At 44.8% G+C, this 72,089-nt stretch overlaps 1 protein-coding gene across 3 annotated transcripts; it reads left to right on the top strand.

Moving 5' to 3' along the window:
• The first annotated feature begins 15,121 nt into the window (after positions 1 to 15,121).
• Positions 15,122 to 71,662, top strand: LOC149443328 (killer cell lectin-like receptor subfamily G member 1). 3 transcript variants are annotated; one of them, XM_089655665.1, is made up of 10 exons: positions 15,122 to 15,280; positions 34,478 to 34,561; positions 35,734 to 35,814; positions 36,962 to 37,033; positions 38,201 to 38,269; positions 48,253 to 48,352; positions 50,804 to 50,943; positions 54,856 to 54,962; positions 61,753 to 61,883; positions 70,257 to 71,662. In XM_089655665.1, exons 1-9 carry the CDS (start codon positions 15,254 to 15,256, stop codon positions 61,856 to 61,858), a joined length of 786 nt encoding a protein of 261 aa, XP_089511791.1. In that variant the 5' UTR covers positions 15,122 to 15,253; the 3' UTR covers positions 61,859 to 61,883; positions 70,257 to 71,662. The 3 variants fall into 3 exon arrangements, with proteins under 3 accessions (XP_089511791.1, XP_089511793.1, XP_089511792.1); XM_089655667.1 differs by lacking the exon at positions 35,734 to 35,814; XM_089655666.1 differs by lacking the exons at positions 61,753 to 61,883; positions 70,257 to 71,662 and adding an exon at positions 55,990 to 56,201.
• The last annotated feature ends 427 nt before the right edge of the window (positions 71,663 to 72,089 follow it).

The raw sequence follows: 72,089 nt of genomic DNA, 5'->3' as shown, positions 1-72,089 counted from the left end.
CCTCAGGAAGGGGGCAGCTAATATAAATACATTCCGTAGTCCTTTGGTGGTGTCCATAGTCCTGAGGTTCCCAGGCTAGGTGCAGTGTTGTTGTGGCAGTTTGTCCTTCAAGGTGTGTCCTCTTCCTCATTCTACTCAAATAGTTGCAAGTAAGCAGTTACACTTCAGTGCTGTCTTGGAGCGCCCCCCGGTGTCTCCTTGCCGAAAGGCACCACATTATTGTTTATTACTAGAATTCATTTACATATCAATATTATTATTATTATACAGAATTTATATAGCGCCAACAGTTTGCTCAGCGCTTTACAATATAACAGAAGACAATACAGCAACAATACAGATCAATACAAGAGGGTTAGGAGGGCCTGATCCTTGGAGCTTACAATCTACATTTTCCATAGTTACAGAAAACACTGAATTACTTCATAAGTGCCACCCATGGACATTACAATGATATACACAAACACAATAGGGCCAATACACCCGCCATCATACAACATGAAAATAACCACACAAACGTAAGGGTAACATACACACTCCATGCAGTTATGCCCAGTACACAGTATAAGAAAAATCGGACAAATGATTGCCCGATTTTCCTTGATTGTTCGCAGCTGGTTGAAAGCGATGTGCTTTTGATGCATGAAAAATATTGTACGTAAAAAAGGCATTGCGTACGAACGTCATAGCGTAGCTGTGGAAGTGACACACCTTTCAGTGCCATAAGTGTTATTTCCCCATCTACGGATCTGTCGGGATAGTTACAGTATCTCCCAGAAGTGAGTCCACCCCTCACATTTGTGTAAATATTTGATTCTATCTTTTCATGTTACAACATGGATTAAATTAATATTTTTCCCTCAACATTCCACAAACAAACAATACCCGTGAAAGACGTTCATTTTGAAATCTTTGAAATTTATTAAAAATAAAAAATAAAAAAACCCAATGTACATAAGTATTCACAGCCTTTACTCAATACTTTGTTGAAGCCCCTTTAGCACCAATTCCAGCCTCAAGTCGTTTGGAGTTTGATGCTGCAAGCTTGGCACACCTATTTTTGAGCAATTTCTCCCATTCTTCCTTGCAGGACCTCTCAAGCGCCATCAGGTTGGATGGGGAGTGTCGGTGTACAGCCATTTTCAGCTCTCTCCAGAGATGTTTAATTGGGTTCAAGTCTGGGCTCTGGTTGGGCCACTCCAGGATATTCACAGAGTTGGCCCGTAACCACTCCATTGTTATGTGGGCTGTGGGCTTAAGGTCGTTGTCCTGTTGCAAGATGAACCATCGCCCCAGTCTAAGGTCTGGAACAGGTTTTCATCAAGGATGTGTCTGTACATTGCTGCATTCATCTTTCCTTTGATCCGGACTAGTTTCCCAGTTCCTGCTGCTGAAAAACATCCCCACAGCATGATGCTGCCACCACCATGCTTCACTGTATGGATGGTATTGGCCAGGTGGTGAGCAGTGCCTGGTTTCCTCCAGACATGACGCTTGGCATTCAGGCTAAAGAGTTCAATCTTTGTTTCATCAGGCCAGAGAATTTTGTTTCTCATGGTCTAAGAGTCCCTCAGGTGTCTTTTGGCAAACTCCAGCCAGGCTGCCATTTGCCTTTTACTGAGGAGTGGCTTCCGTCTGGCCGCTCTACCATACAGGCCTGATTGATGGAGTGCTACAGAGATGGTTGTTCTTCTGGAAGGTTCTCCTCTCTCCACAGAGAAACACTGGAGCTCTTTCAGAGTGGCCATCGGGTGCTTGGTTACCTCCCTGACTAAGGCCCTTCTCCCTTGATCGCTCATTTTGGCCGGGCGGCCCACTCTAGGAAGATACCTGATGCTTCCAAACTTCTTCCATTTACGGATGATGGAGGCCACTGTGCTCATTGGGACCTTCAATGCTGCAGAAATTTTTCTGTACCCTTCCCCAGATCTCTGCCTTGATACAATCCTGTCTCGGAGGTCTACGAACAATTCCTCTGACTTCATGGCTTGGCATCTAGGAGTCAAATGATGCGTTTCGAGGGTAACTCTCTTCCTCAGAGCCAGAAGCTGTGAGGAAGAGGCTCTGAGGAAGAGGGTTACCCTCGAAACGTGTCAGCGGATTTGGCTCCTAGATGGCACTTCATTGACATCAGGGTCTTTGGCTCGTTGTGGATTAATGCATCTTGTGGCTATCTATCTATATATGCGATCTGTCACTTGTTTGTGAGTATAATATTTTATCCACGTTTCAATAAACAGTTATCTGGGATAATGCGCTAAACCAGTGCACTCTTGTTTTATCCCTCCTGCAGTTGCCTCTGGACTCCCCTATCTTATATGAGAGCTGCAAGGCTTGGCCCACCCGTTGGAGTTTCGCACACATCTGAGCAGGGCTGCTGTTAGAAACCATGGGGCCCCATACAGCAAACCTGACAGTGCCCCCCAAACCATGGGGCCCCATACAGCAAACCTGACAGTGCCCCCCAAACCATGGGGCCCCATACAGCCAACCTGACAGTGCCTCCCAAACCATGGGGCCCCATACATCCAACCTGACAAGCTCCTCCCCCCATTCCCACAAAAAACACAGTTTACTATGCTTCAAGTATGAATGAACACAGAGATTGGTACCAATCACTCATGTTCATTCAGGAAAGGAAGGGGCTGGTAAATTTAACATATTTACCAGACCCTTCCCTGCATCTGAGTTCCAATGAATATTTCTTTTCCTAGCCTTCCACACCCTAGTCTTCCATTATTTCACAAATGGCAGAGTGCCTGTTGCTCTAAGTGCTGAATAAAGGAGCAAGATGTGAAATTACAAATAACACCTGTATTGCTGAATCACAACCTGCACTTCCAATGCAACCTTCACCAGCACCTCCGCCTCCACCAGCACCGCCACCTCCACCTCCACCAGCACCTCCTCCTCCACCAGTACCGCCACCTCCACCAGCACCGCCGCCTCCACCAGCACCTCCGCCTCCACCAGTACTGCCACCTCCACCAGCACCGCCGCCTCCACCAGCACCTCCGCCTCCACCAGTACCGCCGCTTCCACCAGCACCTCCACCTCTACCAGCACCACCGCCTCCACCAGCACCACCGCCTCCACCAGCACCACCGCCTCCGTCATCACTGCAGCACACACCCCACAATGGCATTATTCTGCACCTGATCGTCAAACCTCATCATGGTGCCCGGATTATCATTGCACCAATCTTTACTTGAATGGTACAGTTTTATCTGCTACAATTTCTTGGTTTTCTGGGCGTTGGATTCTTGACCTGATATAAAGCACTTTCTTGTGGATTTGCATCTAGTTTGATTGTTATTTTTTTAACATGGTATATAGTTAATAATAAAATGTATTGTTGAAAATATACAATTTTTATTTATTTTTTTTTTTTTTTACAATATGCAAGCACACATTCATTGTGATACAGCGGCATATGTAATTTTTTTTTGGGGGGGTGTATATAAAGGTTTCAAATATGTCTCCCCTTTCCCTTCTTTCCTCCAGACTGTGGATGTTAAGTTCCTGAAGTTGCTCTTGATATGTTTTATCCCCCCCAGACCTTTCACCATTTTTGTTACCCGTCTCTGGACTTGTTCTATCTCATCAATATCTTTTTGTAAGTGAGGTCTACAGAACTGGACACAGTGGCCCTGATTTACAAAGAATAGTGTCCAACAGCAGACACTGAACATTAAGCCAGACCCAATTCAATCAATTAAGACCTTTCAGTGGTCCAAAAAACATCTAGCAGGCAGACTGAAAAACGTCTAGCACATAGACTTTATTCTCTTTGTAAATCTCTAGCCAACATGGACACAATTGTAGGAACAATGCCGGATACGGTCCCTAGGTGGTGGCGCGGGCTTTGTCCCCTTCGTGTTTATTTGTGTGCCAGATGAGAAAACTCAAGTGTGCCTTATTTTAATAGCTTTTTAGTTTTTTTTCTGTGTTTGCTCCTGCTATTATTGTTGCCTCTATTAATTTTCTTGCCTTTTTTTTCTCCAAAAATGATCGGCCAACTAATGCATTTCCTACATACATCCTATTTTCGAATGTCAAACATTTTCAAACTTACATCTCAAATAATTTGAATGTCTAGTTCTAATTTCCCAATCTAATTTTTATATATATATATATATATATATATATATATATATATATATATATCTCAGGGGGCGGACTGACAACTCATGGGGCCCCCGGGCAATAGGGGATCATGGGGCCCCTGTGTCCTTGCCCAAACTCAAAAAAGCCTATCAAAAAGGTACCAGGGGCATCTCATGGGGCCCCCTACTGACCCCGGGCCCTCGGGGTTTCCGAGTTTCCAAATGGTCTCTCTTCTCTCTCTCTCGCCTTCCAGTACTTGGGTCATAGGTTCTAATCCTAGATATGACAGCACCCGTCTGGAGTTTACTATTCCTGTTAAAAGAATAGCAATTAAAAATTTATAAAAAACGGCATGTGGTCCCCCCCTCCATCCATACCAAGCCCTGCGGGTCTGGTATGGATTTTGTGGGAAACCCGCACGCCAAAAGGAAAAAAATGGCATGGGGTCCCCCCCAAAATCCATACCATACCCTTATCCAAGCTTTCAGGCCAGCAGGTCAGGAAAGGGGGGGAGAACAAGCGAGCGCCCCCCCCCCTTCTGAACCATGCCAGGCCACATGTCCTCAACATGAGGAAGCGCTTTGGGGTGGGAGGGGCTCCCCCCAAAGCACCTTATTCCCGTGTTGATGGGGACAAGGGCCTCCTCCCCACAACCCAGGGCTATGATTGTGGGGGTCTGCGGGTGGGGGGCTTATCGGAATCTGGAAGCCCCTAGATCCCACCCCCCCATGTGAATGAGTATGGGGTACATGGTCCCGCTACCCATTCACAAAAAACAAAAAGTGTAGTGTGAAAAAAGACAGGAGACGGTCTTTGACAAATCTGATATTAAAAGAAAAACTAAAAGAATGTCCCCCGAAATAGATCCAATGTCATTCACGATGTCCACTGCCGACCCGAAATTAAAAAGAAAAAAAAAGGCTCCGCTCCCGATGATGGCTCCCGACAGTTCTTAAATATGTAAGGGGCTCTGGGGGGATCTGGGGGACCCTTTGCTAAAGCTTCCAGATTACAATAAGCCCCCTACCCGCAGACCCTCACAACCATAGCCCAGCACAGCCTAAATTTATGACAAAATTTAATTTTTTACATTTTTTTACTGGATATGTTTTATAGCAAAAAGTCAAAAATATTGTTTTTTTTCTCAGAAACAATTGAGTACTGTCTGTGATACTTTTTTTATTTGCACTAACAAATAAGTGTCCCCTTCTTCAAGTTCCAAGCAGTACTATACAAATCACAAAGTTTTAGCAGAATGTTAGAAGAGATGAAAAAAACAGGCTAGAGATAAGACACAGCAAAAGCAAAGGGGGGGGGGGGGGGGGGGAAGACAACACTCACACAGAGGGAGTCAAACTTGAGCTGATAGTCATAAAACTGTTGGGTAATGAGTGAGGAATCCCATGTCCAAATTCAGGCCGTTATCTCTTGTGTCAAATAGAATTATCATTCTTAGTTCAAAAGATTTTCTTTCCTGAATGGATTTGAAATTTCCTTTAATAACTAAAATATTGAGGTCTCCCATTGTGTGACCTGGTTGTGCGAAATAGTGTCCCACAGGTGTGCAGAAGTCATCTTCTTTATGTTCCTTGATGGTATGTCTGTGCAAATTGTTTCTCAAAAATTGTGTTTTTTTTCTCATAATTGTCTGTCTTTTTTTTTTTAGCACATCTATAGTATCTATACCGTCATTTGTAGACGCTATAACTTTTATGTAAACCAATTAATTTACACATATTGGGATTTTTTTTATAGCAAAGACATGTAGCGGAATATGTTTTGGCCTAAATTTATGGTGAAATTTGATTTTTTTATTTTTTTACTGGACATGTTTAATAGCAAAAGGTCAAAAACAATTGTTTTGTTCTCAAAATTGTCGGTCTTTTTTTTTTTGTGCAAAATATGAATGCTTACCCACATTAAGAGATATCATAGTTAAAAGTGTCCCTGATCCACCTACTATAAGGATCACCTTTTTGGACCAAACGGGTTTCTACAAATGTGTTATATGTACCCTGTAAGCAGGACCATAGAAAGATCACCCGTTTTCAATCCAATATCTGCATTGTATATCAGAGAGAGTACCAAGATGGCGGAGAACTGACTTCAAGTTGGGGATACCAAGATGGCCGACGCTATACATTCAGCCGAACTACTTTTGAATTGGGTGTAGGAGGTGGAGATTTACCATATAAATGAATCCACGGACCTATGTCTCTGAGGACGCCCAGTGGGAGGGGTGAAATGCATCAGGCACGGACCCTGGGATACTATTATTATACAGGATTTATATAGCGCCAACAGTTTGCTCAGCACTTTACAATATAATGGGAGACAATACAGTAACAATACAGTTCAATACAAGAGGGATAGGAGGGCCCTGCTCCTTGGAGCTTACAATCCAAGAGGGAGGGGCTAGTGGTACAAAAGGTAGTAACTGTGGGGGATGGACTGGTAGGAGGAGTAGAAGATCCCATTATTAGCTGAGAGCGGGATAGGCTTCCCTAAAGAGACAGGTTTTCAGAGATCGCCTAAAAGTGAGCAGAGTAGGCGATAGTCTGATAAATTGGGGTAGAAAGTTCCAGAGGATGGGGGACGCTCTGGAAAAGTCCTGGAGACGAGCATGGGATCCCTAGAAAAAGTCCAGGAAGTGAGGAAACACGTCGGGTCACGTGACGCCTGACACACTCACGCCTACCGGAAGTGCGATCACGGCCATTTTGGAAGTGGGAACATGCGGTGGTTCCCATACAGTGAATAGATGTCTCTGTGGAAGCTGATTTCTGCTTTTTTAAATGTAAGTTACTGTCAGGGATCGGTGTCCCTGCCGCGATACGCCGGGTGGACAGGACACCGATGCATTCGAATCAGCGGGCAGCGGGACCCGGGCGATCGCGATGGCCGCGCATGCGCACTCGCGGACATGCGCCTGGCACCAATGACAGCACAGTACGGGCTATTTAAACTGGATTAGAGGTATGTCAATTGCCGTTTGGTCTTTTGTGCTCTGTCCTGATACCTGATCCTGTGTTACTCCATTGCCGACCTCTGCATTGTACCTGACCCTGCTGATTGTATCCTGCTTAACCCTTGGCTTGCCTGAACATCCTTCTGCCTGACCCCTTGTACCGCGCTGTCCGCTAGTTACTGAACCCGGCTTCTGAGCTCGACCATTCTCTGCCTTCTCCTCCGGTACCTCGCTGCCCGCACGTTGCTGACCTGGCCCGCCTGACTACGCTTCCAGCCACCCAATCCATCCATCCATTCCGCAGGGATTGTCCCTGGTTACCAGGTCTGCCAGCCTCTTCACAGCAGACTCCTTACCCCGCACTCCTCTGACGGTGCTCTCTACCATTGTCGGACGTACTCAGGGGTCACGACCTGGTCTCAGTCTGCTCCAAGTCCATCCCCACCATCAGGGGCCCTGGTGAATAAGCAGATTGGGACTTAGACCCCGCGCCCTGAGGAAATCCATGCTGTGGACCGATAGAGACGCTGCCAGGCGGATCGTGACAGTTACTCAATAAATGTTGTTTACTTGTTACACCATCATCTCTAAAACCCTGATTTATTTCATGAGGGTAATGGAGGAGATATAGCAAGACTAATTAGAAGCCTGGAGAGTCTTTTCCATCCATTTGAGAAGTACCTGTTTGCTACTGGAATTTGGTAATTATTCACTTTTACACCAGTTGGAGTGGAACACTGTTGGTACTTATTCTTGCACGATATATTAAGAAATAAGGATTATATCCTTTTGTTAGAATTGGCTTGGAAGGTTGATCACTTTTTATGTTGAGTGGATTTTTACACAATTTTGAAGTGAATCACTATTGATTGCTAGTGTTTGCTTTTACTATTTAGTGTATCCACGTGGGTATTTTGATACACTATATTACATTGGTTGGAGAGTATATATTAATTTTTTTTTTTTTTTCTCTTCACGTGTGTATTGCACTTGTTATGCAGTTTGCGCGATTCAAAATTTGTGGCATCTTATTTACAGGTGAAACTCGAAAAATTAGAATATCGCGCAAAAGTTCATTTATTTCAGTGCAGCAACTTAACAGGTGAAACTAATATATGAGACTCATTACATGCAAAGCAAGATAGTTCAAGCCGTGATTTGTCATCATTGTGATGATTATGTCTTACAGCTCATGAAAACCCCAAATCCACAATCTCAGAAAATGAGAATATTACATGCAATCAATAAAACAAGGATTGTACATAGAACAATATCGGACCTCTGAAAAGTAGAAGCATGCATATGTACTCAGTACTTAGTTTGGGCCCCTTTTGCAGCAATTACTGCCCCAATGCGGCATGGCATGGAAGCTATCAGCCTGTGGCACTGCTGAGGTGTTATGGAAGACCAGGATGCTTCAATAGCGGCCTTCAGCTCTTCTGCATTGTTCGGTCTCATGTCTCTCATCTTTCTCTTGGCAATGCCCCATAGATTCCTATGGGGTTCAGGTCAGGCGAATTTGCTGGCCAATCAAGCACAGTAATCCCACGGTCATTGAACCAGGTTTTGGTGCTTTTGGCAGTGTGGGCAGGTGCCAAGTCTTGCTGGAAAATGCAGTCAGCATCCCCATAAAGCTTGTGTGCGGAAGGAAGCATGAAGTGCTCCAAAATCTCCTGGTAGATGACTGCGTTGACCCTGGACTTAATGAAGCACAGTGGACCAACACCAGCAGATGACATGACTCCCCAAATCAACACAGACTGTGGAAACTTCACACTGGACTTCAAGCATCTTGCAGTGTGTGCCTCTCCATTCTTCCTCCATACTCGGGGTCCTTGGGCCTCTCCATTCTTCCTCCATACTCGGGGTCCTTGGGCCTCTCCATTCTTCCTCCATACTCGGGGTCCTTGGGCCTCTGCATTCTTCCTCCATACTCGGGGTCCTTGTGCCTCTCCATTCTTCCTCCATACTCTGGGTCCTTGTGCCTCTCCATTCTTCCTCCATACTCGGGGTCCTTGGGCCTCTCCATTCTTCCTCCATACTCGGGGTCCTTGGGCCTCTCCATTCTTCCTCCATACTCGGGGTCCTTGGGCCTCTCCATTCTTCCTCCATACTCGGGGTCCTTGTGCCTCTCCATTCTTCCTCCATACTCGGGGTCCTTGGGCCTCTCCATTCTTCCTCCATACTCGGGGTCCTTGGGCCTCTCCATTCTTCCTCCATACTTGGTGTCCTTGGTTTCCAAATGAGATGCAAAAGTTGCTCTCATCAGAAAAGAGGACTTTGGACCACTGAGCAACAGGCCAGGTCTGTTTTTCTTTAGCCCAGGTAAAACGCTTCTGACGTTTCTTGTTCAGGAGCGGCTTGACAAGAGGAATACGACATTTGAAGCCCATGTCCAGGATCCAACCTCAGTCCACTCCTTGTGAAAGTCCCCAGTGGCCTTTTCCTGACAATGCTCTCCAGGCTGCGGTCATCCCTGCTGCTTGTGCACCTTTTTCTTCCACACTTTTCCCTTCCACATAACTTTCTATTAATGTGCTTTGATACAGCACTTTGGGAACATCCAACTTCTTTTGCAATTACCTTTTGAGGCTTTCCCTCCTTATGGAGGGTGTCAATGATGGTTTTCTGCACAACTGTCAGGTGAGCAGTCTTTCCCATGATTGTGATTCCTACTGATCCAGACTGAGAGACCATTTAAAGGCTCAGGAACCCTTTGCAGGTGTTATGGCTTAATTATCTGATTAGAGTGGGACACTTTGAGCCGAGAATATTGCACCTTTTCACAATATTCTCATTTTCTGAGATTGTGGATTTGGGGTTTTCATGAGCTGTAAGCCATAATCATCACAATGATGACAAATCACAGCTTGAACTATCTTGCTTTGCATGTAATGAGTCTATCTCATATATTAGTTTCACCTTTTAAGTTGCTGCACTGAAATAAATGAACTTTTGCACCATATTCTAATTTTTCGAGTTTCACCTGTATATGAAAGGTAATACACTATTTTGAGTTTTATTTTTTTGAGGTACACGAAAATCCAGAATACACCTACGTGGGATAAAGTAAAGAGACATACGTTTATTTTTGAAGGATAAAGAGACTTATTATAGAAGACTTTTATTAATTTATTTACTTATTGAGGACATTTACATGGTTAGGACACTAATTATGATTTATTATTTTAGTTATTTATGAGTTGAGAAAAGTTGTGTTATCACTTGAGCATGGGAGGAGGAGACCAGGGAGCTAGAGAGCAGGAGGTCGTGCGATTTGCGGAGAGTACGGCTTAGGAGCTTTGTGGAATACTAGCGACCTACTATTGTACGCTTGGAGATTCATGCCTGTTGTATCTGGAAACATGTCAGTGCAATACCAGAGGGTCTACTTTTACTAATAAATGGAATGATACTATTCTGGATGCCTCTCTCCATTCCTTACATGTATATATCCATCGGCGCTATATTCATACGTGTATGAATACACATATGTGTATGTATGAATTTGAATCACTGGGAACGACAAGCAACATTGGATCAGGAGGACTACAAGCTCCACCATGACTTCCTACCCACATGGAAGAAAAATATATTTGAATTATATTTTAAAAATATTCTTCCCAAATATATTGACGTATATTGGAAATACTACAATTTTGGCCATATTCAATATGTTTCAATAAATAAATATATATATACTGCATGTTGAAACGCATTTTTATTAGAAAATATATGAAAAATATTTTTGAAAATACATTTTCAAATATACTGTATATCTTTAAAGATACAGATCTAAATTTTTATATATACACAAATATATTTATAATAATATATATTTTTATATATATACAAATATATATAAAAATATATGTTAAAATTACTTTTGTATCTGTTAAAAAAAAATCTGAAGAATATATTTTAAAAATATATATTTTCAAAACTATTTTTCATATATTTTGTAATATGTAAAAAACGCATGTCAACATATATATGTTGAAATGCGTTTCTGTAACAAAATCTATGAACAATATTTTTTAAAATGTACCAGGGACAGTTCCTCTAAATCAGGGACGGTTCCTCTAAATCAGGGACGGTTGGCAGGTATGATAATGTAAAGGTGGAGAAGCTCTAGTGTAATCTGTGTGCTTTTCAATGCAGCCAAATGAAGAGATGGGGAGGATACAGCCATAGCCCCCAACTGTCACTGATTTCGAGGGATTGTCTCTGATTTGGAACAAAGTCCCTCTGTCCCTCTTTCCTCCTCATTTTGGTCTCCTCTATATAGTTGCATGTGAAACGCACTACTTACCTATCAAAAAGTGTTTCCTGGTGCAAAACCTGTCATTCAATTATTAAATTGCTGCATTTGTAAATGTCCAAAAGCCAGTATAAAGGCATATCCCTCCACTGGCTTCCGATTGCCCAACGGATCAAATTCAAAATCCTAACGCTGACGTACAAAGCCGTCCACCATACTGCCCCGAACGACATCACCGACCTAATATCCAAGTACCGCCCAGCACGCACACTCCGCTCCTCACAATACCTCCTTCTCTCTAGTTCCCTGGTCTCCTCCTCCCATGCCCGCCTCCAGGACTTCTCCAGGGTGTCACCCATCCTCTGGAACTCCCTGCCCCAACCCATCAGATTATCACCTACTCTCCTCTCCTTTAGGCGCACCCTGAAAACCCATCTCTTCAGGGAAGCCTACCCCACCCCCTGCTAACTTGCCGACCTCCTCCACTCCTCCTACCACTCCATCCCCCACAGCTATCTCCTCCTGTACCACCATCCCCTCCCTCCTAGATTGTAAGCTCCAAAGAGCAGGGCCCTCGATCCCCTCATGTTCTGCATTGTATTGGTATTGTTCTGTCACATGTTCTGTCCCCCTTTGTAATGTGCAGCGCTGAGCGAACTATTGGCGCTTTATAAATACTGTATAATAATAATAATATGACGCCCTCCCCAGATCGCGCCTTGCACGTGCCCGCAGGGCCGCGCTGTGGCGAGATTTGTCACTGTCCCTGTACCTTTGGACATGGCCGATGACGGATCTGTGTACTGACACCGTTGCCAGTACCATGTGACATGCTGTGACCAATCACAGCAGGTCACATGACAGTTGTATACAATGAATGGCTTCCTTTCATGCCATCCATTGTATACAAGTGTGTCTAGCTGTGAATGGTCAGTAATCACATGCCCAGGCAGGACCAATCACAGCCCATCTGTGTCATGTGATTAGCCGTAGCCAATCACAGCTAATCACAACAAAAAAAACCCTGAATGAATCGATTTCCTTCAGGTAAATGCTAGCTTATAGCAAAGAAATTCTTTGCTATAAGCAATCAAATTGTCTAAAAAAAAAAAAAAAAAAAAATACTGATCACTTCCCCAAAGTAGTACAATATTTACTATGGTAACATTATACTACTTTGGTCATAGTGAAATATAAAAAAAAATATCTTAAAAGAAGAGCAAAAAATTTAATAAAAAATAAAATAAACTTTTTTTTTAAATTATAATTTTTTTTTCGTACTGTCACCAGTCAGTGTCCCTGATCACCGCCACATCAGTTATATGATGACGCTGTACTGCACTGGTGACAGTATGGAAAACAAAATTGTGAAAATAATTTTTTTAATTTCTTCATTTTCCGAAAAATTATGACAAAAAAAGTTACAACTTCAAAAAACTTGCCATGCCTCCTATGAAATACGTCGGACTTTCTACTTTGCAAAAAAGGGGTCATTTGGGGGCTATCTGTACTGTTCTGACATTTGGGGGATATCTGTACTGTTCTGACATTTGGGGGATATCTGTACTGTCCTGACATTTGGGGGATATCTGTACTGTTCTGACATTTGGGGGATATCTGTACTGTCCTGACATTTGGGGGATATCTGTACTGTCCTGACATTTGGGGGATATCTGTACTGTCCTGACATTTGGGGGATATCTGTACTGTCCTGACATTTGGGGGTTATCTGTACTGTTCTGACATTTGGGGGATATCTGTACTGTCCTGACATTTGGGGGATATCTGTACTGTCCTGACATTTGGGGGATATCTGTGCCGTCCTGACATTTGGGGGATATCTGTACTGTCCTGACATTTGGGGGATATTTGTGCCGTCCTGACATTTGGGGGATATCTGTACCGTCCTGACATTTGGGGGATATCTGTACTGTCCTGACATTTGGGGGATATCTGTACTGTTCTGACATTTGGGGGGATATCTGTCCTGTTCTGACATTTGGGGGATATCTGTCCTGTTCTGACATTTGGGGGATATCTGTACCGTCCTGACATTTGGGGGATATCTGTACTGTTCTGACATTTGGGAGATATCTGTACCGTTCTGACATTTGGGGGGATATCTGTCCTGTTCTGACATTTGGGGGATATCTGTACTGTCCTGACATTTGGGGGATATCTGTGCCGTCCTGACATTTGGGGGATATCTGTACTGTTCTGACATTTGGGGGGATATCTGTCCTGTTCTGACATTTGGGGGATATCTGTACTGTCCTGACATTTGGGGGATATCTGTGCCGTCCTGACATTTGGGGGATATCTGTACTGTCCTGACATTTGGGGGATATCTGTACTGTCCTGACATTTGGGGGATATTTGTGCCGTCCTGACATTTGGGGGATATCTGTACCGTCCTGACATTTGGGGGATATCTGTACTGTTCTGACATTTGGGGGGATATCTGTCCTGTTCTGACATTTGGGGGATATCTGTACCGTCCTGACATTTGGGGGATATCTGTACCGTTCTGACATTTGGGGGATATCTGTACCGTTCTGACATTTGGGGGATATCTGTACCGTTCTGACATTTGGGGGATATCTGTACCGTCCTGACATTTGGGGGATATCTGTACCGTTCTGACATTTGGGGGATATCTGTACTGTTCTGACATTTGGGGGGATATCTGTCCTGTTCTGACATTTGGGGGATATCTGTACTGTCCTGACATTTGGGGGATATCTGTGCCGTCCTGACATTTGGGGGATATCTGTACTGTTCTGACATTTGGGGGGATATCTGTCCTGTTCTGACATTTGGGGGATATCTGTACTGTCCTGACATTTGGGGGATATCTGTGCCGTCCTGACATTTGGGGGATATCTGTACTGTCCTGACATTTGGGGGATATCTGTACTGTCCTGACATTTGGGGGATATTTGTGCCGTCCTGACATTTGGGGGATATCTGTACCGTCCTGACATTTGGGGGATATCTGTACTGTTCTGACATTTGGGGGGATATCTGTCCTGTTCTGACATTTGGGGGATATCTGTACCATCCTGACATTTGGGGGATATCTGTACCGTTCTGACATTTGGGGGATATCTGTACCGTTCTGACATTTGGGGGATATCTGTACCGTTCTGACATTTGGGGGATATCTGTACCGTTCTGACATTTGGGGGATATCTATACTGTCCTGACATTTGGGCCTTTAGACATTTAGATTGGCTGTCAGTACTTCAGGATTGATCAATTTTCAGATCTATCCCATAGTTTGTGAACTCTATAACTTTCCTACAAACTAAATAATAAATACTGATTTGGGTTATTGTCACCAAAGACATGTAGCAGAATACATCTCGGCCTAAATTTATGAACAACAATTATTTGCAAACTTTTATAATAGAAACAAAGAAAAACGTGTTTTTCAGACATTTTTTTTGCAGCCATTTTTTTGTTAATTTAGCAAAAAATAAAAACCCCAGCGGTGATTAAATACCACCAAAAGAAAGCTCTAGCTGTGTGAAGAAAATGATAAAATTGTAGTTTGTGTACAATGCTGTATGACCGCGCAATTGTCATTCAAAGTGTGAGAGCGCTGAAACCTGAACAATGACCTGGGCAGGAAGGGGGGACAGTGTCCGGTAGGCGAGGGGTTAACAATCTTTTTTTTTGGCACAATTATCGTTTGAGGGTGTGGCGGGGGGCGTGTCCTATGCTATACATACTTCTGCCAATAGGTGTCCTTCGATTCTATGTCGGGAAGTTGGGCGGAATGGGGGCGGTGACAGTGCTGACCAGACCGGCTACATCCAGCGCCTAGAATTCAGAAACTGAAAGTAGAAAACCCTCTGACTCCACCGGCAGGGCTGACAATAGGATCGGAAAGTAATAGCACTGTGTCAGCGGCTATGGGAGGAGGACAGAGCGACCAAGCGGTGAGTGTCAGACCAACCGAGACCCCGCTCCTTCCCGGGCAGCCCTTTATCGGCATCAGTTTCCTTGATTTTCTGGTACACGGTCATCCCTATCTCCTGGGCTTGCATGGAGGGGTTACATGGATGGATGGGATAGGATGTCATGGAGGGGTTACATGGGATGGATAGGAATGGATTCAAAGATGACTAGGATGACAATGATGGATGACATGGAGGGATGGGATGGCAATGATGGATGACATGGAGGGATGGGATGGCAATGATAGATGACATGGAGGGATGACATGGGATGGCAATGATGGATGGATGGGATGGCAATGATGGATGACATGGAGGGATGACATGGATGGGATGGCAATGATGGATGACATGGAGGGATGACATGCATGGATGGGATGGCAATGATAGATGACATGGAGGGATGACATGGATGGATGGGATGGCAATGATGGATGACATGGATGGATGGGATGGCAATGATGGATGGGATGGCAATGATGGATGAGATGGAGGGATGGGATGGCAATGATGGATGAGATGGAGGGATGGGATGGCAATGGATGGCATGGAGGGATGGGTTGGCAATGATGGATGACAATGATGGATGACATGGATGGATGGGATGGCAATGATGGATGACAATGATGGATGACATGGATGGATGGGATGGCAATGATGGATGACAATGATGGATGACATGGATGGATGGGATGGCAATGATGGATGACATGGAGGGATGGGATGGCAATGATGGATGACATGGAGGGATGACATGGGATGGCAATGATGGATGGATGGATGGGATGGCAATGATGGATGACATGGATGGGATGGCAATGATGGATGACATGGATGGATGGGATGGCAATGATAGATGACATGGAGGGATGACATGGATGGATGGGATGGCAATGATGGATGACATGGATGGATGGGATGGCAATGATGGATGAGATGGAGGGATGGGATGGCAATGGATGACATGGAGGGATGGGATGGCAATGATGGATGACAATGATGGATGACATGGAGGGATGGGATGGCAATGATGGATGACATGGAGGGATGGGATGGCAATGATGGATGACATGGAGGGATGGGATGGCAATGATGGATGACATGGAGGGATGGGATGGCAATGATAGATGACATGGAGGGATGACATGGGATGGCAATGATGGATGGATGGATGGATGGGATGGCAATGATGGATGACATGGAGGGATGACATGGATGGGATGGCAATGATGGATGACATGGATGGATGGGATGGCAATGATAGATGACATGGAGGGATGACATGGATGGATGGGATGGCAATGATGGATGTCATGGATGGATGGGATGGCAATGATGGATGTCATGGATGGATGGGATGGCAATGATGGATGAGATGGAGGGATGGGATGGCAATGGATGACATGGAGGGATGGGATGGCAATGATGGATGACAATGATGGATGACATGGATGGATGGGATGGCAATGATGGATGACAATGATGGATGACATGGATGGATGGGATGGCAATGATGGATGACAATGATGGATGACATGGATGGATGGGATGGCAATGATGGATGACATGGAGGGATGGGATGGCAATGATGGATGACATGGAGGGATGGGATGGCAATGATGGATGACATGGAGGGATGACATGGGATGGCAATGATGGATGGATGGATGGGATGGCAATGATGGATGACATGGATGGGATGGCAATGATGGATGACATGGATGGATGGGATGGCAATGATAGATGACATGGAGGGATGACATGGATGGATGGGATGGCAATGATGGATGTCATGGATGGATGGGATGGCAATGATGGATGAGATGGAGGGATGGGATGGCAATGGATGACATGGAGGGATGGGGTGGCAATGATGGATGACAATGATGGATGACATGGATGGATGGGATGGCAATGATGGATGACAATGATGGATGACATGGATGGATAGGATGGCAATGATGGATGACAATGATGGATGACATGGATGGATGGGATGGCAATGATGGATGACATGGAGGGATGGGATGGCAATGATGGATGACATGGAGGGATGGCAATGATGGATGACATGGGATGGCAATGATGGATGACATGGGATGGCAATGATGGATGGATGGATGGGATGGCAATGATGGATGACATGGATGGGATGGCAATGATGGATGACATGGATGGATGGGATGGCAATGATAGATGACATGGAGGGATGACATGGATGGATGGGATGGCAATGATGGATGACATGGATGGATGGGATGGCAATGATGGATGTCATGGATGGATGGGATGGCAATGATGGATGAGATGGAGGGATGGGATGGCAATGGATGACATGGAGGGATGGGATGGCAATGATGGATGACATGGATGGATGGGATGGCAATGATGGATGACAATGATGGATGACATGGATGGATGGGATGGCAATGATGGATGACAATGATGGATGACATGGATGGATGGGATGGCAATGATGGATGACATGGAGGGATGGGATGGCAATGATGGATGACATGGAGGGATGGGATGGCAATGATAGATGACATGGAGGGATGACATGGGATGGCAATGATGGATGGATGGCAATGATGGATGGATGGATGGGATGGCAATGATGGATGACATGGAGGGATGACATGGATGGGATGGCAATGATGGATGACATGGAGGGATGGGATGGCAATGATAGATGACATGGAGGGATGGGATGGCAATGATGGATGACATGGATGGATGGGATGGCAATGATGGATGACATGGAGGGATGACATGGATGGGATGGCAATGATGGATGACATGGATGGATGGGATGGCAATGATGGATGACATGGAGGGATGGGATGGCAATGATGGATGTCATGGATGGATGGGATGGCAATGATGGATGAGATGGAGGGATGGGATGGCAATGATGGATGAGATGGAGGGATGGGATGGCAATGATGGATGACATGGATGGATGGGATGGCAATGATGGATGACATGGATGGATGGGATGGCAATGATGGATGACATGGATGGATGGGATGGCAATGATGGATGACATGGAGGGATGGGATGGCAATGATAGATGACATGGAGGGATGACATGGGATGGCAATGATGGATGGATGGATGGGATGGCAATGATGGATGGATGGATGGGATGGCAATGATGGATGACATGGAGGGATGGGATGGCAATGATAGATGACATGGAGGGATGGGATGGCAATGATGGATGACATGGATGGATGGGATGGCAATGATGGATGACATGGAGGGATGACATGGATGGGATGGCAATGATGGATGACATGGATGGATGGGATGGCAATGATGGATGACATGGAGGGATGACATGGATGGGATGGCAATGATGGATGACATGGATGGATGGGATGGCAATGATAGATGACATGGAGGGATGGGATGGCAATGATGGATGACATGGAGGGATGGGATGGCAATGATGGATGTCATGGATGGATGGGATGGCAAAGATGGATGAGATGGAGGGATGGGATGGCAATGATGGATGAGATGGAGGGATGGGATGGCAATGATGGATGAGATGGAGGGATGGGATGGCAATGATGGATGACATGGATGGATGGGATGGCAATGATGGATGACATGGATGGATGAGATGGCAATGATGGATGACATGGATGGATGGGATGGCAATGATGGATGACATGGAGGGATGGGATGGCAATGATAGATGACATGGAGGGATGACATGGGATGGCAATGATGGATGGATGGATGGGATGGCAATGATGGATGGATGGATGGGATGGCAATGATGGATGACATGGAGGGATGGGATGGCAATGATAGATGACATGGAGGGATGGGATGGCAATGATGGATGACATGGATGGATGGGATGGCAATGATGGATGACATGGAGGGATGACATGGATGGGATGGCAATGATGGATGACATGGATGGATGGGATGGCAATGATGGATGACATGGATGGATGGGATGGCAATGATGGATGTCATGGATGGATGGGATGGCAATGATGGATGAGATGGAGGGATGGGATGGCAATGGATGACATGGAGGGATGGGATGGCAATGATGGATGACATGGATGGATGGGATGGCAATGATGGATGACATGGATGGATGAGATGGCAATGATGGATGACATGGATGGATGAGATGGCAATGATGGATGACATGGAGGGATGGGATGGCAATGATGGATGACATAGATGGATGGGATGGCAATGATGGATGACATGGATGGGATGGCAATGATGGATGACATGGAGGGATGACATGGATGGATGGGATGGCAATGATGGATGACATGGATGGGATGGCAATGATGGATGACATGGATGGATGAGATGGCAATGATGGATGACATGGATGGATGGGATGGCAATGATAGATGACATGGAGGGATGGGATGGCAATGATGGATGACATGGATGGGATGGCAATGATGGATGACATGGAGGGATGACATGGATGGATGGGATGGCAATGATGGATGACATGGAGGGATGACATGGATGGATGGGATGGCAATGATGGATGACATGGATGGGATGGCAATGATGGATGACATGGATGGGATGGCAATGATGGATGACATGGATGGATGGGATGGCATGCAGCACTTCTGCCTGGCAGTATTCGAGTCGTTGGTTTGAATCCCAGCCAAGGCACCACCTGCCTGGAGTTTGCCTGTTTTCCCTGTGCCTGCATGTGTTTCCTCTGGGTTCTCTGGTTTCCTGCCACATTAACCTACATTCTGGTAGGTTAATTGGCTCCTGTCTGAATTGGCCCTAGTATGTGTATGTATGAATGGGAGTTAGGGACCTTAACCCCTTCAATACCGGGCACGTTTACCCCCTTCCTGCCCAGGCCAATCTTCAGGTTTCAGCGCTCTCACACTTTGAATGACAATTGCGCGGTCATACAACATTGTACCCAAACTAAAATTTTATCATTTTGTTCACACAACTAGAGCTTTCTTTTGGTGGTATTTAATCACTGCCGGGGTTTTTATTTTTTGCTGAATTAACAAAAAAGGACCAAAAATTTTGAACAAAAAAAAGGGTTTCTTTGTTTCTGATATAAAAGTTTGCAAATAAATAATTGTTCTTCATAAATTTAGGCCGAGATGTATTCTGCTACATGTCTTTGGTGAAAATAACCCAAATTAGGATGTATTATTTAGTTTGTAGGAAAGTTATAGAGTTCACAAACTATGGGATAGATCTGAATATTGATCAATCCTGAAGTACTGACAGCCAATCTAATTTCTTGAGGTCCAAGAATGTCAGAACAGTACAGATATCCCCCAAATGTCAGGACAGTACAGATATCCCCCCAAACGTCAGCACGGTGCAGATATCCCCCCAAACGTCAGCACGGTGCAGATATCCCCCCAAACGTCAGCACGGTGCAGATATCCCCCCAAACGTCAGCACGGTGCAGATATCCCCCCAAACGTCAGCACGGTGCAGATATCCCCCCAAACGTCAGGACGGTGCAGATATCCCCCCAAATGTCAGCACAGCACAGATATCACCCAAATGACCCCTTTTTTGCAGAGTAGACAGTCCGACGTATTTCATAAGAGGCATGGCGAGGTTTTTGAAGTTGTAATTTTTGTCATAATTTTTCGGAAATGAAATAAAAAAATCATTTTCACTATTTTTTTTTTTTACATACTGTCACCAGTGCAGTACAGCGTCTTCATATAACTGCCATGGCGGTGATCAGGGACACTGACTGGTGACAGTATGAAAAAACAAAAATTGATATATACAGTCAGGTCCATAAATATTGGGACATTGACACAATTCTAACATTTTTGGCTCTATACATCACCACAATGGATTTGAAATGAAACGAACAAGATCTGCTTTAACTGCAGACTGTCCGCTTTAATTTGAGGGTATTTACATCCAAATCAGGTGAACGGTGTAGGGATTACAACAGTTTGCATATGTGCCTCCCACTTGTTAAGGGACCAGAAGTAATGGGACAATTGGCTTTTCAGCTGTTCCATGGCCAGGTGTGTGTTATTCCCTCATTATCCCAATTACAATGAGCAGATAAAAGGTCCAGAGTTCATTTCAAGTGTGCTATTTGCATTTGGAATCTGTTGCTGTCAACTCTCAAGATGAGATCCAAAGAGCTGTCACTATCAGTGAAGCAAGCCATCATTAGGCTGAAAAAACAAAACAAACCCATCAGAGAGATAGCAAAAACATTAGGCGTGGCCAAAACAACTGTTTGGAACATTCTCAAAAAGAAGGAACGCACCAGTGAGCTCAGCAACACCAAAAGACCCGGAAGACCACGGAAAACAACTGTAGTGGATGACCGAATAATTCTTTCCCTGGTGAAGAAAACACCCTTCACAACAGTTGGCCAGATCAAGAACACTCTCCAGGAGGTAGGTGTATGTGTGTCAAAGTCAACAATCAAGAGAAGACTTCACCAGAGTGAATACAGAGGGTTCACCACAAGATGTAAACCATTGGTGAGCCTCAAAAACAGGAAGGCCAGATTAGAGTTTGCCAAACGACATCTAAAAAAGCCTTCACAGTTCTGGAACAACAGCCTATGGACAGATGAGACCAAGATCAACTTGTACCAGAGTGATGGGAAGAGAAGAGTATGGAGAAGGAAAGGAACTGCTCATGATCCTAAACATACCACCTCATCAGTGAAGCATGGTGGTGGTAGTGTCATGGCGTGGGCATGTATGGCTGCCAATGGAACTGGTTCTCTTGTATTTATTGATGATGTGACTGCTGACAAAAGCAGCCGGATGAATTCTGAAGTGTTTCGGGAATATTATCTGCTCATATTCAGCCAAATGCTTCAGAATTCATTGGACGCCGCTTCACAGTGCAGATGGACAATGACCCAAAGCAGACTGCAAAAGCAACCAAAGAGTTTTTTAAGGGAAAGAAGTGGAATGTTATGCAATGGCCAAGTCAATCACCTGACCTGAATCCGATTGAGCATGCATTTCACTTGCTGAAGACAAAACTGAAGGGAAAATGCCCCAAGAACAAGCAGGAACTGAACACAGTTGCAGTAGAGGCCTGGCAGAGCATCACCAGGGATGAAACCCAGCGTCTGGTGATGTCTATGCGTTCCAGACTTCAGGCTGTAATTGACTGCAAAGGATTTGCAACCAAGTATTAAAAAGTGAAAGTTTGATTTATGATTATTATTCTGTCCCATTACTTTTGGTCCCTTAAGAAGTGGGAGGCACATATGCAAAGTGTTGTAATTCCAACACCGTTCACCTTATTTGGATGTAAATACCCTCAAGTTAAAGCTGACAGTCTGCAGTTAAAGCACATCTTGTTCGTTTCATTTCAAATCCATTGTGGTGGTGTATAGAGACAAAAATGTTAGAATTGTGTCGATGTCCCAATATTTATGGACCTGACTGTATATATTTTTTTTTTTAATTACATTTTTTTTCTTAAGAATTATAAGAATTTTTTTCATATTACACTATGACCAAAGTAGTATAATGTTACCATAGTAACATTGTACTACTTTGGGGAAGCTTAGAGTATTTTTTTTTCATTTATTTATTTATTTTTTTACACAGTTTGCTTATTGCAAAGAATTACTTTGTTATAAGCAAGCATTTAGCTGAATGAAATCAATTCATTCAGGTTTTTTTTTGTGCTTTGCTGTGATTTGGCACGGCTAATCACGTAACACAGATGGGCTGTGATTGCCCAGCTTGTGCATGTGATCGCTGTGACCATTCACAGCTAGACACACTTGTATACAATGGATGGAATGAAAGGAAGCCATCCATTGTATACAACTGTCATCTGACCTGCTGTGATTGATCTGCGGGCACGCAAACTACACATGCCTGAAAGGACACCATATGGCGTGCACCTGGAGGGACGAGGTGCTCACCCCGGCCGCCATATGGCCATAGGCCGGCGAGAAACCGGTTAAATTGTACACTATAATCCTATACCCACAGTTGATCCAGAGGAAGGCAAAAAAAACCCCAGCAAAGCATGAACCAATTTGCTCCTGCTGGGAAAAAAATTGTTTCCTGATCCCCCGAGAGGCAATCAGATATTCCCTGGATCAACTTTACCTATAAATGTTATATCCAGTTATATTCTGTGTATCTAAGAAAGAATCCAGGACTTTCCTACAGCAATCCACTGAGCTGGCCACAACCAACTCTTGAGGGAGTTTATTCTACATTTTCACAGCTCTCACTGTGATGAAACCTTTCCGTGTTTGGAGATTACATTTATTTTCCTCCAGACGTAAAGAGCGCCCCCTTGTCCTCTGTGATGACCTCAGGGGGAATAACTCTACACCGAGTTCACTATATGAACCACTGATGTATTTATACATGGAGATCATATCCCCCTTATGTATTATACATGGAGATCATATCCCCCTTATGTATTATACATGGAGATCATATCCCCCTTATGTATTATACATGGAGATCATATCCCCCTTATGTATTATACATGGACATCCTATCCCCCTTATGTATTATACATGGACATCCTATCCCCCCTTATGTATTATACATGGTGATCATATCCCCCCTTATGTATTATACATGGTGATCATATCCCCCCTTATGTATTATACATGGTGATCATATCCCCCCTTATGTATTATACATGGAGATCATATCCCCCCTTATGTATTATACATGGAGATCATATCCCCCCTTATGTATTATACATGGAGATCATATCACCCCTTATGTATTATACATGGAGATCATATCACCCCTTATGTATTATACATGGAGATCATATCCCCCCTTATGTATTATACATGGAGATCATATCCCCCCCTTATGTATTATACATGGAGATCATATCCCCCCCTTATGTATTATACATGGAGATCATTTCCCCCTTATGTATTATACATGGAGATCATCCCCCCCTTATGTATTATACATGGAGATCATATCCCCCTTATGTATTATACATGGTGATCATATCCCCCCTTATGTATTATACATGGTGATCATATCCCCCCTTATGTATTATACATGGTGATCATATCCCCCCTTATGTATTATACATGGTAATCATATCCCCCCTTATGTATTATACATGGTGATCATATCCCCCCTTATGTATTATACATGGTGATCATATCCCCCCTTATGTATTATACATGGTAATCATATCCCCCCTTATGTATTATACATGGTGATCATATCCCCCTTATGTATTTATACATTATTATTATTATTATTATTATACAGTATTTATAAAGCGCCAATAGTTCACTCAGCGCTGTACATTACAAAGGGGGACAGAACATGTGACAGAACAATACCAATACAATGCAAAACATGAGGGGATTGAGGGCCCTGCTCTTTCGAGCTTACAATCTAGGAGGGAGGGGATGGTGGCACAGGAGGAGATAGCTGTGGAGGATGGAGTGGTAGGAAGAGTGGAGGAGGTCAGCAAGTTAGCAGGGGGTGAGGTAGGCTTCCCTGAAGAGATGGGTTTTCAGGGTGCGCCTAAAGGAGAGGAGAGTAGGTGATAATCTGATGGGTTGGGGCAGGGAGTTCCAGAGGATAGGTGACACCCTGGAGAAGTCCTGGAGGCGGGCATGGGAGGAGGAGACCAGGGAACTAGAGAGAAGGAGGTCTTGTGAGGAGCGGAGTGTGTGTGCTGGGCGGTACTTGGATATTAGGTCGGTGATGTAGTTCGGGGCAGTATGATGGACTTTGTACGTCAGTGTTAGGATTTTGAATTTGATCCGTTGCGCAATCGGAAGCCAGTGGAGGGATTGGCAGAGGGGGGTGGCGGAAATGGAGCGGTTGGAAAGGTGAATGAGTCTGGCAGCCGTATTCAGGATCGACTGAAGTGGGGATAGCCAGCGGCGAGGCAGGCCAGTGAGGAGGGAGTTGCAGTAGTCGAGTCGTGATATGATGGAGTGGATGAGCTGTTTAGTGGTTTCTGGGGTTAGGAACGTGCGGATTTTGGCGATGTTGCGGAGGTGGAGTCTGCACGAGTTTGTTAAAGATTGGACTTGGGGCTGGAAGGATAGGTTGGAGTCCAGAATGACACCAAGTACTCTGGCCTGCAGAGCGGGTTTGATATTGGCGTTGTTGGATGTGATGTAGAAGTCAATGGGGGGTGGGGTTCGGGCTGGGGGGAAGACAAGGAGCTCGGTTTTGGAGAGGTTCAGTTTAAGGAAGTGGAGCGACTTCCAGTCTGATATGTTGCTCAGTAGGTGTGTGATTTGGGCAGAGACCGAGGGGGTGAGGTGGGGGGTTGAGAGATAGATTTGTGTGTCGTCGGCATAGAGGTGGTAGTTGAAGCCATGAGAGTGTATGAGTTGGCCAAGGGAGGAGGTGTAGATGGAGAAGAGAAGGGGCCCAAGGACAGAGCCTTGAGGAACCCCAACAGAGAGGGGGAGTGAGGGGGAGGTGGTAGCATTATAGGTAACCCTGAAGGAGCGTTGTGACAGGTAGGATGAGAGCCAGGAGAGAGCAGAATCTCTGAGGCCGAGGGAGTGTAGTATTTTGAGGAGGAGGGGGTGGTCAACTGTGTCGAAGGCCGCAGAGAGGTCAAGGAGTAGGAGCACTGAATAGTGGCCATTAGCTTTGGCGGTTAGCAGGTCGTTGGAGAGTTTGAGTAAGGCAGTTTCGGTGGAGTGTAGGGGACGGAAGCCAGACTGTAGGGGATCGAGGAGGTTGTTGTCGTTGAGGTGAGAGCATAGGCGGGTGTAGACGAGACGCTCGAGGAGTTTAGATGTAAGTGGGAGCAGGGAGATGGGTCTGAGGTTGTTCGGGTCATTGGGGTCCAGGGAGGGCTTTTTAAGTATGGGGGTGATGTGTGCATGCTTCAGTGGGGAGGGGAAAGTGCCGGAGGAGAGGGAGAGATTAAAGATGTGGGTGAGGGAGCGTAGGATGGAGGGGGAGGGAGGTCGTAGGAATTGTGAGGGGATAGGGTCGAGGGGGCAGGTTGTGAGGCGGGCATCAGAGAGGATCTTGGAGACTTCCTCGATGGTAGTAAGATCAAATGTGTGGAGTGTTGGGGGAGCTTCAGTATGAGGAATGTAGGGTGGGGTGGGAGTGGAGGTCAGAGCAGTGGTGGGGCCGTGGGAGAGGGGTGATGAGGGGGTAGCTGAGTGAGGGGGAACGGGGTTGGAGGGAGTTTGAGCAGTGACGAAGTCCCTGCGGGTAATGTCGAGGGGGAGGGGGGATGAGGGGGTAGCTGTGTGAGAGGGGACGGGTTGAGAGGGCGTGTGAGTTGCGGCAATGTCCTTGCGAATTGTGTCAATCTTGTTTTTGAAGTGATTGGCAATCTCAAGGGCGGTGAGTGAGGTGCTGGGTGGAGGTGGGGGTGGAGAGAGTAGAGAGTTGAAGGTGGAGAAGAGTCGGCGAGGATTGGAGGAGAGGGCCTTGATGAGGGTCAGGAAGTAGGCTTGTTTGGCTGCGTGGAGGGAGGAGGTGTAGGTGCGGAAGGCAGATTTGTAGCAGGTGAAAGCTTGTTGGGATTTTGTTTTGCGCCATAGTTGCTCCAGGGCACGACTGCGTCGTTTGAGGGTTTTGGTGTGATCAGTCTGCCAGGGCTGGAGCGGTCGGAGTCTGATGTTGCGTGTGGTTAAAGGCGCTAGTGAGTCAAGGGCTGCTGACAGCGCGTTGTTGTAGGCAGTCATAGCCAAGTCGGGGCAGGACAGGGGGAGGATGCGGTCCTGGAGTTGATCAGCTGCAGAGTGGAGGGGGGCAGGGTTAAGGTTGCGGAGGTTACGGCTGGTAGTAGTGTGACATTTGGAGGGGTAGGCGTTGGAGGACGAGGAGATAGAGAAGGTAATCAGGTTGTGGTCAGAGAGAGGGAAGGGGGTGTTAGTGAGGTTGTGGGGAGCGCAGCTGTTGGAGAAGACGAGATCAAGGATATTACCGTCGGAGTGGGTGGTGGATTGTATGCACTGTGCAAGTGCAAAGGAGGATGTTAAGTGGAGGAGACGGGCTGTGTCCGGGTTGTCAAGGTTGACAGGGATGTTGAAATCCCCAAGAATGATGGTGGGTAGCTCAGAGGAGAGGAAGAAGGGTAGCCAGGAGGAGAAGTCTTCCAGGAAGCGGGGTATGGATCCAGGAGGCCGGTATATCACAGCAATCTTCAGGGGGGTTGGGGAGAATAGTCGGACGCAGTGGGCCTCGAAGGAGGAGAAGGATAGGGAGGGGGGGTTTGGGAGGACTCGGAAGGCGCTCTGCGGTGACAGGAGCAGACCAACCCCACCACCTTTACGACCGTTAGGCCTGGGTGAGTGGGTCCAGGTGAGACCTCCGTAGGAGAGTGCAGCAGGGGAGGTAGAGTCAGTGGGCTGGATCCAGGTTTCCGTGATCGCCAGGAGGTTGAGGGAACGGGAAACAAAGAGGTCGTGGATGGCGGTAAGCTTGTTGCACACCGATCGGGCGTTCAGGAGTGCACATGAAAACGGGGGAGAGATTTTAGGGAGCAGGGGGACAGATACTAGGTTGCGGTAGGACATGGAGGCGGGAGGGTGTTGTGCGGGTGAGGGAGGTGGTGGAGGGCCAGGATTCGGGGAGATGTCTCCCGCGGCTAGGAGGAGGAGAAGGGTGAGAAAGGTGGCATGGGAGCGGGATGTGCAGGAGCGTGAAAAACTCCTAGTGGAGGTGTTCGGGTCAGTGGGAGAGTGGAATAATAGGAGGAGGTGGTGGGTGCCATAGAGGGGCGAAGGAAGCAGTGAGGACACAATATACAAATGTTTAGGAGGAGCAGAGGGATATAGTGAATGGATTTTGGGAATGGAGGAGAGGAAAATGAGAAGGAGTAGAAGAGGCATTGTGGGGGGTGATGAGAGCAGTAGTAGGGAGATGATAGCAATGAGGGGGAGATGTGCAAGTTTTGGGGTGGAGCAGAGGGGTAAAGAAATGAGATTTGGGAACAGAGGATAGTAGTATGAAGAGGAGGAGTGTATTATATAAAGGTACACAGAGTGGGAGTCAGGTATGTAAGAGATGTTTCCCAGGGTGTTTGCTTGCAGTCTGTCCAGCATGCAGTAGAGTTTCTTGCTGTTGTTGTGTCTTTCTCCTGCTTTAGTTCAACTGCTGTGTTTAACTGCTTCGCACTCTTTCGAAGCTGCACTCCATCAGAAACTGTGCCCCCCATCAGAGATCTCCCCCCATGAGCTGATCTGAATTTATAGGGAGATGCTCAAATGAGCATTCAACTCCACCCCAATTAGAAGCTGATAAGGCTCACATGAATGTTGGGGGATGTCTCATAGGAACCAGGCTACAGTCGTAAACTGGGTGCAACTGAAGGTGAGGACTGCTCAACATACACACAAATATAAATACACCATTTGTTCTGAATATAACAGGAGTAAAAGCGATTTTGAGTTAGGAGTGGAGGTAGGAGAGGTGCATTTACCTGTGAAAGTAGAGAAGGCATAATTAGATTGCTGTGTTTAACTGCTTCGCACTCTTTCGAAGCCGCACTCCGTCAGAAGCAGCACCCCCATCAGAGACTATGCCCCCCATCAGAGATCTCCCCCCATGAGCTGATCTGAATTTATAGGGAGATCATATCCCCCTTATGTATTATACATGGAGATCATATCCCCCCTTATGTATTATACATGGTGATCATATCCCCCCTTATGTATTATACATGGAGATCATATCCCCCCTTATGTATTTATACATGGAGATCATATCCCCCCTTATGTATTATACATGGAGATCATATCCCCCTTATGTATTATACATGGAGATCATATCCCCCCTTATGTATTATACATGGAGATCATATCCCCCCTTATGTATTATACATGGAGATCATATCCCCCCTTATGTATTATACATGGAGATCATATCCCCCCTTATGTATTATACATGGAGATCATATCCCCCCTTATGTATTATACATGGAGATCATATCCCCCCCCTATGTATTATACATGGAGATCATATCCCCCCTTATGTATTATACATGGTGATCATATCCCCCCTTATGTATTATACATGGAGATCATATCCCCCCCTATGTATTATACATGGAGATCATATCCCCCCTTATGTATTATACATGGAGATCATATCCCCCTTATGTATTATACATGGTGATCATATCCCCCCTTATGTATTATACATGGTGATCATATCCCCCCTTATGTATTATACATGGTGATCATATCCCCCCTTATGTATTATACATGGTGATCATATCCCCCCTTATGTATTATACATGGTGATCATATCCCCCCTTATGTATTATACATGGTGATCATATCCCCCCTTATGTATTATACATGGTGATCATATCCCCCCTTATGTATTATACATGGTGATCATATCCCCCCTTATGTATTATACATGGTGATCATATCCCCCCTTATGTATTATACATGGAGATCCTATCCCCCCCTATGTATTATACATGGAGATCCTATCCCCCCCTATGTATTATACATGGTGATCATATCCCCCCTTATGTATTATACATGGTGATCATATCCCCCCTTATGTATTATACATGGTGATCATATCCCCCCTTATGTATTATACATGGAGATCCTATCCCCCCCTATGTATTATACATGGAGATCATATCCCCCCCTTATGTATTATACATGGAGATCATATCCCCCCTTATGTATTATACATGGAGATCATATCCCCCCTTATGTATTATACATGGAGATCATATCCCCCCTTATGTATTATACATGGAGATCATATCCCCCCCTTATGTATTATACATGGAGATCATATCCCCCCCTTATGTATTATACATGGAGATCATATCCCCCCTTATGTATTATACATGGAGATCATATCCCCCCTTATGTATTATACATGGAGATCATATCCCCCCCTTATGTATTATACATGGAGATCATATCCCCCCCTTATGTATTATACATGGAGATCATATCCCCCCCTTATGTATTATACATGGAGATCATATCCCCCCCTTATGTATTATACATGGAGATCATATCCCCCCCTTATGTATTATACATGGAGATCATATCCCCCCTTATGTATTATACATGGTGATCATATCCCCCCTTAATCTCCTCTTCTCAAGAGAGAATAAATTCAGTTCCTCTGATCTTTCCTCATAGCTGATCTCCTCCATGCCTCTTATCAGTTTGGTTGCTCTTCTCTGTACTTCCTCCAGTTCCCCAATGTGCTTCTTGTGAATTGGCGCCCAAAACTGAACTGCATATTCCAGATGAGGTGTTACTAATGATTTGTATCGGGGGAAATGATATCTCTCTCTGGAGTCTATACCTCTCCTAATACAAGAGAGGATTTTGCTCGCTTTAGAACCCGCAGCTTGGCATTGCTGCCATTATTAAGCTTGTGATCTACCAGAACCCCCAGATCCTTCTCCACTATTGACCCCCCCCCAGATCCTTCTCCACCATTGATTCCCCCAGTTGTACCCCCCCTAGTATGTATGATGCATGCATATTCTTAGCCCCCAAGTGCAGAACCTTACATTTATCAACATTAAACCTCATTTCCCACATAGTTGCCCAATTACACAGAGCATTGAGGTCGGCTTGTAAGTTGGAGACATCGTGTAAGGACGTTATTCCACGGCACAGCTTGGTGTCATCTGCAAAGACTGAAATGGGATTTATAATCTCAGACTCTATATTGTTTATAAATATATTAAGAAGTAAGGGTCCCAACACTGAGCCTTGGGGTACACCACTGACACCCCTAGACCATTCAGACTATGAATCATTAACCACTACTCTCTGAATACCATCTTTTAGCCAGTTTTCTATCCATACATATGGATTTTACAAGCCCGTAGACTTTACCTTACACATTAGCATTAGCAAACGCTTTAGCAAAATCCAAGTATACCACATCAACCCCTCTGTCCAAGTATACCACGTCCACCGCCACCCCTCTGTCCAAGTATACCACGTCCACCGCCACCGTTCTGTCCAAGTATACCACGGCCACCGTTCTGTCCAAGTATACCACGGCCACCGTTCTGTCCAAGTATACCACGGCCACCGTTCTGTCCAAGTATACCACGGCCACCGTTCTGTCCAAGTATACCACGGCCACCGTTCTGTCCAAGTATACCACGGCCACCGTTCTGTCCAAGTATACCACGGCCACCGCTCTGTCCAAGTATACCACGGCCACCGCTCTGTCCAAGTATACCACGTCCACCGCTCTGTCCAAGTATACCACGTCCACCGCTCTGTCCAAGTATACCACGTCCACCGCTCTGTCCAAGTATACCACGTCCACCGCTCTGTCCAAGTATACCACGTCCACCGCTCTGTCCAAGTATACCACGTCCACCGCTCTGTCCAAGTATACCACGTCCACCCCTCTGTCCAAGTATACCACGTCCACCCCCTCATAAAAAGAAATCAGATTTGTCTGACAACTTCTGTCTTTCAAAGTATCTAAAGTATCTTTTTCCAGCAAGAACTCATCTATGTGGTCTTTTATTAAACCCTTCAGGATCTTCTCAACTATAGAAAGTTACATTAACAGGTCTATAATTACAGTAGTTGGTGAAGATTTTGACCCCTTTTTAAATATTGGCACCACATTGGCCTTACACCAACCCGGTGGTACTATGCCAGCCATTGGAGTCCCTAAAACAATGGCTTTGAAATTAGAGCTCAATTCTTTAAGGAGCCATGGGTGTATGCCATCTGGTCCTGGTGCTTTATGTAACACACATGCACACACGTAAATTGACAGTGCTATAGAAGTACCTGAAATAAATAAAAATGGATAGGAGGAAGGGATGTCATTAATAGGATGGGGTGGATGAAGGGATGACATGGGTGGATAGGATGGGATTGCATGGATCAGAAGGAGGGATGGCATGGATAGAAGGGAGGGATAGCATGGCATGGATGGGGTTTAGGGATGGCATGGATGGATGGATAGGATAGGGTGGAGGGATGGGATGGCATGGAAGGATGTGTGGTATGGATAGGATGGCATGGATGCATAGGATGGGATGGAAGGATGGCATGGATGCATAGTATGGGATGGAGGGATGGCATGGATAGGAATGACATGGAGGAATGGGGTGGCATGGAAGGATGATGTGAGGGATGGAATGACGAGTTGGCATGGATAGGATGAGATGGCATGGAGGGATGACAAGAAGGGATAACACGGAGGGATGCTATAGATGGGATGGCCTGGAGGGATGTGATCATGGGATGGCATGAGATGGAATGGATTGATGGGATAGAGGGGTGGCATGGGATGGAGATATGACATGCATGAATGGGATGGAGGGATAGGATCATGAAATGTAGGGATGGTATGATGAGATATATAGAATAGGATGGCACAGAGATGTCGTAGCGGGATGGCCTGCATGAATGGGATGGTGGAATGAATGGGATCATGAGATGATTGGATGGGGTGAAGGGATGGCATGGATGGATAGGATGCAATGAATGGATTTTGTACATCATCCACTGCAGTGAAATGAGATTGAATTCTGAGAGTCCTGTTTCCCAAAAGTGTCTTGATACTGGCAAAGATGGATGTGTGTGTACAATTCTTTTTTGTTACACTTGCACATATTCCTGGTTTATATTGGCGATTAGAGAGGATAATTGTCGCTGCACTCAAAGGATCTGACTATATGTTTGTAAAATGTGCAAATCACACAGGAGTGCTGGCTAGATAACATGGGTCTCATGTACACATGAACTCCCCTAGACGTTTAACTCTCCTGGCAGAAGAAAAATGCTAAACACATCAAAAATGTGTAAGTGCAGTACTCGGTTTAGCGCTTTGCATTTATTAATTTGATTAGCCACAGTATTTTCAATTGACATGAATAAATGCCCAACGGCTAGTTTAAAATCATCCCCTAGGCATGCAGACTGCTTCTACAAACATTGGTGAAAGAATGGGTCGCTCTCAGGAGCTCAGTGACTCCAAGCGTGGTCCCGTGATAGGTTGTCACCTGTGCAATAAGTCCATCCGTGACATTTCCTGGCTACTAAATATTCCACGGTCAACTGTTAGTGGGATTATAACAAAGTGGAAGCAACTGGGAACAACAGCCACTCAGCCACCAAGTGGTAGGCCACGTCACATGACAGAGCGGGGTCAGCGCATGCTGAAGCGCACAGTGCGTAGGAGTCGCCAACTGTCTGCAGAGTCAATAGCTAAAGACCTCCAAACTTGGTGTGGCCTTCAGATGAGCCCAACAACAGTGTGTAGAGAGCTTCATGGAATGGGTTTCCATGGCCGAGCAGCTGCATCCAAGCCTTACATCACCAAGTGCAATGCAAAGCGTCGGATGCCATGGTGTAAAGCACGCCGCCACTGGACTCTAGAGCAGGGGAGACATGTTCTCTGGAGTGGCCAATCACGCTTCTCTATCTGGCAGTCTGGTGGACATGTCTAGGTTTGGTGGTTGCCAGGAGAACGGTAGTTGCCTGACTGCATTGTGCCAAGTGTAAAGTTTGGTGGAGGGGGATTATGGTGTGGGAGTGTCTTTCAGGGGTTGGGCTTGGCCCCTTCGTTCCAGTGAAGGAAAGTTTCATGCTCCGAATTTTGTGGGAAGAGTTTGGGGATGGCCCCTTCCTGTTCCAACATGACTGCGCACCAGTGCACAAAGCAAGGTCCATAAAGGCATGGAGGAGCCAGTTTGGGGTGGAGGAACTTGACTGGCCTGCACAGAGTCCTGACCTCAACCCCATAGAACACCTTTGGGATGAATTAGAGCGGAGACTGCAAGCCAGGCCTCCTCCCCCGACATCAGTGCCTGACCTCACAAATGCTCTTCTGGAATAATGGTCCAACCTTCCCATAGACACCCTCCTAAACCTTGTGGACGGCCTTCCCAGAGGAGTTGAAGCGGTTATAACTGCAAAGGGCGGGGCCAACTCAATATTGAACCCTACGGACTAAGACTTGGATGCCATTAAAGGTCATGTGCGTGGAAAGGCAGGCCTACCAATACTTTTGGCAATATAGTGTGTTTAATATCTATATTCTATTTTAAATCCTCTAATCTTCCTGTGAAAATCCCAATCACAAAGGAGTATTTGAAGAAGCCAATTATGGCACAACCCGTTAGGTGGGAGGTGACGTCATCATGCTGGGTGTAGTCAGTTTTTTTGTCGTTTTTTTTTTTTTTTTCTTTTTTGTTGACATGCTTTATCCTTTCTAGGGACCTTCAACAGCTTCCACTAGCGGGAGCAATGAAGCCAGTCAGACAGAAGACACAATCAATAGCCAACCACAGCATGTAACTGTAAGTAAGTGCATCCTGGTGCTTGCCAGGTGAGAGATTGACTTGAATCCTTAGACAAACCAGCCCTGCTGAAATGAGCACACTGTCTGAGGATCCATTCACACCTGTCCATTCTTGTGTGCACATTAGTGCTCATTGCCGTTCATTTTTGAATGGACTTTCAGCACACTAAAACAGATTCTCAAAAATGCAGCATTTTTTCTTAAGCAGTTTAGTACAACACATAATCATGCATTGCAGTGCGTTGGTGTCGGAAATCCTATCCCTGACCCAGTGATCTGAACCGTTCCTGGCCCATTCAAATCTGGGCACATCAGAACACAGAACATCCTGTGGGCTGGTACAGGAACACCCCCCAGGGTTGATTGGCCAAGGGCTAAAGTCCAGCCCACATCCACATTTCGATAAATTGAGTACCCTGAAATATGGATGGTGTGATTTGTACGGAGGCGGTTTCATTTCACTGGTGAATTGCAGACTTTCTTTTCAACTTGCTGCAGTCACAGGATAAATCTTGGTAAAGGTTTTCTTTATCCCTTTTCTATGTTAGTGACTAGCCCATTATGTATGTGTCTTTTTGTCTGTCTTGTATTTTTTGTAATTACTTTTTTCTTAGTACATATATTTATGCACTGTCCACTTTCAGGGTATTAAATCATAAAATTAATAAGTGACTAATGTGTACTAAGCTCGGGCTCATATCCCCGGAGATGTTATTGTATTGTAGTGTCTATTTGCTCAGGTTAAGTTTATTGCCAATCTGAATTTCACTGCGTGTTGGCAGATTGTAAAATGTGTGTACAAACTTCTGGGTGGTAAGCTACCATCTGGTGTGGGGACAGTGGAGGAGTGATTAACACCGGGGTTCTACCTTGTAGGATAGCTGGAGGAATTCTAGAAGGGGGTGCTAATTGCTAGACTGTTCCCCAACCCTTAGCCTGGGCTCACACTGATGTGCATACTTTTGGCAATATAGTGTGTATAATATCTATATTCTATTTTAAATCCTCTAATCTTCCTGTGAAAATCCTGATCACAAAGGAGCCTTTGAGGAAGCCAATTATGGCACAACCCATTAGGTGGGAGGTGACGTCATCATGCTGGGTGTAGTCATTTTTTTTGTCTTTTTTTTTTTTTTTTTCTTTTTTATTGACATGCTTTATCCTTTCTAGGGGTCTTCAACAGTTTCCACTAGCGGGAGCAGTGAAGCCAGTCAGATAGACTCAATCAATGGCCAACCACAGCATGTAACTGTAAGTGCATCCTGATGCTTGCCAGATGAGAGATTTACTTGAATCCTTAGACAAACCAGCCCTGCTGAAATGAGCACACTGTTTGAGGACCCATTAACACCTGTCCATTCTTGTGTGCTCATTAGTGCTCATTGCCATTCATTTTTGAATGGACTTTCAGCACACTAAAACAGATTTGCAAAAATGCAGCATTTTTTCTTAAGCAGTGCACTACAACACATAATCATGCTTTGCAGTGACCCAGTGATCTGAACTGTTCCTGGTCCATTCAAATCTGGGCACATCAGAACACAGAACATCCTGTGGGCTGGTACAGGAACACCCCCCAGGGTTGATTGGCCAAGGGCTAAAGTCCAACCCACATCCATATTTCAATAAATTGAGGACCCTGAAATATGGATGGTGTGATTTGTACGGAGCTGGTTTCATTTCACTGGTGAATTGCAGACTTTCTTTTCAACTTGCTCCAGTCACAGGATAAATGTTGGTAAAAGTTTTATTTATCCCTTTTCTATGTTAGTGACTAGCCCATTATGTATGTGTCTTTTTGTCTGTCTTGTATTTTTTGTAATTACTTTTTTCTTAGTACATATATTTATGCACTGTCCACTTTCAGGGTATTAAATCATAAAATTAATAAGTGACTAATGTGTACTAAGCTCGGGCTCATATCCCCAGAGATGTTGTTGTAGTGTCTATGTGCTCAGGTTAAGTTTATTGCCAATCTGTGTACAATTGCACTGCGTGTTGGCAGATTGTAAAGTGTGTGTGTGTACAAACTTTTGGGTGGTAAGCTACCATCTGGTGTGGGGACAGTGGAGGAGTGATTAACACCGGGGTTCTACCTTGTAGGATAGCTGAAGGAATTCTAGAAGGGGGTGCTAATTGCTAGACTGTTCCCCAACCCTTAGCCTGGGCTCACACTGATGTGCATACTTTTGGCAATATGGTATGTATAATACCTATTTTAAATCCTCTAATCTGCCTGTGAAAATCCTGATCACAAAGGAGCCTTTGAGGAAGCCAATTAGGCACAACACGTCAGGTGGGAGGTGACGTCATCATGCTGGGTGTAGTCCAATTTTTTTTGTCTTTTTTTTTTTTTTTTTCTTTTTTATTGACATGCTTTATGCTTTATCCTTTCTAGGGGCCTTCAACAGTTTCCACTAGCTTGAACAGTGGAGAAGACACAATCAATAACCACCCACCGGATGTAATTGTAAGTGCATCCTGGTGCTTGCCAGATGAGAGATTTACTTGAATCCTTAGACAAACCAGCCCTGCTGAAATGAGTACACTGTCTGAGGATCCATTCACACCTGTCCATTCTTGTGTGCACATTAGTGCTCATTGGGGTTCATTTTTGAATGGACTTTCAGCACACTAAAACAGATTTGCAAAAATGCAGCATTTTTTCTTAAGCAGTGTACTACAACACATAATCATGCATTGCAGTGCGTTGGTGTCGGAAATCCTATCCCTGACCCAGTGATCTGAACCGTTCCTGGCCCATTCAAATCTGGGCACATCAGAACACAGAACATCCTGTGGGCTGGTACAGGAACACCCCCCAGGGTTGATTGGCCAAGGGCTAAACTCCAACCCACATCCATATTTCAATAAATTGAGGACCCTGAAATATGGATGGTGTGATTTGTACGGAGCCGGTTTCATTTCACTGGTGAATTGCAGACTTTCTTTTCAACTTGCTCCAGTCACAGGATAAATCTTGGTAAAAGTTTTCTTTATCCCTTTTCTATGTTAGTGACTAGCCCATTATGTATGTGTCTTTTTGTCTGTGTTGTATTTTTTGTAATTCCTTTTTTCTTAGTACATATATTTATGCACTGTCCACTTTCAGGGTATTAAATCATAAAATTAATAAGTGACTTCTGTGCACTAAGCTCGGGCTCATATCCCCGGAGATGTTATTGTATTGTAGTGTCTATGTGCTCAGGTTAAGTTTATTGCCAATCTGTATACAATTGCACTGCGTGTTGGCAGATTGTAAAGTGTGTGTGTACAAACTTTTGGGTGGTAAGCTACCATCTGGTGTGGGGACAGTGGAAGAGTGATTAACACCGGGGTTCTACCTTGTAGGATAGCTGGAGGAATTCTAGAAGGGGGTGCTAATTGCTAGACTGTTCCCCAACCCTTAGCCTGGGCTCACACTGATGTGCATACTTTTGGCAATATAGTGTGTATAATATCTATATTCTATTTTAAATCCTCTAATCTTCCTGTGAGAATCCTGATCACAAAGGAGCCTTTGAGGAAGCCAATTACGGCACAACACGTCAGGTGGGAGGTGACTTCATCATGCTGGGCGTAGTGCAGTTTTTTTGGCTTTCTTTTCTTTTTTGTTGACACGTTTTATCTTTTCTAGGTGTCTTTACCAGGGGACAGTGAAGCTGGTCAGACAGGAGAAGCAATCAAACGCCCAGAGCATGTAACTGTAAGTGCATCCTGGTACTTGCCAGATGAGAGATTGACTTGAATCCTTAGACAAACCAGCCCTGCTGAAATGAGCACACTGTCTGAGGATCCATTCACACCTGTCCATTCTTTTGCACACATTAATGCTTATTGCTGTTCATTTTTGAATGGACTTTCAGCACACTAAAACAGATTTGCAAAAATGCAGCATTTTTTCTTAAGCAGTGCACTACAACACTTAATAATAATGCATTGCAGTGAGTTGAGGTGTCCTGCAATGCATGTGCATCAGGGCTGTGTTGCCTTAGTGGGTTGAGGTCCTATTCAGAATGAAAAGCACTGCAATGTGCTAACACACACAAGTTGTGTTGCAGTAATGCGTGCATTTCCCCCCAGGGTATGCTACCCCTCTGCTGTTCCTTCCATTGGCTTCCGTTCACACAACGACTTCAATTTAAGCTACTAACAAGTTACAAAGCCATCCACAGCTCTGCCCCCAGCTACATCACTAATCTAGACTCAAAATACCAACCTTATTGGGTTTTTCATTCTTCCCAGGGCCTTCTGCTCTCTAGCTCCCTTGTCACCTCTTCCCATGCTCGCCTCCAGGACTTCTCCTGAGCCTCTCCCATCCTGTAGACCAGGGGTCTCCAAGCTTTCTAAACAAAAGGCCATTTTACGGTCCTTCAGACTTTAGGGGGGCTGGACTAGGGCCAGTGGGAGTAGAAAATATCCTGGCATCCACTGGGAGTAAACAATACCCCATCGTTGGGGGTCAGTGGGAGGACTAGCGCCCCATCGTTGGGGGTCAGTGGGAGGACTAGCGCCCCATCGTTGGGGGTCAGTGGGAGGACTAGCGCCCCATCATTGGGGGTCAGTGGCAGGACTAGCGCCCCATGGTTGGGGGTCAGTGGGAGGACTAGCGCCCCATGGTTGGGGGTCAGTGGGAGGACTAGCGCCCCATCGTTGGGGGTCAGTGGCAGGACTAGCGCCCCATCGTTGGGGGTCAGTGGCAGGACTAGCGCCTCATCGTTGGGGGTCAGTGGCAGGACTAGCGCCCCATCGTTGGGGGTCAGTGGGAGGACTAGCGCCCCATCGTTGGGGGTCAGTGGGAGGACTAGCGCCCCATCGTTGGGGGTCAGTGGGAGGACTAGCGCCCCATCGTTGGGGGTCAGTGGGAGGACTAGTAACTGTACTGTCCGCCTTTTTATATTATAGAACGCTGTGTTGACACTACATAAATCCTGTATAATATTAATAAAAATAATTGAAGGTGTGCTTCGGTCCTAAAGCCCTACTTACATCTTTGTGATTTGATAATATATGCCTTTTCAAGAATGGGATGGTCGGCTGATACTTTCAATAGATTATAGATCTCAAATTATGTATTTTCTGAAAGCAGAAGACCTATATAAATATGTTGTAAGAAAATTACAATATTGCTAATTACAGATGGGAAGATGAAATACATCCTGCAGTCTAACATAAATGTAAGAGTAGAATCATTTTATCCGTTGCAGAGAGGTGACGTGATCTGTAGTAGATCCAGTTTAACCCCCTTGCCCTCCAGAAGATCCCCCCCCTTCCTGACCAGGCCATTTTTTGCATTGCACGGTCATGCAACTCTGCACCCAAATGAAATTTATGTCTCCCCCCCCCCCCCCCCCCCCACACAAATGGCTTTCTTGCGGTGGTATTTGATTGCCTGTTTTTTTTTTTCTTGTTTGCGCTATAAACAAAAAAAGACTTAGCAAAAAGTTTTATATATATATATAATTTATTAAACTTGTCCAGTAAAAAAATTTTTTTAACCTCCTTAGCGGTATTCCCGAGTGTAGCTCGGGGTAAAATTTCTATACCAAGAGCGGTAACCCCGAGCTACACTCGGGCTTACCATGCGGCGCTGCTCAGGGGGTCCCTGCAGCACTTACCTTGTCCTTCGCTCCCGCGATGTGTCCCCTGCAGCATCCCCGGCCATCTCCTCCGGCTGATGCCGGCATCCGGCTTCTGTGTTCCGGTCCCTGTGACGTCGGGACGTACGGGCGCCGGAACATTTGAAATTTTTAAAAACGTTCATTTTTGCTGTCATTGCTGTTTCAATGCATTTCACATATATTTTTTCCCTACTGCTTTGTCCTGCGCCCTGCCTGCATTTTTACTGTTCTTTCTGCCTGGAAACTTAGAAAAGTCCATGGCGTCCAAAAAGCGTTCCTTTATGTCAAAAGCGGTTTTAGAGCAGCGATAGAAAATTAGAACCACTTGCAGAATTGAGTGATAATGATTCGTGGGGGAAATTCGTCATCAGACACTGAAAACGATTCTGCGACTTTGCTCAGTGATGTGCGAATTTGCCTCTGTATTTCAAATTTCAATGTTTTTGGTTTGATTATATTATTGAATTTTATTATTATTATTTTTTTATGATTATTTATTAAATTGTAATTTATGATTTCGTGTTTCAAATTTTATCCTACCCGGGATGTTTAATAGACTCTTGTTCGGACAGATTTCAGTGAGTTATTCCTAAAAATTACAGGCCTACAATAAAAAACTACATATTTCCATGCAAAAAAATAGTACCGCTTTCAGCACAAAAAAATCGGAAATATTTCTTGGTTTTGCCTCAAACTGCATTTTTGATGTCACCCCACAAGTTTTCTATTGGATTAAGATTTGGGGATTGGGCTGGCCACTCCATAACGTCAATCTTGTTGGTCTGGAACCAAGATGTTGCACGTTTACTGGTGTGTTTGGGGTTGTTGTCTTGTTGGAACACCCATTTCAAGGACATTTCCTCCTTAGCATAAGGCAGCATGACCTCTTCAAGTATTCTGATGTATTCAACTGATCCATGATCCCTGGTATGTGATAAATAGGCCCAACACCGTAGTATGAGAAACATCTCCATATCATGATGCTTGCACCACCATGCTTCACTGTCTTCACAGTGTACTGTGGCTTGAATTCAGTGTTTGGGGGTTGTCTGACAAACTGTCTCCGGCCACTAGACCCAAAAAGAACAATCTTACTTTCATCAGTCCACAAAATGTTGCGCCATTTCTCTTTAGGCCAGTCAATGTGCTCTTTGGCAGATTGTAACCTCTTCAGCACATGTCTTTTTTTCAACAGTGGGACTTTGCGGGGGCTTCTTGCAGATAGCTTGGCTTCACATAGGCGTCTTCTAATTGTAACAGTCCTCACAGGGAACGTCACACCTTCTTTCATCTTCCTGGAGCTGATTGTTGGCTGAGTCCGCGCCATTTTGGCTATTCTTCTACCCATTCAAATGGTAGTTTTTCGCTTTCTTCCACGTCTTTCAGGTTTTGGTTGCCATTTTAAAGCATTTGTGATCATTTTAGCTGAGCAGCCTATCATTTTCTGCACTTCTTTATATGTTTTCCCCTCTCCAACTTTTTAATCAAGGTACGTTGTTCTTCTGAATGTCTGGAACGACCCATTTTCCTCAGAATTTCAGAGAAATGCACTGTAACCAGCATGTACAACATTTGCTGCCTTCCTTCCTTAAATAAAGGCAATAATTGCCACCTGTCTTTCAAAGAATGAATGACCTCACTAATAGAACTCCACACTGCTATTATTTTGAACATGCCCCTTTCAATGAGTGATTCAATTACACAGAATCAGCAGCATGCATGTCATGACTGTTGGGTCTGTTGGATTTCTATGACTCTACTACACCTGCTAGTAAATTATTTGCCATGTAGAAATATAATTTCTACCAAAAACAGTGAGTGATCCGGTTAGTGATGTCTGACTGCTATTATTTTGAACACAACTGTACATCCCGCTCCCACCTTACTTTCCTCACCCTCCTTCTCCTAACCTCTGGGGATATCTCCCCAAACCCTGGTCCTTCAGGGTCTCACCCCCACACCAGGCACCCTCATTCCCCTGGGAATAGAAGAAATGCGCTCAATTTAATATCAATCCCCATGCTCCTAAAAACCAGCCTCCCTTTTTCATGTGCACTCTGGAATGCCCGCTCTGTCTGTAATAAGCTCACCTCTGTCCATGACTTTTTTGTCTTCAGCTCCCTTCACCTACTAGCAATTACAGAAACCTGGCTTCAAGCAGCAGATTCTTCTTCTCCCGCAGCACTTTCCTATGGAGGCCTTCTTTGGACCCACTCACCCAGACCTAGTGGTTGGAAAGGTGGTGGAGTTGGTTTGCTTCTATCCCCACTGAGCGCCTTTAAAGTCCTCCATAACCCTCCATCTTTTTCCTTCTCTTCTTTCGAGACTCACTGCAGTGATCTACCGACCTCCTGGATTGGTGTCTCGCTTTCTTGATGTCTTCTCTGCTTAACTACCCTACTTTCTCTCCTTTGAAAAACCCACTATCATTCTTGGAGATTTTAACATCCCCATTAATGTCAACAACCCGGCTACATCCCAACTCTTCAACCTAACCTCATCTTTTTCCTTCACACAATGGACACAATCCTCCACTCACTCTGATGGGAATACATTAGACCTTGTTTTCTCCCATCTTTGCACTCCCGACAACCTCACAAACACCCCCTTTCCTCTCTCTGGTCACAATCTCATCACCTTCACAGTGTCTTCGTCTTTAAACACCTATCCCTCCAAGCAGCAAACAATTACCCTCAGAAACCTTCATAACTTTAACCCTTCTCTTTTCTACTCTACAACTGACCGCCTCTATAACAGAATCTCTCCCCTGTCCTGCCCTAACCTGGCTACTGCTGTCTACAACAGTTTGCTTTCATCCACACTAGACTCAATTGCTCCTCTAACCAAACGAATCATCAGGCCCCGATCATTACAACCTTGGCAGACTGCCAAACATGCCTACTTTGTCACTCTCATCAATAGCTTGTCATCCAGTCCTTGTGGTCTCTTCTCTACTTTTAACTCCACTTTCTCCACCTCCACCCAGCTCCTCACTCACGGCTTACGAGATTGCAAATCATTTCAAAAACAAGATTGATGCAATTCGTAGGGACATCTCCACTGCACAAACATCCATGCCACTTAGCATACCTTATACTCAACCTCCCTCAACACTTTCCTCTTTTGACCTTGCTACTACCGAACAGGTCACTAAAGTTTTCTCAGAAGCTCGTCTCCCTACCTGCCTCCTGGATCCTGTCCCCTCACAACTACTATGGTCACCCTCTTCTTCTATCCTATGCTCACTCACTCACATCTTCAATCTCTAATGGTGCCTTCCCCTCCCCTCTAAAACATGCCCACATCATTCCCATACTTAAAAAGCCCTCCCTGGACCCCACTAACCTGAACAACTTAAGACCCATCTCCCTGCTCCTGTTGACCTCCAAACTCCTAGAACGCTTAGTCTACAATCGCCTGAGCTCCTACCTCACTGACAACAACCTTCTTGACCCTTTACAGTCTGGCTTTCACTCACTACACTCCACTGAAACTGCCCTACTAAAACCCACTAATGATATACTAACTGCTCAGACCAATGGCCACTACTCCATACTCTTACTACTTGACCTCTCTGCGGCTTTTGATACTGTTGACCATCCCCTCCTCTTCAAAAAAACTCCACTCTCTTGGCCTCTGAGACTCTGCTCTCTCCTGGCTCTCCTCCTACCTATCGCAGCGCTCCTTCAGCGTTACCTATAACTGTCTCCTCCTCTCCACTCCCTCTTTCTTTAGGGGTCCCTCAAGGTTCTGTCCTTGGACCCCTTCTCTTCTCCATCTACACCTCCTCCCTTGGTCACTTGATAAACTCCCATGGCTTTAAGTACCATCTCTATGCTGATGACACAGAAATCTAGCCTTCTACTCCTCACCTCACCCCTTCAGTCTCCTCTCGCATTACTAACCTACTAAGTGACATATCGGCATGGATGTCACTCCACTTCCTCAAACTCAATCTTTCCAAAACTGAGCTCTTAGTATTCCCCCCAGCCCGTACCCCCTCCACTGACTTCTCCATCAAGATCAATAACACAACCATCAGTTCCTCCCCTCATGCCAGGGTACTAGGTGTAATCCTAGACTCCCATCTGTTTTTACAGCCCCAAATCCAATCACTGTCCAAATCTTGTAGATTTCACCTCCGCAACATCTCCAAGATACGCCCATTCCTAACCTCGGAAACTACTAAGCAACTTATTCACTCCATTGTTATATCTCTCCTTGACTATTGTAACTCCCTCCTCATTGGCCTACCTCATCGTAGGCTATCCCCTCTTCAGTCTATCATGAATGCTGCTGCCAGACTCATCCACCTTACTAACCGTTCTGTATCTGCCACTCCTCTCTGCCAATCCCTCCACTGGCCTCCACTCAATGTCCTCCACCCCTCTCTGCCAATCCCTCCACTGGTTTCCCATTGCCCAATGGATAAAATTCAAAACATTAACAATAACATATAAAGCCATTTATAACTCTGACCCAAATTACATCTCCAATCTTGTCTCCAAATATCACCCAAACCGTACTCTCCGCTCCTCGCATGACCTCCTGCTCTCTAGCTCCCTCGTCTCCTCCTCCCATGCTCATCTCCAGGACTTCTCCAGAGCTTTCCCCATCCTCTGGAACTCTCTACCCCTATTTATCAGACTATCGCCTACTCTGTTCACTTTTTGGCGATCTTTGAAAACCTATCTCTTCAGGGAAGCCTATCCTGCCCTCCGCTAAAATGGAATCTGGGGATGTTAGTGACATCAAGTCAGTTCCCCACAGTGTCAGAATGCCCACCACAGTCCCGCTATAAGGTGCTGATTGCCGGCAAAATAAAAATTCCAGTATCTATACCATTTGTAGACTCTATCATTTTCACGTAAACCAATTAATTTACACGTATTGGGATTATTTGTTTTTTTTTTTTTTAGCAAAAACATGTAACAGAATACATTTTGGCCTAACTTTATGACGAACTTTGATTTTTTTTTTTTTGTACTGGACATGTTTTAATAGCAAAAAGTCAAATATTTTTCTCAAAATTGTGGTTTTGTTTTTTTTCTTAGTGCAAAAAACAAAACCCACAGTGGCGATCAAATGCCACCGAAAGACAGCTCTATTTGTGGGGAAAAAAGTACGTAAATTTCATTTGGGTGCAGCGTTGCATGACTGCGCAATTGTTAGTTAAAGTAACGCAGTGCTGTAATGCAAAAAATGGCCTGGCCAGAAAGGGGTGTAAATCCTCTGGAAGACAAGTGGTTAATTCCTCGTGGGTGTTCTTCTTTTTTTTTTTTTTTTTTTTCCTCCTCCCACCTCTTCAGATTGCCTTACTTAGCACTTTACTAAAACTTTAACTATGATGGTCTCTGAGGGAAGGAGAGCGCGTATCATAAGCGCGTATCTGGAGAGAAAACTATCACTCATCTGTGTTTTGTGGTCAGGTTGGATAACCACTTCGCTTTTGCAGCTACAGGTGAATCTCAAAAAATTAGAATATCGTGCAAAAGTTCATTTATTTCAGTGCAGCAACTTAAAAGGTGAAACTAATATATGAGACTCATTACATGCAAAGCAAGATAGTTCAAGCCGTGATTTGTCATCATTGTGATGATTATGGCTTACAGCTCATGAAAACCCCAAATCCACAATCTCAAAAAATGAGAATATTGTGAAAAGGTGCAATATTCCCGGCTCAAAGTGTCCCACTCTAATCAGATAATTAAGCCATAACACCTGCAAAGGGTTCCTGAGCCTTTATATGGTCTCTCAGTCTGGTTCAGTAGGAATCACAATCATGGGATAGACTGCTGACCTGACAGTTGTGCAGAAAACCATCATTGACACCCTCCATAAGGAGGGAAAGCCTCAAAAGGGAATTGCAAAAGAAGTTAGATGTTCCCAAAGTGCTGTATCAAAGCACATTAATAGAAAGTTATGTGGAAGGAAAAATGTGCAAGAAAAGGTGCACAAGCAGCAGGGATCACCGCAGCCTGGAAAGGATTGTCAGGAAAAGGCCATTCAAAAGTGTTGGGGACTTTCACAAGGAGTGGACTGAGGCTGGAGTCAGTGCATCAAGAGCCACCACACACAGACGGATGCTGGACATGGGCTTCAAATGTCGTATTCCTCTTGTCAAGCCGCTCCTGAACAACAAACAACGTCAGAAGCGTCTTACATGGGCTAAAGAAAAACAGACCTGGTCTGTTGCTCAGTGGTCCAAAGTACTCTTTTCTGATGAGAGCAACTTTTGCATCTCATTTGGAAACCAAGGACCTAGAGTATGCAGGAAGAATGGAGAGGCACACAAATTTCCACAGTCTGTGTTGATTTGGGGAGCCATGTCATCTGCTGGTGTTGGTCCACTGTGCTTCATTAAGTCCAGGGTCAACGCACAGTCTACCAGGAGATTTTGGAGCACTTCATGCCTCCTTCCGCAGACGAGCTTTATGGGGATGCTGACTTCATTTTCCAGCAGGACTTGGCACCTGCCCACACTGCCAAAAAGACCAAAACCTGGTTCAATGACCGTGGGATTACTGTGCTTGATTGGCCAGCAAACTCGCCTGACCTGAACCCCATAGAGAATCTATGGGGCATTGCCAAGAGAAAGTTGAGACATGAGACCGAACAATGCAGAAGAGCTGAAGGCCGCTATTGAAGCATCCTGGTCTTCCATAACACCTCAGCAGTGCCACAGGCTGATAGCTTCCATGCCACGCCGCATTGAGGCAGTAATTGCTGCAAAAGGGGCCCAAACCAAGTACTGAGTACATATGCATGCTTCTACTTTTCAGAGGTCCGATATTCTATGTACAATCCTTGTTCTATTGATTGCATGTAATATTCTCATTTTCTGAGATTGTGGATTTGGGGTTTTCATGAGCTGTAAGCCATAATCATCACAATGATGACAAATCACGGCTTGAACTATCTTGCTTTGCATGTAATGAGTCTATCTCATATATTAGTTTCACCTTTTAAGTTGCATTATTGAAATAAATGAACTTTTGCACCATATTCTAATTTTTCGAGTTTCACCTGTATATGCAGTATCTTCATCGTTAAGGTGATTGTAGCCGTGTTGGAGCACTTGCAACCAAAACTAGAACTGAGACTGTTTTTTATTTAATAAACTTGGTGTATTAGTACTGCTTGAACCTTGAAGGGTGTGTCCCCTGAAAGCTTGTACTGACATTTTGGATGTTGGTGCAAAGAGAGATCAGACAGTACTGAATTGTTTTTGTTGCCTGTGCTTCTCCCACTGAATAGATTGATGGCCACTCTAAGGCCCCATGTACACGGGACACTTCTGAACAATGAAAACTGACTGCTGGAAAACGTAGGTTAAAAAACCTGTCTGTTTAGCTGCGTTTGCATACCACGTTTATGAGCGTTTGCGGTTTGAATTTTTTTTTTTAAAGATAACCTCAGGAGACCTTCCAAAATGCCCAGAATGCACTGAAAAACAGTAAAAAATTAACTATTTCAGACCTTTTGAGAGAAACGGAGAGCAGAAGCAGAGAGAGCAGTATGTGTTGAAATTAGCTGTTTTTTTTTTTTATGGTGTTTGGATGTGTTCCGGCTCATTTCTGTGCAGAAATTATTACAGCAGTGTCTAACATATTTTCTTTCATGCGAAACCTCAAAGTATGGTGTACCGGGTCCATTTGAGTAATGGGAAAATGCTTTGCATGCTTTTTTCATGATGAAAAAAGGCTCTGGACAGCATCTGGAAATGGAAGAGTTAAAAACATTTTCTAAACGCAGGTAGCCGCGTTTACACGCGTTTGACGTTTGAAGCGCTGATAAAATTTACTCCTGAACGGAAGTTTGGTGCGTTCAAAAAAACGACTGTAAACTCAACTGCCTGTGAATGAAGATGTGTACATGGACACATAGGAAAACATTAGGGAGAGTTCAGGGGCTGCTGAAAAAAACGCAGAAAAGCTCCTGAACGTCCGTATATCAGCTGCAGTGTACATGGAGCCTAAAGTGCACAATTGGAGAAAATCAAAAAGTAAAGTCTTCTACTACATCCTCTTCTCAAAATCCGCATGACAAAGTTCTGCTTTCTCTGCAGGCCTGCCAGGTGCTGAAAAACCACAAGTGGAAGATTATCTTTTTGCTGTTGGCAGTTTTCATTGTCGGTTTTTTCATCGGATATGGTACCAATCATTGTGGTACGTGTTTTGATTAATTTATTTTCTCACTATCCTACCACACAATATTCAGCAGTGTTCTACTATTGCAGTGGTTCTCAACCTGTGCGCCGCGACCCCTTTGGGGGTCGAACGACCCTTTCACAGGGGTTGCCTAAGACCATCAGAAAACACATATTTCTGATGTGTAAAGAGCAGCTACTGTGTTGAAAGCAGCTACTGTGTTGAAAGCAGCTACTGTGTTGGAAGCAGCTACTGTGTTGGAAGCAGCTACTGTGTTGGAAGCAGCTACTGTGTTGGAAGCAGCTACTGTGTTGGAAGCAGCTACTGTGTTGGAAGCAGCTACTGTGTTGGAAGCAGCAGTATTGGAGGTAAAACGACACTTCATGAATTATATTTGCTGGGTAAATAATTTTATGGTTGGGGGTCACCACAACATGAGGAACTGTATTAAAGGGTCGCGGCATTAGGAAGGTTGAGAACCACTGTACTATTGCATGTACAAATGGGAGCATTTTCCTAAGATCGAAGGAGTGAATTGGAAAAAGAAGAAAACCTTCTGGCTACCATATGGTGCTGATCATAATGGTGAATAAGAATTTATTTCCTGCGATCATAATTTCCTGGTTCACTCATTAACCCCTTCACTCCTAAGGGTAAACAAATGTTAATGCCTAAGCACAATTTTGCAACTTTGACATGTTTGTAAAACTGTCCATATCATCGCAACTACTTTGTACATCCGGGTGAATTATACCGTGTTTTTTTCAGGACAAATTGGGCTTTCATTTGGTGGTAAATGGTAATGGATATCTCCTGATGATTTTTTTAAATTTTTTTTTATTTTTTTTTTTATATCGAAGGAAAACTGGCCCAAAACAGTAAAATAAAAAAATCATTTTTTTTTCATTTTTAGCTGTGTTTCTTGTTACTACCATAACCTACCACCAAAGAACCCAAAATAAATTCTCCAGCTTTTGACAATTTCAGCGATACCACATATGAGTATTTTATTTGTTGTTTGTACCTGTAATACAGCCCAGAAACAAACAATAGTGCGCCTTTTTGTTTTTTGTCAGGTGTTTTTTTTTTTTTAAACCTAAAACACACTAACACCAATTGTTTTTTTTTTTAATCCTGACCTTTGACCTTGACTCAAACACTAACCCTGGCACTGAACTAGATCAAACCTTGATCTAGGTGTTTTTCTTTATTTTTTATTTTTAATATGTATTATTATCATATTTATTATATATATATATATTTTTTTTTTATTTAAACATTTTTTTTCCCCTATCTATGCCAGGAGTTAGAGAGATACAATGTATCTCCCTCCTCCATTCATAGAGAGAGGGGAAAAAAAAAAGGGGGCCGGGCTGCTCAGTAACTGATCACTGTGATAGCCAATCAGAGGCTGTCACAGCTATCATGTGACCCGGAATCGGAAGTCCCGGGCCCCAATCATTAGAACGGGACCCGGTGCTCTCAGTGTGGTGCGGTGCGCTCCCAGCACAGATAGGGACGCAAATATGCGGCCCCATGAAGAAAAGCCCAGTTCTGTGAGGCTGCATATTTGTGACGTTGGCGTCAAGGGGTTAAGAAAAATGAACATGTCCAGCCCATGTCCATATTCCCATAAATTGAGGACTTGAGATATGGATATTGTGATTCGTATGGAGCTAGTTCTATTGACCGACAGATTACGGACTTTCTCTGACTTGCTCCAGTCGCAGGATAAATCTTGGTAAAAGTTTTATTTCTGTTTTTTATTCCCTTTTTATTTTATAGTGAATATCCAATTGTGTGTCGTCTTGTATTTTCTGTAAATTTTTATACTTTGTACATATTTTATGCACTGCCCACTTTCAGGATATTAAATCTTAAAATTAATAAGTGACTTCTGGGTACTTAAGCTTTTTTTTTTTTCAATATTTTTTTTTTTTTAGGCCAGATTTTCTTTTGATAGTTAAAAAAAAAAAGGAGATATCCATTACTCCAAAGTGAAAGCCCAATTAGCCCTGAAAAAAACCAAGGTATAATCCACCTGGATGTATAAAATGGTTTGACATGTGTTTGCAAAACCACACATATCAGAAGTTGCAAAATTGTGCTTAGGCGTTACCATTTATTTTACCATCAGATGTGAAGGGGTTAAGCATCTGACTCATTATGGGAAGTCACTCTTCTGCCATTATTCCAGCCAGTCTGAGAGCCCACTGAGGGGGACCTGTAAGGAACCATGGGCCACACCCCTGTGGGCTACGTCATGGCACAATCCTTTTGGCGTGCTACTAATCAAACCGTTCACTCTCAGTAGCAGATCTATGTGACCAGTGGAATAACAGATCTGGTTTTGTGCATTGGAATTATGAGAAATGACTTCCCTTGGTGCCTAAACATGTGTTGTAGAGGAGGAACCCTAAAGCTACCAATACACTGGTAGAATTTAATTTGTTAAATTTTTTTCATTAGGTCGACCCTCTCCTGAATGGATCTGGTATAAAAACGTTGGCTATTACTATTCAGAGGAAAAGTTGGACTGGCTATCCAGCAAAAAGTTTTGTGAACAAGAAGGAGGGATACTTGCCGTTCTTAAGGATGATATCATTCGGGTGAGTGTCATATAAATGAGCTCATTTGTGTTTCTTGTGTGAAAACTCCCCCCCCCCCCCCCCCTTCCCCTTCTAATTTCCCCCTCGATTTTTCTCTTGCCTACCTACTTACACACACCCACTGTTCAGGCTCTACAACAGCACTCCACAAACTGCAGCATGGGGGCCGGATGTCTCCCTTTGCTGGCTTCTATCTGGCCCTTGGGGATACTACTCTATCCACTGATACGTGGAGTGGTCTTACGGGGCCTTTCAAACTCACTGGGACTTTGATTTTGAGACACTTTTTCTAGTTAGCTTAGTAGTCCGCTACTACACGTGGAATGCACGGTGTCAGGTTTCCATTCGCAAAAAAAGTCCTTCCTGTCGAGGTGGTGGTGAACAACATTCTGGGTGAGGTTGGGAAGATTTGGGGTCTTGAGAAGGATGGGTGGGGGCCGGGAGCCTGGACAAAGGCAAGGTGGAAGGTCAGATCCCTGTAACTGCTGTCTGTCAGTCTCTGGGGGGCGTGGCTTCTTTCTGTCCTTTCACGTCCCCTAGAATTTTGTAAGATTGGAGTTTTGAAAAAAGGTTGCATGGGATCAATGTTTAATCGTTTCTTAGCCTGAGGGGGGGTTTAGGTGACGGTAATGTTTGCAGAGATACATTATAAAGATGATGAGAATAGTAAAATATGATTGGTTCTGTTTGTTTTTCCCGGCAAAAAAAAAAAAGTAGTTTATGGTTTTCCATTCTGAAGTAAGCTATTTTTTTGTTTAATTATATATATTTTTTTATTCTGTGTATATATATATATATATATATATATATATATATATATATATATATATATATATATATATGTATATGTAACATTTTTTTATGTTTGTAAGATTTTTAATAAACAAAAGTGTACTCTATCCACTGAGCCAAAATTCCTGTCACTGATGCCACCAAAGAGGCACTATTTCTCCCACTGACACCAATGATGCGGCAGAATTTTTTCCATTGGCATCAGTGACGGGCACCCTGCCTCCCACTGACGCTAGTGACGGGGCACTCTGCCTCCCACTGACGCTAGTGACGGGGCACTCTGCCTCCCACTGACGCTAGTGACGGGGCACTCTGCCTCCCACTGACGCTAGTGACGGGGCACTCTGCCTCCCACTGACGCTAGTGACGGGGCACTCTGCCTCCCACTGACGCTAGTGACGGGGCACCCTGCCTCCCACTGACGCCAGTGACGGGGCACCCTGCCTCCCACTGACGCCAGTGACGGGGCACCCTGCCTCCCACTGACGCCAGTGACGGGGCACCCTGCCTCCCACTGACGCCAGTGACGGGGCACCCTGCCTCCCACTGACGCCAGTGACGGGGCACCCTGCCTCCCACTGACGCCAGTGACGGGGCACCCTGCCTCCCACTGACGCCAGTGACGGGGCACCCTGCCTCCCACTGCCGCCAGTGACGACGGGGCACCCTGCCTCCCACTGCCGCCAGTGACGACGGGGCACCCTGCCTCCCACTGCCGCCAGTGACGACGGGGCACTCTGCCTCCCACTGCCGCCAGTGACGACGGGGCACTCTGCCTCCCACTGCCGCCAGTGACGACGGGGCACTCTGCCTCCCACTGCCGCCAGTGACGACGGGGCACTCTGCCTCCCACTGCCGCCAGTGACGACGGGGCACTCTGCCTCCCACTGCCGCCAGTGACGACGGGGCACTCTGCCTCCCACTGCCGCCAGTGACGACGGGGCACTCTGCCTCCCACTGCCGCCAGTGACGACTGGGCACGCTGCCTTCCACTGGCACCTAAGATAGGGTATTGTACTGGACACCAGGACACTTTCTACCCCCACTGGCCTTGTCCAGCCCCCCTAAAGTCTGAAACGTAAAAGTCTAAAACCATTAACTGGCCATTTTTTTGTTTAGAAAGTTTGGAGACCCCTGCTCTACAATATAAAGGCTAATCATTCTGTAGTCCCAGATGAGGACTGGGTGGGCCAGTTGCACTCCTTAACCACTTGCCGTCCACCTGCTGTTTTTAACGGTGGCACTCCAGGGGCGGGTTGCCGTTCATAAACGGCACCTGCTATTTCTATTTTCACTGCGATCCGGTGCCTGCTGTGTCCTCCGGACACAGTGAAACACCGATCGTCAGACGGGACCTCTGTACGAGGTCCCGATCATGTGACCACTGATTGGCCAATCAGTGATCACATGCAAAGTAGTAAGCAAGATGTCACTTGTGACATCATTGCTTACTATGTGTGAAATCTGTGAATGATCACAGAGGTCACATGGTACGGGGCTATTCACAACAGCCTTGTACCATGTGACAAGGTGTGACCAATCACAGCTCACACAGTATTTCTCAATGGCTGCAAGAATGCAGACAGAGAGAGAAATGATTGCTTTTACATCCTATACGGGTGTAAAAGCAATCACTGTAAAAAAATTAAAAAATCTTCTACACCCCCCACAAGTAGTTCAGTGTCACCATGGTGACACTGTACTGCTAGGGTGACAGTATGTAAAAAAAAAACAAAAAAAAAAACCATAAATAATATAAAAGAAAAAATAAAAATGTAAAAAAAATGTTTAAAAATTATAATTTTTGGTTATAAACTAATTTGGCGTATTTTTTTTACTAAAAAGATAATAGGATAAATTTTGGCCAAGATTTATGATGAAATATTATTTATTTGCAAAATTTTATAAGAAAAACACTTTTTTCTAAATTTTGGGACTTTTTCATTTACATAACAAAAAAAATAAAAATCCCAGCGGTGAATAAATACCACCAAAATAAAGCTTTATCTGTCTCAAAAAATGCTAAAAATGCATATGGGTACAGTGTTGCATGACCGCGCAATTGTCATTCAAAGTGTGATAGCGCTGAAAGCTGAAAATTGCCTGGACAGGAAGGGGGTAAAAGTGTCCGGACAGGAAGGGGGTAAAAGTGTCCGGACTGGAAGTGGTTAAGATAACCCAGGATGTGTGCACAGGACAGCTCTGAAGTGATCACAGCCATTTGCACTTAAATTCCATATTAATCAGACCTAAAGAAGGCAGATAAGTTCAAAGTTAGAATTTTACATACACCTTTAAACCCTCAATGCTTGTTCTTTTCATGGGGAAAGTGCGATTTCCTGGAAGGGTTCTTAGATTGGAGTGGATTCCCTTTTTTTTATTTTTTTGGTCCCCCCGTTGGTGCTCCTGGCTTTTCCCTGCTTGACCAGTGCCCCCAATAGCAAGCCACTTGCTATGGGGGCACTGGTGCATTCTTGCTTGTTCCATGGCTGTAACTAACTCAGTATGTGATTGTTCATGAAAACTTGGACCCATATTGGTGACCTTCGGTGTGCTGGTGGCATTCTCCCTTGCTGATTCTGTTCGATTCCAGCTGACGTTCGCTGCACCACCCACTTATACACACCACCATTTTTAACGCATGAACGTGTGCGATTGGATTGTACACTTGCTTGTTCCATGAGACACACAGCAGCGGCTTGGCCCGTCCCCCACTTTCTCCTCACTGGCTCAGACAATGAGTGGGAGTCCCAGGACAGCTGAGGCTCTTGTGCGCATCCCTGGATCAAGAGGGGGTGCAGGTGAGTATTAGAGGGGACTGTAGGTGGAGCAGCATACAGAATTTTTTTTCCCCCTATGCATGAAGGTAAAAAAACAGCATTTTTAGAATCCCTGTAACGTTTGTGACTCTAGACCAGGGGTAGGCAACCTGTGGCTCTCTAGCTGTTGTGGAACTACATTTCCCATGAGGTATTGCAAAGATTACAAAACTGACAGTTACAGCTATGCCTTGCAGAGGCATGATGGAACTTGTAGTCCTGCGGCTCTCAGGTTGCCTACCCCTGCTCTAGATTATGTATACATGGATGCATTTCTGAGCATACTGCTGCCATTTTGTAGGAAAATGTAATGCGCTTCAAGGCAGATGGTGATGATCATTGGTATGGTTACTACAAGATGGATGATGAATGGAAGTGGCTGGATAAGTCCTCATTGGGTGATGAGAGGTAAGTGAAGTGAAGCCTTTAAACTATCCTTCCTGCTGATTAAAAAAAAAAAAAGTCCTCCCCCCTATGCTTCATATGTATTTTGTGTAGTGAATAGATTTGCAGCGCCGCAGCATTGTACATTTAAATCAATATGTTCAATTATATATTCAAATCAATAAAACATTCAAAAATATCCATTTGGCTGCTCCTGATGACAGCGCACACACATAGGCCAGGGCTGTATCCATATTCACAACTCCACACCTATCATCCAGAAACTTCTCAAGCTATCTGGATGCAGAGGGAGCTATCAGGCTGACAGCAGCTGAACAACTGAGCAGACCTAACTAGCAGAACACAGCAACACTGATTAGTGGGCAGAATATGCTTTTACCGAACAATAATTACAATCACACTGACTACAGTGTGACAGCTAAATGTACCTATCAAAGCATACACTACATCTCCTCGATCTAAACCTAGCACCTATGTAGATGGGTGCTACATCTATATCAACAATTAAAGGGCACCCCCTTGCCACTTGGTACAGCACATCTCACTCTGCTTCCATATCATCCTAACCATTGCTCTTTCAGGGTAAATACTCGGAGGAACAGATCAAGCAATCAGTCTGGAGAATGCTGGTTTGGTAGTCAGTGGGGTTAGGGGCTGAATTGATTACTTTAGACTGCCAATTGTGTTTGTGTCAGGGTAAGGAAGCTTCATGTCGGTGCACATCTATGCGCAAACGCTGGGTACCCGTCGGCCACACGGTTGCGCATCGGTGTGCACAGGCGGGCTATTTAAACCCCTGCTGCACTTAAACTCGTGCCTTCTGGTCTACTACTTTCTGTACTTGTTGCTTGCATCCTGATTCCTGTTACCTACCTGATTTGACCTGACCACAGTTGAACTCCGCCTGCACCGACCCGGCTTATCCCTTGACTATCCGCTTTCCTGCTCCTCTGTACCTGATCTGACTGATCCTGACCCTGCTTGTCTGATGCTGCAACCTCTTCTGCCTGTGACTATCTCTGGCTTCCAGCTGCCCGCGGTTGTCCAAACCTCCACTGTACATTCCTGCTGCTCACCTGCATCCGCAACTGACCTGCATCCGCAACTGACCTGCATCCGCAACTGACCTGCATCCTGGTCTTCCGGGTCATCACCTGCCAGCTTGCACCTCCAGACCCGTCAGGCACTCATGCATCTCCCGAGCGGGAGTCGTAAGAGGATTCTCTCCACGTCGGGCTCCCCAACCAGGTATGTGACAGTTTGCCTGACATTGTGACCAGTGGTTTTAATCAATAAGGGTTTCATCTGATGCCATTACATATTGCATCAATACTTTCAGTGTTCTTAAAAGTCATGATGGAATTTTAAAATACATGTACTCAACAGACACTATTGGGTACACCTTGACCTGGTGTGGTCTTCTGCTGCTGTAGCCCATCTGCTTCAAGGTTCTACATGTTGTACGTTCAGAGATGGTATTCTGCATACCTTGGTGATTGTTTGGGTTACTGTTGCCTTTCAGTCATCTCGAACCAGTCTGCCCATTCTCCTCTGACATCAACAAGGCAGTTTTGTCCACACAACTGCCTCTCACTGGATATTTTCTGTTTTTTGGACCATTCTTTCCTTAGTGAAAATCCCAGTAGATCAGCAATTTTTTTAAATACTCAGACCAGCCTGTTAAATTTTTTTTTTTTATGCCAAAGTTATTGACTTTTTAGGCTAGGTTGACACCTAGTTTGATCAGTTGCTGAAGTGCTTTTTTGTGTTTTTTACACGTGTTTTTTGATGTGTTTTTGCGTTTTTGTTTTTGGCCAACTTTTTGCTGGGCAGATCAAAAGCATAAAAAACACACTACATGCATTTCTGCAGTGTCTCCGTTGGATTCTATTGAGCAAAAAATACTTGTGAAGGTGATCCATAGTAAATCATGATAAATGGTATGCACTGCGTTCCTGCAAAATGCATAAAAAAACAAAAACGCACAGGTGTGAACATGGCCTTAAGTTGTATTAGGACTGGGGGTAATGAATGATGAGCTCAGGCATCCATGCCTAAATCAAACTTTCTCAATCAAAGAATAGAACGCTCCTATTACCACATCCCATAATATATGGGGAATCACAAAAGAAAAACAATTATGGACTTTACTGGCAATGAAGGGGAACAAAAGCAGCAAATAATAATAAGAAGAAAACCCCATTTTATTCACATTATTTAATTTTTATTATTTATACTTAAAATTCTAATTTAAGTGTACCGTATTTTTTGCTCCATAAGACACACCTAGGTTTTAGAGGCAGAAAACAGGAAAAAAAAATTCTGAACTAATGGACTGAAGACCTAATACAGGAGATGACCAGAGACTGCGGACATAGTACAGGGGATGACCAGAGACTGCGGACAGTACAGGAGATGACCAGAGACTGCGGACACAGTACAGGAGATGACCAGAGACTGCGGACACAGTACAGGGGATGACCAGAGACTGCAGGCAGTACAGGAGATGACCAGAGACTGCGGACACAGTACAGGAGATGACCAGAGACTGCGGACACAGTACAGGGGATGACCAGAGACTGCAGACATAGTACAGGAGATGACCAGAGACTGCAGACATGGTACAGGAGATGACCAGAGACTGCAGACATGGTACAGGAGATGACCAGAGACTGCGGACATACTACAGGAGATGACCAGAGACTGCAGACATGGTACAGGAGATGACCAGAGACTGCGGACACAGTACAGGGAATGACCAGAGACTGCGGACACGGTACAGGGAATGACCAGAGACTGCGGACACGGTACAGGGAATGACCAGAGACTGCGGACACGGTACAGGAGATGACCGGAGACTGCGGACACGGTACAGGAGATGACCGGAGACTGCGGACACGGTACAGGAGATGACCGGAGACTGCGGATACGGTACAGGGGATGACTAGAGACTGCAGACATAGTGCAGGAGATGACCAGAGCCTGCGGACAGTACAAGGGATGACCGGAGACTGCGGACACAGTACAGGAGATGACCGGAGACTGCGGACACAGTACAGGAGATGACCAGAGACTGCGGACAGTACAGGAGATGACCAGAGACTGCGGACAGTACAGGAGATGACCAGAGACTGCAGACATAGTACAGGAGATGACCAGAGACTGCAGACATAGTACAGGAGATGACCAGAGACTGCGGACACAGTACAGGAGATGACCAGAGACTGCAGGCAGTACAGGAGATGACCAGAGACTGCGGACAGTACAGGAGATGACCAGAGACTGCGGACACAGTACAGGAGATGACCAGAGACTGCAGACATAGTACAGGAGATGACCAGAGACTGCGGACAGTACAGGGATGACCAGAGACTGGACAGTACAGGAGATGACTGCTGACCTTTGGGGAGGGGGAGGAGCGGGTACCTGAATTTGACAGGTACCCGCTCTTACTTCCGCAGAGTTGTTCTTTGACCTTACCTGTTCCTCTATCCAGCCGCGCGCTGTCTTCTCGGCTTCTGTAGTGTCGGCGCTCGGCGGACAGCTGGGTGCCCAGTGCACATGAGTGAGAAGCACTGCGCTTTGTGATTGGTCCAGCGGCTTCTGGGATCTGTCATGTGTCCCAGGTACCGCCTTATCATTCACAAAGAGCACCGCTTCTTGCGCATGCACACTTGGCACCCGGCTGTCAAGCCGAGCGCCCACACTACAGAAGCCGGGAAGACCGCGCGCCGCTGGATAGAGGAACAGGTAAGGTCCCGCTGCAGAGCTGAGCGGGTGGCCCGGTATTCTGACGCGGCGGTGGAAATACCGGACCGTCCGCTCCACATTCGCTCCATAAGACGCACTGACATTTTCCCCCCTTTTTTGGGGGAAAAAAAGTGCGTCTTATGGAGCGAAAAATACGGTAAATAATAAAGTATAAATAATACAAATTAAATAATATTTTTATTTCCATTTGAATAAAATAGGAGAATATGTGTGTGTATATAATGTGTGTGTGTATGTGTGTGTGTGTGTGTGTATGTGTATACAGTTGCAAGAAAAAGTATGTGAACCCCTTGGGATTACGTGGAGTTTTGCATGAATTGGGCATAAAATGTGCTCTGAACGTCATCTAAGTCACAACAATAGAAGAACACAGTCTGCTGACAGCAATGGCTTCCTCCGTGGTGTCCTCCCATGTACTCCATTCTTGTTTAATGTTTTCCTTATTGTAGATGTGTCAACAAAAATGTTAGCATGTGCCAGAGATTTCTGTAGGTCTTTAGCTGACACTCTGGGATTCTTCTTTACCTCATACAGCATTCTGCGCTGTGCTCTTGCAGTCATTTTTACAGGACGACCACGCCTAGGGAGAGTAGCAACAGTGCTAAACTTTCTCCATTTGTAGACAGTCTGTCTTACCGTGGACACATGAACATCAGGGCTTTTCGAGATACTTTTGTAACCCTTTCCAGTTCATGCAAGTCAACAATTCTTGATCGTAGGTCTTCTGAGAGCTCTTTTCTGAGAGGCATGGTTCACATCAGACAGTGCTTCTTGAAACCAGAAAACCCAAAACAGGTGTGTGTTTTAAGGGCAGGACAGCTGTCAGCAACACATCCAATATCATCACACTGATTGGAGTCAAGGTTGGCTCACTCCTGGCTCCAATTAGCTCTGGGAGAAGTCATTAAGCTAGGGCCTCACATACTTTTTCCTCCCTGCACTGTGAATGTTTACATGTTATGTGCAATTAAACCATGGCAACATCTAATGTTTGTGTAGTATTATGTTCAGCAGACTGTAATCTTCTATTGTTGTGACTTAGATGACATTCAGAGCACATTTTATGCCCAATTCATGCAAAACTCCACGTAATCCCAAGGGGTTCACATACTTTTTCTTGCAACTGTATGTGTGTATTATTGCATGATGTGAGGACTTTGTAGAGCAGGGGGTTATTGATGACTGGAGGTAACAAATTTAACTGGATTTCAATCCTTTAAAAAAAAACAAAAAAAAACCCAAAACTTGGGTTTACTGCATTCAACCCACAATCAAAAGTGGAGAAGTTGACTTAATGGGGTTGACTACTAAAACTGGAGAGTGCAAAATTTAGTGCAGCTGTGTATGGTAACCAATCGGCTTCTAACTTCAACTTGTTCAATTAAGTTTTGACAAATAAAAAACCTGGATGCTGATTGGTTTGTATGGAGAGCTGCACCAGGTTTTGTGCTCTTCAGTTTTGGTAAATCAAGCGCCATTGTGTCAGATGACCTGCGGGTAGCATTGTCATAACTAGACCCTCATTCCATGTTTTGATACACACAAGCTGGCTACAAGTAGTGAGATTTTTGCCATTTTTGTGAATTTGTGATTTGCTGCTAAATTTTTTTTTTTATGCCAAAGTTATTGTCTTTTTAGACTAGGTTGACACCTAGTTTGATCAGTTGCTGAAGTGCTTTTTTGTGGTTTTTTTTATGTGTTTTTGCGTTTTGTTGTTGGCCAACTTTTTGCTGGGCAGATCAAAAGCATAAAAAACACACTACATGCATTTCTGCAGTGTGTCCATTGGATTCTATTGAGCAAAAAATACTTGTGAAGGTGATCCATAGAAAATCATGATAAAATGGTATGCACTGCGTTCCTGCAAAATGCATAAAAAAAACAAACGCACAGGTGTGAACATGGCCTTAAGTTGTATTAGGACTGGGGGTAATGAATGATGAGCTCAGGCATCCATGCCTAATCAAACTTTCTCAATCAAAGAATAGAACGTTCCTATTACCACATCCCATAATATATGGGGAATCGCAAAACAAGAAAAATAATTATGGACTTTACTGGCAATGAAGGGGAACAAAAGCAGCAAATAATAAGAAAAACCCCATTTTATTCATATTTAATTTTTATTATTTATACTTAAATTATAATTTTAAGTATAAATAATAAAAATTAAATAATATTTTTATTACCATTTGAATAAAATAGGAGAATATGTATGTGTGTGTGTGTGTGTGTGTGTGTGTATATGTGTGTATGTGTATATATATATATATATATATATATATATATATATATATATATATATATATATATATATATATATAAATTGAACAGTGGACCAGGTTATTCCCTGTCCTGCAGGTCATGGAAGCTGCTGGCTGGGGAATCCTCCTCCCCTTTTTTTTTTTTTGTACTCCAATAAACCCCAGAGTTTTTTGGTTAGGCCTTGTACACGCGGTGAGAAAACAAACAAAACAGTACCACTTTCAGAGCGATTTGATAATCCAATCCTTCACACACAGCTTTCAAGAGCCATTCACGACAGTTCATGCAAAACTTATCTTTCGAGAAAAATCCTTTATGTTTGTCCCTTCGAATAACGGAACAATCGCTACGATATTCCTCAAAGAGTGACCAAGATCACGCATGCTCAGAAACGAAAGAATACAATACATTACATCATCGCTGGAAGTTGTATTCTGTCGTACAAGAATTTTTGTAACTCTAGTAACCTCTTCATCTTCAATATGAGACCAGCATGCAAAAAGGACAATCATTCATCCAATATTCTCACCGTGTGTACCAAGCTTTAGAACATCTGTAAGGATTATTTCAAAAGTTTGGTAAGGAGGGTGTGGGGACATTTTAGGGCAATACATCTGTAGTTGTAAGAAGGCCAAGAGCCCCAGCTCCAGGGCAACCACCCTGATCCTAGTGTGTTTTTGCTAGTGCAGTGTAGATAATTGATTGGGTGAAATGTAATTTGATTGTAATGTAATTTCACAATCTGATCATCCCATAGACTGAACAATCTTTCCGGGGAGAACTGTCAAACATGGAATCCAAGCGAACAATGGGAAAAGGACTGCTCGTCGAAGAAAAAATTTATCTGCGTTTCTGTCCAATAAGAGGCATACCTGAACATTGCTCAGTGTAAGTGAGAACCATTGAATGGAAGTACCAGGGAATAACCATTTGAAGGGAATTTAACTGTTGCCCCTATTGCCATTGATGGTCCTAGCCAGGTTTATCCATTCCTCTGCAGTGAATGCAGCCGAGAGAAATTATTTCATCACTTTGGCTTTAGAGCTGTCATTCCTGGCTGTCACAGCCAGTGGAGCAGCTTACCAAGCATGATCTGTGCTCGGTTACATGCTTTGGAGGGCAGGGAGACTTTGGGGGTTAACCCACATACTGGTATGACAGATGGCACATACTTCCAACTATTACACCCTGTGCACTCTTCTCCTGCACATACCACCCTGTCATACCCTCCACACTCCTCTCCTGCGAATGCTGCCGTCATACCCTCCACACTCCTCTCCTGCGAATACTGCCGTCATACCCTCCACACTCCTCTCCTGCGAATACTGCCGTCATACCCTCCACACTCCTCTCCTGCGAATACTGCCCGCTGTCATACAATTCCCCCCTCCTCCTCTCTTCTACATACTGCCCGCGGAGATAGATAGATAGACAGATAGATAGATAAAGATATATATATCAATCACAGGTGAAACTCGAAAAATTAGAATATCGTGCAAAAGTTCATTTATTTCAGTGCAGCAACTTAAAAGGTGAAACTAATATATGAGATAGACTCATTACATGCAAAGCAAGATAGTTCAAGCCGTGATTTGTCATCATTGTGATGATTATGGCTTAGAGCTCATGAAAACCCCAAATCCACAATCTCAGAAAATGAGAATATTACATGCAATCAATAAAACAAGGATTGTACATAGAACAATATCGGACCTCTGAAAAGTAGAAGCATGCATATGTACTCAGTACTTGGTTTGGGCCCCTTTTGCAGCAGTTACTGCCTCAATGCGGCGTGGCATGGAAGCTATCAGCCTGTGGCATTGCTGAGGTATTATGGAAGACCAGGATGCTTCAATAGCGGCCTTCAGCTCTTCTGCATTGTTCAGTCTCATGTCTCTCATCTTTCTCTTGGCAATGCCCCATAGATTCTCTATGGGGTTCAGGTCAGGCGAATTTGATGGCCAATCAAGCACAGTAATCCCACGGTCATTGAACCAGGTTTTGGTGCTTTTGGCAGTGTGGGCAGGTGCCAAGTCCTGCTGGAAAATGAAGTCAGCATCCCCATAACGCTCGTCTGTGAAAGGAAGCATGAAGTGCTCCAAAATCTCCTGGTAGATGGCTGCGTTGACCCTGCACTTAATGAAGCACAGTGGACCAACACCAGCAGATGACATGGCTCCCCAAATCAACACAGACTGTGGAAATTTCACATTGGACTTCAAGCATCTTGCAGTGTGTGCCCCTCCATTCTTCCTCCATACTCGGGGTCCTTGTGCATCTCCATTCTTCCTCCATACTCGGGGTCCTTGGGCCTCTCCATTCTTCCGCCATACTCGGGGTCCTTGGGCCTCTCCATTCTTCCTCCATACTCGGGGTCCTTGGGCCTCTCCATTCTTCCTCCACACTCGGGGTCCTTGTGCCTCTCCATTCTTCCTCCATACTCGGGGTCCTTGGGCCTCTCCATTCTTCCTCCATACTCTGGGTCCTTGGTTTCCAAATGAGATGCAAAAGTTGCTCTCATCAGAAAAGAGGACTTTGGACCACTGAGCAACAGACCAGGTCTGTTTTTCTTTAGCCCAGGTAAGACGCTTCTGACGTTGTTTGTTGTTCAGGAGCGGCTTGACAAGAGGAATACGACATTTGAAGCCCATGTCCAGCATCCGTCTGTGTGGTGGCTCTTGATGCACTGACTCCAGCCTCAGTCCACTCCTTGTGAAAGTCCCCAACACTTTTGAATGGCCTTTTCCTGACAATCCTCTCCAGGCTGCGGTCATCCCTGCTGCTTGTGCACCTTTTTCTTCCACACTTTTCCCTTCCACATAACTTTCTATTAATGTGCTTTGATACAGCACTTTGGGAACATCCAACTTCTTTTGCAATGACCTTTTGAGGCTTTCCCTCCTTATGGAGGGTGTCAGTGATGGTTTTCTGCACAACTGTCAGGTCAGCAGTTTTTCCAATGATTGTGATTGCTACTGAACCAGACTGAGAGACCATTTAAAGGCTCAGGAACCCTTTGCAGGTGTTATGGCTTAATTAGCTGATTAGAGTGGGACACTTTGAGCCGAGAATATTGCACCTTTTCACAATATTCTCATTTTCTGAGATTGTGGATTTGGGGTTTTCATGAGCTGTAAGCCATAATCATCACAATTATGACAAATCACGGCTTGAACTATCTTGCTTTGCATGTAATGAGTCTATCTCATATATTACATAAAATAAAAAGGTGAAGCGCTATGCACAATCTAAATACAAAGTGTATTGTTATAATAATTATAAATTGAATAAAAGGAAAATATCCAAATCTCTTAAACCTGTAGGTGTTAAGTACTAAAAACTACAATTCATATCTCCATAAAATAAACCATGTGCAGTATTTAAACAGAAAATAAATAAATGATTATATACAACAAAAAAATGAATTCTATATATATTCTAGTGATATTAGTGAAGTATTATCTGTAGTGCCAACCAATGGCTAACTAGAGCATCTGGTGAACAACCGTGATAAAGGATTCAGGATCCTGAAGAAGCCAATTGATTATCGTGGTGTAACATGTAGAGCGCGGTGACGTACTCCCGGTTTAAGAGTGGTGACGCATTTCCGGTTCCTGTCTGACGCCATCTTGATACACCCAAAAATCCTTTAGTACACCCATAGCTCATGGGAAACTGCTGGAGTGTGCCGGATTGAATGTGAATGTCCATTTGATTGGCGTTTTTATGTCATTTATTAAACATTATTGCACTATGGAGGTCTCCTTTTGTGTCTTCCTCTATATACATCTATTAATCCCGAGCCCCACCACGTGGAATGTAAGTGTAGAGGATCACTAGCCCTGTAAGTGGAATCCTAGTGGAGCAGGGGAACCAGTGGAGCCAGGTTTTGAGATTCTTTCAGGTGTGGAACATCTAATGAGCTGTGGCCCCTAGGGGTCCAGGAAAGGGGTGAGGATGCACTCTAGCTATTTAAGGATAATCACACCAGAGTGTCACCAAGAGCACATATCAAGTGGGGAGTGAAGAAGTGAAGTATGTTTTGCAGGATTTGCACATCCATCATTTGCACATATTAATTGGCACTTTTTTTATTGTGGACTGCATCTTTTTATAATTTTTATATTTAATCTTATTGAGCACTTGCCACTTTTTAATTGAGTGGCATATCACCTATTCATCTTATTATTATTATTATTTATTATTATTATACAGTATTTATAAAGCGCCAATAGTTCGCTCAGCGCTGTACATTACAAAGGGAGACAGAACATGTGACAGAACAATACCAATACAATGCAAAACATGAGGGGATCGAGGGCCCTGCTCTTTCGAGCTTACAATCTAGGAGGGAGGGGGTGGTGGCACAGGAGGAGATAGCTGTGGGGGATGGAGTGGTAGGAAGAGTGGAGGAGGTCGGCAAGTTAGCAGGGGGTGGGGTAGGCTTCCCTGAAGAGATGGGTTTTCAGGGTGCGCCTAAAGGAGAGGAGAGTAGGTGATAATCTGATGGGTTGGGGCAGGGAGTTCCAGAGGATGGGTGACACCCTGGAGAAGTCCTGGATGCGGGCATGGGAGGAGGAGACCAGGGAACTAGAGAGAAGGAGGTCTTGTGAGGAGCGGAGTGTGCGTGCTGGGCGGTACTTGGATATTAGGTCGGTGATGTAGTTCGGGGCAGTATGGTGGACAGCTTTGTACGTCAGCATTAGGATTTTGAATTTGATCCGTTGCACAATCGGAAGCCAGTGGAGGGATTGGCAGAGGGGGGTGGCGGAGACAGAGCGGTTGGAAAGGTGAATGAGTCTGGCAGCCGTGTTCAGGATGGACTGAAGAGGGGATAGCCAGCGGCGAGGCAGGCCAGTGAGGAGGGAGTTGCAGTAGTCGAGTCGTGATATGATGAGGGAGTGGATGAGCTGTTTAGTGGTTTCTGGGGTTAGGAACGTGCGGATTTTGGCGATGTTGCGGAGGTGGAGTCTGCACGAGTTTGTTAAAGATTGGACTTGGGGCTGGAAGGATAGGTTGGAGTCCAGAATGACACCCAGTACTCTGGCCTGCAGGGCGGGTTTGATGGTAGCGTTGTTGGATGTGACGGAGAAATCAATGGGGGGTGGTGTCCGGGCTGGGGGGAAGACAAGAAACTCGGTTTTTGGAGAGGTTCAATTTAAGGAAGTGGAGCGACATCCAGTCTGATATGTCGCTCAGTAGGTGTGTGATTCGGGCTGAGACCTAGGGGGTGAGGTGGGGGGTTGAGAGATAGATTTGTGTGTCGTCGGCATAGAGGTGGTAGTTGAAGTCGTGAGAGTGTATGAGTTGGCCAAGGGAGGAGGTATAGATGGAGAAGAGAAGGGGCCCGAGGACAGAGCCTTGAGGGACCCCAACAGAGAGGGGGAGTGAGGGGGAGGTGGTAGCATTATAGGTAACGCTGAAGGAGCGTTGTGACAGGTAGGATGAGAGCCAGGAGAGAGCAGAATCTCTGAGGCCGAGGGAGTGTAGTTTTTTGAGGAGGAGGGGGTGGTCGACTGTGTCGAAGGCCGCAGAGAGGTCAAGGAGTAGGAGCACTGAATAGTGGCCATTAGCTTTGGCGGTTAGCAGGTCGTTGGAGAGTTTGAGTAAGGCAGTTTCGGTGGAGTGTAGGGGACGGAAGCCGGACTGTAGGGGATCGAGGAGGTTGTTGTCGTTGAGGTGAGAGCATAGGCGGGTGTAGACAAGGCGCTCGAGGAGTTTAGATGTAAATGGGAGCAGGGAGATGGGTCTGAGGTTGTTCGGGTCATTGGGGTCCAGGGAGGGCTTTTTAAGTATGGGGGTGATGTGTGCATGTTTCAGAGGGGAGGGGAAAGTGCCTGAGGAGAGGGAGAGATTGAAGATGTGGGTGAGGGAGCGTAGGATGGAGGAGGAGGAAGGTCGTAGGAGTTGTGAGGGGATAGGGTCGAGGGGGCAGGTGGTGAGGCGGGCATCAGAGAGGATCTTGGAGACTTCCTCGATGGTAGTAAGGTCAAAGGTGTGGAGTGTTGGGGGAGCTTCAGTATGAGGAATGTAGGGTGGGGTGGAAGAGGAGGTCAGAGCAGTGGTGGGGCTGTGGGAGAGGGGTGATGAGGGGGTAGCTGAGTGAGGGTGAAGGGGGTTGGAGAGAGTTTGAGCAGCGACGAAGTCCCTGCGGGTTATGTCGAGGGGGGATAAGGGGGTAGCTGTGTGAGAGGGGACGGGTTGAGAGGGTGTGCGAGTTGCAGCAATGTCCTTGCGAAATCTTCACTGTATTGATCTGGTTAGCCCTGTGGTTGGCATACCAGGCATTTGTTTTGCACTCTAGTGGATTGCATTATTGATTCCTTTTATGCTTATGTTGAGCACTTGTCACTTCGCATTTATTGTGTGATTTATCACGGTTGTCCACCAGATGCTCTAGTTAACCCTTGGTTGGCACTCCAGATAATACTTCACTAATATCACTAGAATATATGTATAATTCATTTTTTGTTGTATATAATCATTTATTTATTTTCTGTTTAAATACTGCACATGGTTTATTTTATGGAGATATGAATTTTAGTTTTTAGTACTTAACACCTACAGGTTTAAGAGATTTGGATATTTTCCTTTTATTCAATTTATAATTATAACAATACACTTTGTATTTAGATTGTGCATAGCGCTTCACTATTTTATTTTATGTATTTGATGCATCCTTTGGTATAGGGCAGTGGTGGGCAACCTTTTTTTTCAACTGAGCCAAATCTCGCCAAAACCACGATTGAAATTTATTTTGAGAGCCACATTTTTAAAACTGAAAATACATAGGATGGTACACTGTTTTTAGTTTCAATAAGTTTTTATAGTAATTGATCCCCCATATAGTAATTGATCCCCCCTATAGTAATTGATCCCCCCTATAGTAATTCATCCCCCATAGTAATTCATCCCCCATATAGTAATTCATCCCCCATATAGTAATTCATCCCCCCTATAGTAATTGATCCCCCATATAGTAATTCATCCCCCCTATAGTAATTCATCCCCCCTATAGTAATTCATCCTCCATATAGTAATTCATCCCCCCTATAGTAATTCATCCCTCATATAGTAGTAGTAAGTAAGTAGCAAGTAGTAAGCCAAGTCCCCCGTGTCAATTCACTTACCTTTGCTCCGCGTGTTCCTCTCGCCGTGTTCCCGCGCCGTTCCGGTCTTCAGGGCGGACTGTGAGAGGAGCCTAGCTCCTCTCACGTTCGTCACACTGCCCCGCCTACACACATCCTGACAGCCAATCACTGGCTATCAGGATGTGAGTGGCAGCGAGACTGGCCAATCATTGCATTTGAGCGTGCTGCCCTGGCTGTTTTTTTTTTTTTTTTTTTTTTTTTGGATCACGCTGCAGAGTCCCTGCCGCCCGAGAGGAGGGAGGGGAGCGGGCGCCCGGCACACAAGAGCCGCATTAAAGCATGTAAAGAGCCGCATGTGGCTCGCGAGCCGCGGCTTGCCAACCACTGGTATAGGGAAAGCGGTAGCAGCTGGCATGGGTACTTAGGGTTCTTGCATTTGGTGAGGTGAGCGCAGGAGGAATCTTCACTTTTTATTTCATATATTAGTTTCACCTTTTTAAGTTGCATTACTGAAATAATTAACTTTTGCACGATATTCTAATTTTTAGAGTTTCACCTGTGTATATATGTGTAATAATAAATAAATATATATATATATATATATATATATATATATATACACAGACACACACCTCTCCTCTATGTACTGCCCATGGTCATACCCCCCCAAACTCCTACGTACTGCCCCGTCATACCCTCCACACTTCTCTCCTGCCCACTAACACTTCATAACTTGTTACATTGCCAAGCTTTTCCATTTTTCCTAGAACAAACACACTTGCTAGTCAGAATATCCTAAGTTCGACAGTGAAAGCTGCTGCCTAGTAAGCAATGACAGTGGGCTTGCTATGCAGTGGATTCTGCCACCAATCATGTGAGGGATTGTATGTACTGCTGATAGGCTCTAGTATAGAGGTTTGGGCTGCTGCCAGACCACAAGGCTAGACTCAACACACAAATAACGTCTGGTTTTGTACCAGGATTTCCATCCTGAAATCTTTGCTTAGGAGCCAAATCACTGCAGCAGACAAGTCCACAGATTCCAGGTCTGGTAGTGTAGAAGGTGGTGACGGTGTCTCTTTTTAGGACTGGCCCTTCAGCAATTTGCATAAGACCATTTTATATATGAAGTCCTTTAGCCTCCAGTATTTCGTTGCCTAAAATGTCGTCCTTTACAATTCTGGTTTGTAAATCAAAGAACCTGGTTGGCATAAGAAAATGTTTGAACCTGCCATGGGTGCAACGAGGTCCAATGTTCTCTGAGCTGTGGAAGCAGTCTGTGGTATACATGGGTATGACAGTTTGAATACCTCCGTTAAGTGTTGTCACACACAATGGTCTATCATAACCTATTACTGTTTGCATGACTTTCTGTGACAATGTAAGCTGCTCCGTCATTGTCGCATAGGTCTGTGGTTGCAGCAAACTTAATTGTTGGATCAACTGAGCAGTCATGGCTGTTTTTTTTTTTTTTTTTTCTTTTTTTAAAAGAGGGAAAAACCCATAAACAAGGTCCGCCAGTGTGGATGGAAACTGTGGTGCGACTGTAGGAAAAGCCTGTCCAATTGCAGTTTCCTCCATATGATCTTGATGGATGGTGTGGGTACTTTTGAGGTTTATGGTATCCCCATGACTAAACCTGCCATTAAATAAAATCCCATTTTTACTGGTGCCCAGAGTAGGAACATTAGGTATTTATGTTCCTAAAGAAGTGGTTTTAGGAGGGTTTTAAAGTACACTTGCTGACTTTCCTAGCTGCAGGCACTGTGGAGTAAGTGTTAAAAGACAGACTAGAATCTTGACTTCAGAGTTTGTTATCTGTTCAATCAGCTTACAGGACTTGCCAAGTGTTTACCATAGAAGTCTGGCAGGGTGCCAAGAGTCTACTTCCATAGAAAATAGCTGTGATTTTTAGTGCCACTATTGTGAACTATTCCACAGTGCCTATGGCTACAGAGGTGAGAAGTGGGACAGCAAGTTGCCGCAGCCCATGTGAATTCCAGGTTATCACAAAAACCATGGTCTTGTGAAATTTTCCAACGGGGGTATTCTATGAGGTATTTGCCAATTGTGCTCAGAGCTGATTTTCAACACATAGTAGTACTTGCATTAGTTACTGATTGACTGAAAATATTGGAATAACTAGATATTATTCTCATGTCTTTTTCAGATATTACAACATGTCCTACTTCAGCAACTTTGTAAGCCTCACCTGGAGGGTACATTTCTCTCCGATCTTTCATTTCAGTTTACTGATGTCAAGTCCTTTTTTTTTTTTGTGTTTTTCTCCTTCTCTGTCCCCCCACCCGCTTAACCAGCAGGTTGATTTAAAGACTCCCCACCATCAGAATACACTGATCGGTGCTGCTTGCGGCACAGATTGATTGGGAAAAATCTACGGGAGATGGTGAGAGACGGAAGGCATAGTAGAGTAGAGGAGACGGTGAGAGACTGTGGGAGATGGTTAGAGACCATGGACTTACTACAGACATATCACAGCGATTCTACCCACAAATCGCTAGATGTGAACAGGGCTTAACCCAACAGCAATGGAGACTCCATCATCAACTTTGCCAGTTTCCACAGCCAGACAATCTCTCGGGCTAGCCTGAGGAGAACGCAAGAGAAAGAGGGACACACCTGGACTTGAAAGGAAAGCAGCAACCACCACTTCATCCACAGGGCAGGCCCGCCGGTCCGGTATATACACAGCAAGCATCCTGCACTCTTGAGCTCTTCCCCCAAGCAGAGGAACTGCAAGCCAATAGCAACAGAGCAGTGGGTGGGACAGACACTGGCCACTCCTGCTCCGTGCTGCCTCTGAAGGAGGCTTGTTATAGCCTCCTTCAGACTGCCCAACCCGAGTCTGACACCATGGCCCGCCTGGTGGAGCGTTGCCGCGACGGTGTTGTAAATGGTGAGTCCCTGCACACGTCTTTGACAGCTCCACATCACTCAGGTGTCAACGCCAGTCCAGGGATCAACTCTGTGGGGTCTCTGCTTTGATGCCACCCACACATGGCACCAGCGACAAGCAGCACAGCAGGGACACTATTCAATTGATTTTTGTCAGGATGCTCTGGGAATGGGGGGGTTTGAGTCCCCCCTCCTTATCTACGTCCCTGTGTGCAGTGTGGTACAGGTAATCGGACACATGCATGATTGCAAGCTCTGGGTTGAGATTGAGATTTACTACTGCTGGCAGCATAAGGATTAAAAATAGTGTTGATTTTAGAGAGTGAAGAACGGCTTTAAGTCTAAGAACGTTGAACAGTTCGTTGTTTTAATCTGCGCAGTATGGTAATTAAAAAAAAACAAAACTTTAGCTCCTAGGGGTATCCCCGCTGGCCAGCTAAGGATGGTTGAGAGCCACTTCAATCTATCCAAGCCTTTTGGGCCTTGTGGGTTACCCTCTGCCATATTTCTTACTATCCACATAGGAAGTATTTCGGTGAGGTAAAACAACCGACTAGAGTTTCTTTTTCTGTTACACCAAATATTCGTTTTTGCTTCTGTGTGTATTGTGTAGATTGATTGTTTGTGGCAGAATAAAAATTAAAATACTTATTTATTGAATTACTTTTGAAAGCGTCCTCACTTTTGCACATTACTTAGTTGTGGCCGAGCGGTTAAGGCGATGGATTCTAAATCCATTGGGATTTCCCCACGCAGGTTTGAATCCTGCCAACTACCATCTGTAGCTTTGGAAACAGTACACACACTGGGTACATCAGTGCTCTGTAGGTCAATGTTCCAGTTCTGCTGGTTGATGACTCTTGCCAGGATAAAGTGCTGCACTTGACAGCCTAAACCTTTAGCACGGTTCTGTAGCTCCTACAGTCCCTTGACGGAGATGAAGCTCTGCGTCCATTGAGGTCTTGGCTGGTTTGTAGGGTCTAAATGACCTGTAGAGTTCCCTGAGACTCAGATAAAGACTTGGCCGGGTCAGTAGGTGACATTTACAAGTACCCAGCTGGTCACAATCCAAGCCATTTGGTACATC

Source organism: Staurois parvus, unplaced genomic scaffold, assembly GCF_062004578.1.
Source record: "Staurois parvus isolate SC_StPar_1 unplaced genomic scaffold, SC_StPar_1.0 ptg000860l, whole genome shotgun sequence".
NCBI lineage: Eukaryota > Metazoa > Chordata > Amphibia > Anura > Ranidae > Staurois > Staurois parvus.
Note: the sequence above shows the minus strand (reverse complement) of the source record. Positions and strands in the feature narration are given on the sequence as shown.

Bases quoted from the DNA above. Each gene is read 5' to 3' on its own strand.
- LOC149443328 (XM_089655665.1), top strand. From the start codon at position 15,254: ATGGGAGGAGGACAGAGCGACCAAGCG. The intron at 37,034-38,200 runs GTAAGTGCATCC...TATCTTTTCTAG, and splicing joins ACCACCCACCGGATGTAATT to GTGTCTTTACCAGGGGACAG. The intron at 38,270-48,252 runs GTAAGTGCATCC...CTTTCTCTGCAG, and splicing joins AACGCCCAGAGCATGTAACT to GCCTGCCAGGTGCTGAAAAA.